The sequence below is a fragment of the Taudactylus pleione genome, unplaced genomic scaffold (genome assembly GCF_031769625.1).
Source record: "Taudactylus pleione unplaced genomic scaffold, aTauple2 ptg000694l, whole genome shotgun sequence".
Taxonomy (NCBI): domain Eukaryota; kingdom Metazoa; phylum Chordata; class Amphibia; order Anura; family Myobatrachidae; genus Taudactylus; species Taudactylus pleione.
The window spans coordinates 240-72,328 of NW_028285096.1; the positions used below are offsets into that span (position 1 = coordinate 240).

Below are 72,089 nucleotides of genomic sequence, written 5' to 3' on the forward strand. Positions count from 1 at the left end.
TCATGTAGCAGTGGTGCTTTTATTCTCTCTCTCTGATTGTCATGTAACAGTGGTGCTTTTATTCTCTCTCTCTGATTGTCATGTAGCAGTGGTGCTTTTATTCTCTCTCTCTGATTGTCATGTAGCAGTGGTGCTTTTATTCTCTCTCTCTCTGATTGTCATGTAGCAGTGGTGCTTTTATTCTCTCTCTCTGATTGTCATGTAGCAGTGGTGCTTTTATTCTCTCTCTCTGATTGTCATGTAGCAGTGGTGCTTTTATTCTCTCTCTCTGATTGTCATGTAGCAGTGGTGCTTTTATTCTCTCTCTCTGATTGTCATGTAGCAGTGGTGCTTTTATTCTCTCTCTCTGATTGTCATGTAGCAGTGGTGCTTTTATTCTCTCTCTCTGATTGTCATGTAGACAGTGGTGCTTTTTATTCTCTCTCTCTGATTGTCATGTAGCAGTGGTGCTTTTATTCTCTCTCTCTGATTGTCATGTAGCAGTGGTGCTTTTATTCTCTCTCTCTGATTGTCATGTAGCAGTGGTGCTTTTATTCTCTCTCTCTGATTGTCATGTAGCAGTGGTGCTTTTATTCTCTCTCTCTGATTGTCATGTAGCAGTGGTGCTTTTATTCTCTCTCTCTCTGATTGTCATGTAGCAGTGGTGCTTTTATTCTCTCTCTCTCTGATTGTCATGTAGCAGTGGTGCTTTTATTCTCTCTCTCTCTGATTGTCATGTAGCAGTGGTGCTTTTATTCTCTCTCTCTGATTGTCATGTAGCAGTGGTGCTTTTATTCTCTCTCTCTGATTGTCATGTAGCAGTGGTGCTTTTATTCTCTCTCTCTGATTGTCATGTAGCAGTGGTGCTTTTATTCTCTCTCTCTCTGATTGTCATGTAGCAGTGGTGCTTTTATTCTCTCTCTCTGATTGTCATGTAGCAGTGGTGCTTTTATTCTCTCTCTCTGATTGTCATGTAGCAGTGGTGCTTTTATTCTCTCTCTCTGATTGTCATGTAGCAGTGGTGCTTTTATTCTCTCTCTCTGATTGTCATGTAGCAGTGGTGCTTTTATTCTCTCTCTCTGATTGTCATGTAGCAGTGGTGCTTTTATTCTCTCTCTCTGATTGTCATGTAGCAGTGGTGCTTTTATTCTCTCTCTCTCTGATTGTCATGTAGCAGTGGTGCTTTTATTCTCTCTCTCTCTGATTGTCATGTAGCAGTGGTGCTTTTATTCTCTCTCTCTCTGATTGTCATGTAGCAGTGGTGCTTTTATTCTCTCTCTCTGATTGTCATGTAGCAGTGGTGCTTTTATTCTCTCTCTCTGATTGTCATGTAGCAGTGGTGCTTTTATTCTCTCTCTCTCTGATTGTCATGTAGCAGTGGTGCTTTTATTCTCTCTCTCTGATTGTCATGTAGCAGTGGTGCTTTTATTCTCTCTCTCTGATTGTCATGTAGCAGTGGTGCTTTTATTCTCTCTCTCTCTGATTGTCATGTAGCAGTGGTGCTTTTATTCTCTCTCTCTCTCTGATTGTCATGTAGCAGTGGTGCTTTTATTCTCTCTCTCTCTCTGATTGTCATGTAGCAGTGGTGCTTTTATTCTCTCTCTCTCTGATTGTCATGTAGCAGTGGTGCTTTTATTCTCTCTCTCTGATTGTCATGTAGCAGTGGTGCTTTTATTCTCTCTCTCTGATTGTCATGTAGCAGTGGTGCTTTTATTCTCTCTCTCTCTGATTGTCATGTAGCAGTGGTGCTTTTATTCTCTCTCTCTGATTGTCATGTAGCAGTGGTGCTTTTATTCTCTCTCTGATTGTCATGTAACAGTGGTGCTTTTATTCTCTCTCTGATTGTCATGTAGCAGTGGTGCTTTTATTCTCTCTCTCTCTGATTGTCATGTAGCAGTGGTGCTTTTATTCTCTCTCTCTCTGATTGTCATGTAGCAGTGGTGCTTTTATTCTCTCTCTCTGATTGTCATGTAGCAGTGGTGCTTTTATTCTCTCTCTCTGATTGTCATGTAGCAGTGGTGCTTTTATTCTCTCTCTCTCTGATTGTCATGTAGCAGTGGTGCTTTTATTCTCTCTCTCTGACTGTCATGTAGCAGTGGTGCTTTTATTCTCTCTCTCTCTGATTGTCATGTAGCAGTGGTGCTTTTATTCTCTCTCTCTCTCTCTGATTGTCATGTAGCAGTGGTGCTTTTATTCTCTCTCTCTCTGATTGTCATGTAGCAGTGGTGCTTTTATTCTCTCTCTGATTGTCATGTAGCAGTGGTGCTTTTATTCTCTCTCTCTCTCTGTCATGTAGCAGTGGTGCTTTTATTCTCTCTCTCTCTGATTGTCATGTAGCAGTGGTGCTTTTATTCTCTCTCTGATTGTCATGTAGCAGTGGTGCTTTTATTCTCTCTCTCTCTGATTGTCATGGAACAGTGGTGCTTTTATTCTCTCTCTCTGATTGTCATGTAGCAGTGGTGCTTTTATTCTCTCTCTCTCTCTGATTGTCATGTAGCAGTGGTGCTTTTATTCTCTCTCTCTGATTGTCATGTAGCAGTGGTGCTTTTATTCTCTCTCTCTCTGATTGTCATGTAGCAGTGGTGCTTTTATTCTCTCTCTGATTGTCATGTAGCAGTGGTGCTTTTATTCTCTCTCTCTCTCTGTCATGTAGCAGTGGTGCTTTTATTCTCTCTCTCTGATTGTCATGTAGCAGTGGTGCTTTTATTCTCTCTCTCTGATTGTCATGTAGCAGTGGTGCTTTTATTCTCTCTCTCTGATTGTCATGTAGCAGTGGTGCTTTTATTCTCTCTCTCTCTGATTGTCATGTAGCAGTGGTGCTTTTATTCTCTCTCTCTCTGATTGTCATGTAACAGTGGTGCTTTTATTCTCTCTCTCTGATTGTCATGTAGCAGTGGTGCTTTTATTCTCTCTCTCTCTGATTGTCATGTAACAGTGGTGCTTTTATTCTCTCTCTGATTGTCATGTAGCAGTGGTGCTTTTATTCTCTCTCTCTGATTGTCATGTAGCAGTGGTGCTTTTATTCTCTCTCTCTCTGATTGTCATGTAGCAGTGGTGCTTTTATTCTCTCTCTCTCTGATTGTCATGTAGCAGTGGTGCTTTTATTCTCTCTCTCTGATTGTCATGTAGCAGTGGTGCTTTTATTCTCTCTCTCTCTGATTGTCATGTAGCAGTGGTGCTTTTATTCTCTCTCTCTCTGATTGTCATGTAACAGTGGTGCTTTTATTCTCTCTCTGATTGTCATGTAGCAGTGGTGCTTTTATTCTCTCTCTCTGATTGTCATGTAGCAGTGGTGCTTTTATTCTCTCTCTCTCTGATTGTCATGTAGCAGTGGTGCTTTTATTCTCTCTCTCTGATTGTCATGTAGCAGTGGTGCTTTTATTCTCTCTCTCTGATTGTCATGTAGCAGTGGTGCTTTTATTCTCTCTCTCTCTGATTGTCATGTAGCAGTGGTGCTTTTATTCTCTCTCTCTCTGATTGTCATGTAGCAGTGGTGCTTTTATTCTCTCTCTCTGATTGTCATGTAGCAGTGGTGCTTTTATTCTCTCTCTCTCTGATTGTCATGTAGCAGTGGTGCTTTTATTCTCTCTCTCTCTGATTGTCATGTAGCAGTGGTGCTTTTATTCTCTCTCTGATTGTCATGTAGCAGTGGTGCTTTTATTCTCTCTCTCTCTGATTGTCATGTAGCAGTGGTGCTTTTATTCTCTCTCTCTCTGATTGTCATGTAGCAGTGGTGCTTTTATTCTCTCTCTCTCTGATTGTCATGTAGCAAGTGGTGCTTTTATTCTCTCTCTCTCTGATTGTCATGTAGCAGTGGTGCTTTTATTCTCTCTCTCTCTGATTGTCATGTAACAGTGGTGCTTTTATTCTCTCTCTCTGATTGTCATGTAGCAGTGGTGCTTTTATTCTCTCTCTCTGATTGTCATGTAGCAGTGGTGCTTTTATTCTCTCTCTCTCTGATTGTCATGTAGCAGTGGTGCTTTTATTCTCTCTCTCTGATTGTCATGTAGCAGTGGTGCTTTTATTCTCTCTCTCTCTGATTGTCATGTAGCAGTGGTGCTTTTATTCTCTCTCTCTCTGATTGTCATGTAACAGTGGTGCTTTTATTCTCTCTCTCTGATTGTCATGTAGCAGTGGTGCTTTTATTCTCTCTCTCTCTGATTGTCATGTAGCAGTGGTGCTTTTATTCTCTCTCTGATTGTCATGTAGCAGTGGTGCTTTTATTCTCTCTCTCTCTGATTGTCATGTAGCAGTGGTGCTTTTATTCTCTCTCTCTCTGATTGTCATGTAGCAGTGGTGCTTTTATTCTCTCTCTCTGATTGTCATGTAACAGTGGTGCTTTTATTCTCTCTCTCTGATTGTCATGTAGCAGTGGTGCTTTTATTCTCTCTCTCTGATTGTCATGTAGCAGTGGTGCTTTTATTCTCTCTCTCTGATTGTCATGTAACAGTGGTGCTTTTATTCTCTCTCTCTCTGATTGTCATGTAGCAGTTGTGCTTTTATTCTCTCTCTCTCTGATTGTCATGTAACAGTGGTGCTTTTATTCTCTCTCTCTCTGATTGTCATGTAGCAGTGGTGCTTTTATTCTCTCTCTCTCTGATTGTCATGTAACAGTGGTGCTTTTATTCTCTCTCTCTGATTGTCATGTAGCAGTGGTGCTTTTATTCTCTCTCTCTCTGATTGTCATGTAACAGTGGTGCTTTTATTCTCTCTCTGATTGTCATGTAGCAGTGGTGCTTTTATTCTCTCTCTCTGATTGTCATGTAGCAGTGGTGCTTTTATTCTCTCTCTCTCTGATTGTCATGTAGCAGTGGTGCTTTTATTCTCTCTCTCTCTGATTGTCATGTAGCAGTGGTGCTTTTATTCTCTCTCTCTGATTGTCATGTAGCAGTGGTGCTTTTATTCTCTCTCTCTCTGATTGTCATGTAGCAGTGGTGCTTTTATTCTCTCTCTCTCTGATTGTCATGTAACAGTGGTGCTTTTATTCTCTCTCTGATTGTCATGTAGCAGTGGTGCTTTTATTCTCTCTCTCTGATTGTCATGTAGCAGTGGTGCTTTTATTCTCTCTCTCTCTGATTGTCATGTAGCAGTGGTGCTTTTATTCTCTCTCTCTGATTGTCATGTAGCAGTGGTGCTTTTATTCTCTCTCTCTGATTGTCATGTAGCAGTGGTGCTTTTATTCTCTCTCTCTCTGATTGTCATGTAGCAGTGGTGCTTTTATTCTCTCTCTCTCTGATTGTCATGTAGCAGTGGTGCTTTTATTCTCTCTCTCTGATTGTCATGTAGCAGTGGTGCTTTTATTCTCTCTCTCTCTGATTGTCATGTAGCAGTGGTGCTTTTATTCTCTCTCTCTCTGATTGTCATGTAGCAGTGGTGCTTTTATTCTCTCTCTGATTGTCATGTAGCAGTGGTGCTTTTATTCTCTCTCTCTCTGATTGTCATGTAGCAGTGGTGCTTTTATTCTCTCTCTCTCTGATTGTCATGTAGCAGTGGTGCTTTTATTCTCTCTCTCTGATTGTCATGTAGCAGTGGTGCTTTTATTCTCTCTCTCTCTGATTGTCATGTAGCAGTGGTGCTTTTATTCTCTCTCTCTCTGATTGTCATGTAACAGTGGTGCTTTTATTCTCTCTCTCTGATTGTCATGTAGCAGTGGTGCTTTTATTCTCTCTCTCTGATTGTCATGTAGCAGTGGTGCTTTTATTCTCTCTCTCTCTGATTGTCATGTAGCAGTGGTGCTTTTATTCTCTCTCTCTGATTGTCATGTAGCAGTGGTGCTTTTATTCTCTCTCTCTCTGATTGTCATGTAGCAGTGGTGCTTTTATTCTCTCTCTCTCTGATTGTCATGTAACAGTGGTGCTTTTATTCTCTCTCTCTGATTGTCATGTAGCAGTGGTGCTTTTATTCTCTCTCTCTCTGATTGTCATGTAGCAGTGGTGCTTTTATTCTCTCTCTGATTGTCATGTAGCAGTGGTGCTTTTATTCTCTCTCTCTCTGATTGTCATGTAGCAGTGGTGCTTTTATTCTCTCTCTCTCTGATTGTCATGTAGCAGTGGTGCTTTTATTCTCTCTCTCTGATTGTCATGTAGCAGTGGTGCTTTTATTCTCTCTCTCTGATTGTCATGTAGCAGTGGTGCTTTTATTCTCTCTCTCTGATTGTCATGTAACAGTGGTGCTTTTATTCTCTCTCTCTCTGATTGTCATGTAGCAGTTGTGCTTTTATTCTCTCTCTCTCTGATTGTCATGTAACAGTGGTGCTTTTATTCTCTCTCTCTCTGATTGTCATGTAGCAGTGGTGCTTTTATTCTCTCTCTCTCTGATTGTCATGTAACAGTGGTGCTTTTATTCTCTCTCTCTGATTGTCATGTAGCAGTGGTGCTTTTATTCTCTCTCTCTCTGATTGTCATGTAGCAGTGGTGCTTTTATTCTCTCTCTCTGATTGTCATGTAGCAGTGGTGCTTTAATTCTCTCTCTCTCTGTCAGATTTACGTTTTGTTTCACATTATTGTCTATAACTTGTTTGTATCACGATCAGTAAAATGTACAGTGCTGCGTAATATGTTGGTGCTTTATAAATGATAACAATAACATTAAATACACAATTAGCTAATTAGTAGTATTAGTTCTGAATCGGATCCTTCATCTCAAAACATCAGACAATCAACAAGCTGTAAGTTCGCTAATTACGTGGCGGTAATTTCCACGCTGCCCTCTGTAACAGTGTCTAACATTGGGGGCCTAAATCAGGGGCGGTGTCACCCCAACTACAGATGTGTCCACATACATCTTACTTTCTGGAGTGTTACGCCGTGGCGTGAGCCGGTAGCGCTGAGCGTGACAATGTAACGTAGCGTCTTACACACAGAACATAGGCATGCCACATATCATTCTAACCAACAGAAGCTGCTTGTGCCTCCTCTTCACATCGCTGTGCTAATAAGACATTTGAAGGTAAAAAGTCGCACAGAAAGACGCTTGGCGTTACAGAGTTGCGCAGTGCTCACGCGTTATATTTAATGCAACTTGTAGCGCATGTAGGGAAGATGTGGACACCTCTGTATTCTGGTAGTGGTGTTTAAATATTTCTAAAAAACTTTTTCAAAGCTTTCCACATCCTAATATGGAATTTCATGGTAACCGAATGGTCTGCAGTAACCGAGGCCATGTCATCTCCTTCCCATCTCTATATAAGGTTTCTCCATAAGGCTACAGGCTGCCATAGTACTCAGTGCTGACAGAAAGTAACACCGCACAACTGTACAGCTCTCCTCTGCTGCACTGGGGAGCAAGTATGAGCGAGTACTCACCCACATGCCAGAGGGGAAGGATGATGGGATTCAGGGTGCACTCCGATATTAAACGTCCAATGCCTGGAGAGAGATGCAGGAATAAGCTTATTGAGTGTGATTATCACACAGCCCCATGTAGTGGACACTCCCAGCACTCACCCCACTTCAGCCTCACAAAGTCTTGTGTCATGTTCACTTTTCCTAGGGAGAAACAAGAGCTTTATAAGATGACCACAAGAGTCATTTATTTACCCTATGTAATAAAACATGTACCATTACACATATGTCAGTGCTGCCCACCCGTAAAACTGTAGACTGGACATGAAGAAGCCACGAGCCGCTTATAGGGTTATGTTACCCTTTTAATTAGAAGAACTAAGAGGAATAATATTTGAGGGTAGTTAGGAAACTCGTCTATGATGATGCAAAACACCCTGGAAAGTGATAATACTATATACTGTAGCATTACCTTCAGGGAACACGTGCACCCATTCTCCATTGTTCAACTTCTCCAAGACAAAGTCCATGCCTTTCTGATGTACACCGTCCCCTGGACAAGGAGGAGAAGTCACAGGAATGTCACACAATTCACATCTTGTTTTTAGGTAACATCTTAAAGTCACCCTACCCCTGGTTATTATTATATATTTCTATAAGGCCACCCTACCCCTGGTTATTATTATATATTTCTATAAAGCCACCCTACCCCTGGTTATTATTATTATTATTATTATATATTTCTATAAAGCCACCCTACCCCTGGTTATTATTATATATTTCTATAAGGCCACCCTACCCCTGGTTATTATTATATATTTCTATAAAGCCACCCTACCCCTGGTTATTATTATTATTATTATTATTATTATTATTATTATATATTTCTATAAAGCCACCCTACCCCTGGTTATTATTATATATTTCCATAAAGCCACCCTACCCCTGGTTATTATTATTATATATTTCTATAAAGCCACCCTACCCCTGGTTATTATTATTATATATTTCTATAAAGCCACCCAACCCCTGGTTATTATTATTATTATTATATATTTCTATAAAGCCACCCTACCCCTGGTTATTATATTATATATTTCTATAAGGCCACCCTACCCCTGGTTGTTATTATTAATATTATTATATATTTCTATAAAGCCACCCTACCCCTGGTTATTATTATTATATATTTCTATAAAGTCACCCTACCCCTGGTTATTATTATTATTATATATTTCTATAAAGCCACCCTACCCCTGGTTAAGATTATTATTATATATTTCTATAAAGCCACCCTACCCCTGGTTATTATTATTATTATATATTTCTATAAAGCCACCCTACCCCGGGTTAATATTATAATATATTTCTATAAAGTCACCCTACCCCTGGTTATTATTATATATTTCTATAAAGCTACCCTACCCCTGGTTATTATTATTATATATTTCTTTAAAGCCAACCTACCCCTAGTTATTATTATTATAATATATTTCTATAAAGCCACCCTACCCTGGTTATTATTATTATTATATATTTCTATAAAACTACCCTACCCCTGGTTATTATTATTCTATATTTCTATAAAGCCACCCTACCCCTGGTTATTATATTTCTATAAGGCCACCCTACCCTGGTTATTATATTATATTTCTATAAGGCCACCCTACCCTGGTTATTATATTATATTTCTATAAGGCCACCCTACCCCTGGTTATTATATTGTATTTCTATAAAGCCAACCTACCCCTGGTTATTATTCTATATTTCTATAAGGCAACCCTACCCCTGGTTGTTATTATTATTATTATTATATATTTCTATAAGGCCGCCCTACCCCTGGTTATTATTATATATTTCTATAAGGCTACCCTACCCCTGGTTATTATTATTATATATTTCTATAAAGCCACCCTACCCCTGGTTATTATTCTTTATAGCCACCCTACCCCTGGTTATTATTCTATAAAGCCACCCTACCCCTGGTTATTATTATTATTATGTATTTTTATAAAGCCAACCTACCCCTGGTTATTATATTCAATTTCTATAAGGCTACCCTACCCCTGGTTATTATATTATATTTCTTTAAAGCCATCCTACCCCTGGTTATTATATTTCTATAAAGCCATCCTACCCCTGGTTATTATATTATATTTCTATAAGGCCACCCTACCCCTGGTTATTATATTATATTTCTATAAGGCCACCCTACCCCTGGTTATTATATTATATTTCTATAAGGCCACCCTACCCCTGGTTATTATATTTCTATAAGGCCACCCTACCCCTGGTTATTATATTATATTTCTATAAGGCCACCCTACCCCTGGTTATTATTATATATTTCTATAAGGCTACCCAACCCCTGGTTATTATATTATATTTCTATAAAGCCACCCTACCCCTGGTTATTATATTATATTTCTATAAGGCCACCCTACCCCTGGTTATTATATTATATATTTCTATAAGGCCACCCTACCCCTGGTTATTATATTATATTTCTATAAGGCCACCAAATTGCGCAGTGCTGTCCAGAGAATATACGTCATTGGAGCATACAGTCTATTCCTAACAAACAAGTGTGTGCACACACAGGCGCGTACACAGGCGCGCACACACACAGGCGCACGCACACACACGCGCACAGGTGCACGCACACACACACACAGGTGCACGCACACACACAGGCGCACACACGCACAGGTGCAGACACACACACACAGGTACACACACACACAGGTACACACACACACAGGCACCCGCACACACACACAGGCGCAAACACACACAGGCGCGCGCACACACACAATCGCGCACACACACACACACACACACACACACACACAGGCACAAACACACAGGTGCAGACACACGCCAGTTCACCTACCAGTATGTTTTTAAGTGTAGGAGAAAACTGGAGTACGCAGAGGAAATACATGCAAACTCCACAAAGACAAGCCATGACTGGGACTCTCATGACATTAGTGCTGTGAGGCAGAAATGCTAGCCACTATGCTACCATGGTGCCGACAATGCTAACTAGAAGCCATCAGGACAGTAGAAAGTAAAAAGCTGATCAGTGTATGGGGGATGTAGTTATAATCCTGGCACCGGCATCCTGACGGTAAGTACTGGGGGGACAGGGAGGATACTGACCGCTGGGATCCCAACCCAAGCTGAGTATGCAACCAAACCAGTCTAATCACAATGTGTAATAGAAGCTGGGCTGCTCTCACTATATATATATATAGTATTATATCTCTCTCTATCTATCCCTACTTTCACATACTGGGGCTGAAGCTGGGCTGCTCTCACTATATATATATATATATATATATATATATAGTATTATATATTATATCTCTCTCTATCTATCCCTACTTTCACATACTGGGGCTAATACAGAGTTAGGCATCAATGACTAAAGAAAAAACAAACCATGGAAAAATTGTGCCTGGTAACCACACGTCATCATCATCAGCACCAATATGCACATATATTACTGAGTGCCCCGCCTCTAAGGATTATTGTGCACTGGCACTCACCTCGGCACACTGGCACTCACCTCGGCACACTGGCACGCACTTCCCCAGACTGAAGAACCAGGAGTAATACTCTTTAGTAAAACAGATGTCAGCAGCTGTGGGGGTCCTAAGAGAGATAACAAGAGATATGGTAAGAACTTACCTTTGTTATCTCTGTTTCTACGAAGTCCATAGGGTCCACAGGATTGACCTTGGGGGTATAGCTGGATCTGGATCCACGGGCACCACGCAGTTAAAGCTTTGCTGCTCCCAGGATGCACTTGGGTCTCCTCCTCTATACCCCGCCCCCAGCCACAGGCACCTCAGTTGGTAAGCAGCCAAGGCCGGAGGAGGAGACGAAACAGAGAGAAGAAGGACTGGAACACACAAGAAACCATACTCACAGAAATGGGAGACGGAAAACCGGTGACCAGCCACAAAGCCCATTTGAAGCCAGGTGCGTCAGGGTGGGTGCCCTGTGGACCCTATGGACTTCGTAGAAACAGAGATAACAAAGGTAAGTTCTTACCATATCTCTTGTTTTCTACTTCAGGGTCCATAGGGGGTCCACAGGGTTGACCTTGGGGATGTCCCAAAGCAGTTCAACTAAGGGCGGGGACGCTCCTGTGCTGAAAGGAGAACCCGGCGCCCAAAGGATGCATCCTGAGAGGCGAAGGTGTCAAACGCATAAAACCTCAAAAACGTCTGAATTGAAGACAAAGTGGCTGCCTTACACAGCTGAACAGCAGAGGCGCCACGTCTAGCAGCCCAAGAGGGACCCACAGAACGAGTGGAATAACAGAGGCTGGCAAAGGTAAACCCTCCTGTGCATAAGCCTCACAAATAACGGAACGAAGCCAACGGGCATAACGTATGTTTGTTGGCAGGCCAACCCCTCTTGTGAAAACCAAAGAGGACAAACAATGAATCAGACTTCCTAACCGAAGCAGTCCGGTCCACATAGATTCTAAGCGCCCGGACTACATCTAAGGAAGCCTCACCAGTTGAAAGATCAGGTGACTAAAACGCTGGCACAACAAGTTCCTGATTGATGTGGAACTTCGAGACCACTTTAGGCAAAAACTCATGACGAGTGCGGAGCACCGCCCTGTCCTGGTGAAAAATCAGAAAAGGAGGGCGACAGGAAAGCGCCCCCAATTCTGACACCCTCCTGGCAGAAGCAATCGCCAGGAGAAAAACGCTTAAACGTCAGCCACTTGAGTTCCACGGACTCAAGAGGCTCAAAAGGAGGACCCTGCAGGACCCGTAGCACCACCGCCAAGTCCCAAGGAGCCACAGGAGGCACGAAGGGAGGCTGGATCCTGAGAACACCTTGGAAAAAAGTGTGAACATCTGGCAGTGTAGCAATCCGACGTTGGAACCACACGGACAAAGCGGACACATGAACCTTCAGAGAGGCAAGGCGTAAGCCGAGGTCCAAACCTGATTGAAGAAATTCCAAGATCCTAGAAACTCGGAACACCTGAGGATCATAGCTTCTGGACTCACACCACTGAAAGTAAGTGTGCCACACCCTGTGGTAAATCCGTGCGGAAGCAGGCTTGCGTGCCCTGAGCATGGTACCAATAACCGAACTGGAAAAACCCCGAAACCTCAAGACGGCTGTCTCAAGAGCCACGCCGTCAAAGACAGCCGACCCAGATCCGGGTAAAGGCAGGGCCCTTGAGACAACAGGTCCCGATGCTGAGGAAGAAGGTACGGAGCGTCGATGGAGAGGCTCCTCAGATCGGAGTACCAAGGACGTCTGGGCCACGCCGGAGCTACCAGCACGAGCGTGCCGCCGTCCTGCTTGAATTTCCGCAGAACCCGAGGAAGTAGGGATATCGGAGAAAACAGATACGCCAGGTGAAACGTCCATCTCACCGACAGCGCGTCCACCAGACATGCGCCTGCGTCTCTTGTCCTTGACCCGTAAACGGGCAACTTGTGATTGTGACGGGAGGCCATCAAGTCCAGCTCCGGCAGCCCCCATCTGTCCACGAGTAGCTGAAACACCTCTGGGTGAAGCGACCATTCCCCGGGATGCACGTCGTGACGGCTGAGGTAGTCCGCCTCCCAATTGAGGACTCCGGGGATGAAGACCGCCGAGATCGCTGGAATGTGGCACTCCGCCCAAGCAAGGATGCGAGACACCTCCGACATCGCTGCCCGACTGCGAGTTCCTCCTTGGTGGTTGATATACGCCACCGTGGTGGCGTTGTCGGACTGCACCTGAACCGCCCTTCCATGAAGAGCGGGGCCGGACGACTGCAGGGCCCTGTATACTGCCCGCAGTTCCAGGATCTTAATGGGGAGAAGTGCTTCTTCTGCAGACCAATGACCCTGAAGTGACAAAGAGCCGGTCACTGCCCCCCAACCCCGGAGACTGGCATCCATCGTGAGCAGGACCCAGTCCGAGATCCAAAAGGGGCACCCCTCGACCAGATGAGCTGTCTGAAGCCACCAAGCCAAAGACTGCCGAACCTCCGGGGACAACACCAGCATCTGAGAGCGGATCCGGTGAGGTAACCTGTTCCATTCCGATAGAATCAGCCCCTGCAGGGGCCGTGAATGGAACTGGGCAAATTCTACCATGTCGAATGTCGACACCATGGACCCCAGAACTCTCATAGCCGAATGGACCGACAGGCGGCAACTGCTCAGGCAACTGTGTATCCGCAGCTGTAGGGAGGAGACCTTCTCCGGAGTCAGGAAGATCCTTTGCTGACGAGAATCCAGCAGGGCTCCCAAATGAACCATCCGCTGTGATGGAATCAGGGAGGACTTTCTCAAATTTATCAACCACCCGTGTGCTTGCAGGCAAGCGATCGTCAGGTAGAGATGTTGAAGCAGTACCTCCGGGGAGCTCGCCAGCAACAGGAGGTCGTCCAGATACGGCAGCAGCCGTACATTCTGGTTCCGAAGATGTGCGGCCATGAAAGCCATAATCGTGAATACCCTCGGCGCCGTGGAGAGGCCAAAGGGTAGCGCCCTGAACTGATAATGCTGCTGAAGGATAGCGAACTTCAGATACCTCTGGTGCGAAGGTGATATCGGAACATGGAGGTAGGCGTCCTGGATATCCAGGGACACCATGTAATCCCCAGGTTCCATCCCCAGAATGATGGAACGTAACGTTTCCATCCTGAATTTGGGAACTCTGAGGAATTTGTTCAGAGACTTCAAATTGAGGTCACCGACTGCCTCGGGAAGGACTGACCTTTGGCCTTGCCCTGAACCCGAAAGGACCGAAAGGCAGAGCTCCGTACCTTGGTAGGTGCAGACGCCGAAGGGAGGAAGGCTGATTTAGACTTAGCCAGAGTATCCACTATCTTGTCCAAGTCTGGACCAAAAAGTAACTCTCCATTAAAAGGTAAGGCCTCCAGGCCCTTTTTGGAGTCCGCGTCAGCTCTTCAAGACTGCAGCCACAAGGACCGACGCGCCGACACAGCCGCAACAGACACCCTAGAGGTCAACAGGCTGGCGTCCAACGACGCTTCCCCAATGTAGGAAGCCGCATCCCTCATTTGGCCTATCAACGCCCTCTGGAGCTCCGGAGCATCATCCGGAAAGGTATCCTCCAAAGTGTTGGCCCAGCTCTCGATGGCCTTAGCCACCCAAGAGATGGCCATGGACGGACGGGCCACAGCCCCAGAGAGAGAGTAGATAGACTTTAAACAAGTCTCCACTTTCCTGTCCGTAGGATCCTTCAGGGAGGAGATAGATGGTAAAGGTAACGTAGCGCTTTTAATTAAGCGGGTGACGTGGGAATCCACCGCAGGCGGAGTTTCCCATTTCCTGCAATGAGCCTCAGGAAAAGGATAGTTGGAAGCCAACCGTTTCTGCGGTTGGAATCTCTTGCTGGGCAACTGCCAGGCCCCCGCCATATGATCCGTCAACTGGTCGGACAGTCGAAGCAACCTTGGCCTTTTTAAAATTAGGGTACTTCGACCTAGGAGATGGCACATCCTCCTCTATATGAAGGATGGCCCGCACCGCCCTAACCAATGCCGGCACATTAATGGAGGACTTAGCCTCCACCTCCTGGGCCCCGGCATCCGAATCAGAGTCCTCGTGGATCTCTCAGTCATCCGAAGACACGTCCGTAAACTGCGCTGCCAGTTAAGCCGGAACGGGTCGCTTGGACGCCTTTGGGGGCAAATCACTTTGCAACAGTGACTGAAAAGCTGATGACGAGGCCGCTAGGCTCTGAACAGAGCTGGAAAGGACATCCACCCAGGGAGGGGGTACCGTCTGAGGATACCCCTGAAAGGGTGCTACTGACTGCTGCGTCACCGTGGGAGATTGCACGTATACAGGCAAACCCGCATAAGGACCCACAGTCTGAGACCCGGGAGGAGACTGCACCAGATGCGTAACCCCCGGGGAACGGGGGATGGTAGGCTGGGGCAACACCCTAGAAGGGACCGCAGTCGGGACCGCAAGCCGGCAGCACTTGTGTAAACATCGCCCAAGGAGGATCCTGCGCCACCGGGGTTTAGAGGGACCAGGTACCAGCTGCACCGCCCGCACAGACCGTCCTGAGACAAATCCACCCCATCAACCCCTGCCGAACAGCGCCGGCAGGAAAATAACACAGGAGCCTCGGAGCGCTCATTCTCCTCATCAGACATGACACAAAAAACTTTTGCAAGAAAAGAGTATCACCGAAACGAGGTAAGGCGTATAACACCCACATATGCAACACAAACAGCCCACAATATGGTACTGAGGAGCACACCGCAGTATGTGACGGACCTCACAAATACGTAGATCTATATAAGTGAGGTACACAGAAAGAACACCCCTCCCCCACGCACCTGCGGGCCGTAGGAGAAGGAAAGGGATAGGTATAAGCTGACAGTAAGTAGAGATTATCACAGACAGGCAGCACTAGCAATAGTCACATACCAGGCAGAGAAGTATACTCACTGCACCTTCAGCTACAATCACCCTCCCAGATTCAGTGTCTGGGAGGGCTATAGCGCTGCGAACACTGTCCTGATCAGGGGAGAGGTACACAGGGGGACTGGTCCACTGGAAGCCTGCCTGGGAGCTCTGCGTTGCTGCCTGAGGAAGATGGCCGCCGGAGAGCTCTGAGGAGGAGTGGCCAGGAGATAACAGCCCAGCGACGCCAGCACGCATGAGAGAAGGCGCGCTGGGCTGAGGGGAGGAGCCGCACAAGCAGGGAAGGCTGCCTCCCCTGCTAGTATGGAACCCCAGGAACGCCGTGTCCCTGCCGGCCTTACACCCTGGTGGTCCAGCGGACATGCGGGGTATTCCTGAAGAGGGGGAGCCCGCCGCCGGTCTGTCCCCAGAGACCGGCGGCTGAAGACTGCATTCTGCTTCCCCCGCGTGAAGCGCTGCACGCGGCTTACCTGGCCCAGTGTGTCCGGCAGCAGTCTGTGGGAGGTCCCGGAGCCACGCTAGTACTGACTCCAGGGTCCCGCTGCGATCCCCAGATCAGTACTGGCGTCGCAGCGCCAGCGGGGCTGTAGGAGCGGCAGCGTGGACGTCCAGATGGACAGTCTGATGCTGCCGCTCTGAAGATAGAAGATTTTATTTATTATTTTACTTTCTGTTTTGAAAAAATAAAAAATAAAGCTTAGGGGCTGCTTATGCAGCCCCACTGCGCCAGAGTGACCTGACTCCGGACGGGCACCAACTAAAACTGAGGTGCTGTGGCTCGGGGGCGGGGTATAGAGCAGGACGGACCCAAGTGCATCCTGGGAGCAGCAAATCTTTAACTGCGTGGTGCCCGTGGATCCAGATCCAGCTATACCCCCAAGGTCAACCCTGTGGACCCCCTATGACCCTGAAGTAGAAATATATATTATATATATATATATATATATATATATATATAGAATAGGGACCAGGAATCACTAGCTCCCCCAACTGGCAGGACTGGAAATGTCATCTAGACCCCACAGTAATATATAACCCTTTCATCACCTGTTAGCGAATACTCACCACCTCATTTTGCCTAAATTCCACAAGTGCCTGAGCTTCAGGATACCTGAAATATAGAAGAGAACCGGGGTAGCAGTACACCCAAATAGGTGAAATCATTCTGTACATACATATGAGGGTTCAAGCTGCATTTTCATATATAAGGGTTCAGCCCCCATTTAGCAGTTGCTCCTCCAGCTGGAGAATAAATACTCTATACTTAGTTACATACAAATAGGTGGAATCATTGATGTCAGAATTGTCACCGCCATACAGGGATTTGTGGTTTCAGCACAGACAGAGGAGGGTTCCTTACCCCACAGGTGAGGGTCATCCATACAGGACTGGTGGTTGGAGATGGTAATCAGTGGAGTATCTGGCTGACGTCGCTCAATCAGGTCATATAAAACCTCTTTGTTGTGCACACGGAGATTATTCATGTACTCTGCAATAACAGGTAGTAATTACTGTAAGCTACTAATCACTCATGTATCATACGTTTCCTGCTGACGCCATCATGCCACTTCGCCAGCCAGTCCTGCATGCATCTATGCTTTGCCCATGTACACGCTGGAGGCCTGGACTCAGGCATCCAACTCCACTTTCAATAAAAAATTAAATATGTCATTTTTTTTTCTTTTAAAACCAAGAATAAGTAAAAATGTAAAAAAACTCTTATTCATGTCATGCCAGGGGAAACCATTGGCAGAGCCCCGGCAAAATAACTTATCCCACAGACAGAAATCCTGAAAACATAACCTGTTGGGAAAACGTGAGGGTTGAGGATGAACGTGAATGAATAAATTGGGCATTGATGGAGAACAGGAAAGAACATGTGAAAGGGCCACGAAACTGAAGCTCGTCAGGTAAAACATTTACAATCGCACTTATTGATGAGCTTTAGGTAAAAGCAGTGGGGGCTCGGAGTACTAATGCAAAGTACTAATGATACACAAAAAATAAGGATTGACGCTATCTGGCGCATATTCACACTGCGCATGCTCCAGAGTCGTGTTTACTCGCTCATCTCCACTTGTGGCTGAAGGGTGGAACGTGGCATTCTCACGTAGGCTACATTCAGAGATTTGGGGGACATGCAGGGCGGTGGCATACAAGGAATTACGCCTCTTTTCAGATGTATATTTTGTACCAGGCATAGTGCCGGTGTTAATGATGACGGCTCTTAAACAAAGAGTACAGACGATGGCGGTCGGGCTGCACAGACGCATACAACGTTTAGTTCCGTGCAGGTAACGCAGAATAATGTACTTCTAACTTCCTGTACAACTCTATACAGGGCCCGTAATGTGCACAGATCCTTATTGTGTAACTGACTGATACATCCCATAAATGACATCCGACAGCTGCTAAACCATGGCTGTAATCAGATATATACTTACTGGTCCACACCCAGCTGTAAGTACCAACAAGTCCTGTAACCACAGTACTGGTAATATGTCTACGTAAGTAAGACTTGGCAGGGAACGGCCAATTTACCACAAGGGGCATCTTCCAACCATAGGTTAGCAGTTAGCTGAAATGATAAATTATATTGATAGGCACTTTTATGATGTTCACATTATCATGACCTGATAAGACTGATAGAAATAACATAATAAGGTAACAGAAGTTGCAGTATAATACCAAATGCCCCGCCCCCTTTTCGGGAGTGCACAAGCCTTCGGCGCACGCAGAATCTCCCTGCCCGCACCCTCAGGGCCCTGTTCTCCCCACGGACTAACGGGAACACTAATTATCTGCACTGTGTGATATATGTATTATCTGCAATATGTGATTATTTTATATATTTATAATCTGCTATATGTGATATATGTATAATATGCAATATGTGGTATTATGTGACATATGTATTATCTGCACTGTGATATTATGTGACATGTGTATTATCTGCACTGTGATTATGTGACATGTATTATCTGCACTGTGATATTATGTGACATGTATTATCTGCACTATGTGATCTATGTATTATCTGCACTATGTGATATTATATGAGATGTATTATCTGCACTATGTGATCTATATATTATCTGCACTATGTGATCTATGTATTATCTGCACTATGTGATATTATATGAGATGTATTATCTGCACTATGTGATATTATATATAAGATGTATTATCTGCACTATGTGATATTATGAGATGTATTATCTGCACTATGTGATATTATATATAAGATGTATTATCTGCACTATGTGATATTATATATAAGATGTATTATCTGCACTATGTGATATTATGAGATGTATTATCTGCACTGTGATATTATATATAAGATGTATTATCTGCACTATGTGATATTATAAGTATAATATGTATTATCTGCACTATGTGATATTATATATAACATGTATTATCTGCACTATGTGATATTATATGTATTAGATGTATTATCTGCACTATGTGATATTATATATAAGATGTATTATCTGCACTATGTGATATTATATGTATAAGATGTATTATCTGCACTATGTGATATTATATAGAAGATGTATTATCTGCACTATGTGATATTATATGTATAAGATGTATTCTCTGCACTATGTGATATTATATATAAGATGTATTATCTGCACTATGTGATATTATATGTATAAGATGTATTCTCTGCACTATGTGATATTATATATAAGATGTATTATCTGCACTATGTGATATTATGAGATGTATTATCTGCACTATGTGATATTATATATAAGATGTATTATCTGCACTATGTGATATTATATGTATAAGATGTATTATCTGCACTATGTGATATTATATATAAGATGTATTATCTGCACTATGTGATATTATATAGAAGATGTATTATCTGCACTATGTGATATTATATAGAAGATGTATTATCTGCACTATGTGATATTATATATAAGATGTATTATCTGCACTATGTGATATTATATGTATAAGATGTATTATCTGCACTATGTGATATTATATATAAGATGTATTATCTGCACTATGTGATATTATATATAAGATGTATTATCTGCACTATGTGATATTATGAGATGTATTATCTGCACTATGTGATATTATATATAAGATGTATTATCTGCACTATGTGATATTATGAGATGTATTATCTGCACTATGTGATTTTATATGTATAAGATGTATTATCTGCACTATGTGATTTTATATGTATAAGATGTATTATCTGCACTATGTGATATTATATGTATAACATGTATTATCTGCACTATGTGATATTATATGTATAACATGTATTATCTGCACTATGTGATATTATATATAAGATGTATTATCTGCACTATGTGATATTATATATAAGATGTATTATCTGCACTATGTGATATTATATATAAGATGTATTATCTGCACTATGTGATATTATGAGATGTATTATCTGCACTATGTGATATTATGAGATGTATTATCTGCACTATGTGATATTATATGTATAAGATGTATTATCTGCACTATGTGATATTATATATAAGATGTATTATCTGCACTATGTGATATTATGAGATGTATTATCTGCACTATGTGATATTATGAGATGTATTATCTGCACTATGTGATATTATATGTATGAGATGTATTATCTGCACTATGTGATATTATATGTATGAGATGTATTATCTGCACTATGTGATATTATATATAAGATGTATTATCTGCACTATGTGATATTATGAGATGTATTATCTGCACTATGTGATATTATGAGATGTATTATCTGCACTATGTGATATTATGAGATGTATTATCTGCACTATGTGATATTATGAGATGTATTATCTGCACTATGTGATATTATATGTATAAGATGTATTATCTGCACTATGTGATATTATATATAAGATGTATTATCTGCACTATGTGATATTATATATAAGATGTATTATCTGCACTATGTGATATTATGAGATGTATTATCTGCACTATGTGATATTATATATAAGATGTATTATCTGCACTATGTGATATTATGAGATGTATTATCTGCACTATGTGATTTTATATGTATAAGATGTATTATCTGCACTATGTGATATTATATGTATAACATGTATTATCTGCACTATGTGATATTATATGTATAACATGTATTATCTGCACTATGTGATATTATATATAAGATGTATTATCTGCACTATGTGATATTATATATAAGATGTATTATCTGCACTATGTGATATTATATATAAGATGTATTATCTGCACTATGTGATATTATGAGATGTATTATCTGCACTATGTGATATTATGAGATGTATTATCTGCACTATGTGATATTATATGTATAAGATGTATTATCTGCACTATGTGATATTATATATAAGATGTATTATCTGCACTATGTGATATTATGAGATGTATTATCTGCACTATGTGATATTATGAGATGTATTATCTGCACTATGTGATATTATGAGATGTATTATCTGCACTATGTGATATTATATGTATGAGATGTATTATCTGCACTATGTGATATTATATATAAGATGTATTATCTGCACTATGTGATATTATATATAAGATGTATTATCTGCACTATGTGATATTATATATAAGATGTATTATCTGCACTATGTGATTTTATATGTATAAGATGTATTATCTGCACTATGTGATTTTATATGTATAAGATGTATTATCTGCACTATGTGATATTATATGTATAACATGTATTATCTGCACTATGTGATATTATATGTATAACATGTATTATCTGCACTATGTGATATTATATATAAGATGTATTATCTGCACTATGTGATATTATATATAAGATGTATTATCTGCACTATGTGATATTATATATAAGATGTATTATCTGCACTATGTGATATTATGAGATGTATTATCTGCACTATGTGATATTATGAGATGTATTATCTGCACTATGTGATATTATATGTATAAGATGTATTATCTGCACTATGTGATATTATATATAAGATGTATTATCTGCACTATGTGATATTATGAGATGTATTATCTGCACTATGTGATATTATGAGATGTATTATCTGCACTATGTGATATTATATGTATGAGATGTATTATCTGCACTATGTGATATTATATGTATGAGATGTATTATCTGCACTATGTGATATTATATATAAGATGTATTATCTGCACTATGTGATATTATGAGATGTATTATCTGCACTATGTGATATTATGAGATGTATTATCTGCACTATGTGATATTATGAGATGTATTATCTGCACTATGTGATATTATATGTATAAGATGTATTATCTGCACTATGTGATATTATATATAAGATGTATTATCTGCACTATGTGATATTATATATAAGATGTATTATCTGCACTATGTGATATTATGAGATGTATTATCTGCACTATGTGATATTATATATAAGATGTATTATCTGCACTATGTGATATTATGAGATGTATTATCTGCACTATGTGATTTTATATGTATAAGATGTATTATCTGCACTATGTGATATTATATGTATAACATGTATTATCTGCACTATGTGATATTATATGTATAACATGTATTATCTGCACTATGTGATATTATATATAAGATGTATTATCTGCACTATGTGATATTATATATAAGATGTATTATCTGCACTATGTGATATTATATATAAGATGTATTATCTGCACTATGTGATATTATGAGATGTATTATCTGCACTATGTGATATTATGAGATGTATTATCTGCACTATGTGATATTATATGTATAAGATGTATTATCTGCACTATGTGATATTATATATAAGATGTATTATCTGCACTATGTGATATTATGAGATGTATTATCTGCACTATGTGATATTATGAGATGTATTATCTGCACTATGTGATATTATGAGATGTATTATCTGCACTATGTGATATTATATGTATGAGATGTATTATCTGCACTATGTGATATTATATATAAGATGTATTATCTGCACTATGTGATATTATATATAAGATGTATTATCTGCACTATGTGATATTATATATAAGATGTATTATCTGCACTATGTGATATTATGAGATGTATTATCTGCACTATGTGATATTATATGTATAAGATGTATTATCTGCACTATGTGATATTATATATAAGATGTATTATCTGCACTATGTGATATTATATATAAGATGTATTATCTGCACTATGTGATATTATATATAAGATGTATTATCTGCACTATGTGATATTATGAGATGTATTATCTGCACTATGTGATATTATATGTATAAGATGTATTCTCTGCACTATGTGATATTATATGTATAAGATGTATTCTCTGCACTATGTGATATTATATATAAGATGTATTATCTGCACTATGTGATATTATGAGATGTATTATCTGCACTATGTGATATTATATGTATAACATGTATTATCTGCACTATGTGATATTATATGTATAAGATGTATTCTCTGCACTATGTGATATTATATATAAGATGTATTATCTGCACTATGTGATATTATATGTATAAGATGTATTATCTGCACTATGTGATATTATATATAAGATGTATTATCTGCACTATGTGATATTATATATAAGATGTATTATCTGCACTATGTGATATTATGAGATGTATTATCTGCACTATGTGATATTATATATAAGATGTATTATCTGCACTATGTGATATTATGAGATGTATTATCTGCACTATGTGATTTTATATGTATAAGATGTATTATCTGCACTATGTGATTTTATATGTATAAGATGTATTATCTGCACTATGTGATATTATATGTATAACATGTATTATCTGCACTATGTGATATTATATGTATAACATGTATTATCTGCACTATGTGATATTATATATAAGATGTATTATCTGCACTATGTGATATTATATATAAGATGTATTATCTGCACTATGTGATATTATATATAAGATGTATTATCTGCACTATGTGATATTATGAGATGTATTATCTGCACTATGTGATATTATGAGATGTATTATCTGCACTATGTGATATTATATGTATAAGATGTATTATCTGCACTATGTGATATTATATATAAGATGTATTATCTGCACTATGTGATATTATGAGATGTATTATCTGCACTATGTGATATTATGAGATGTATTATCTGCACTATGTGATATTATGAGATGTATTATCTGCACTATGTGATATTATATGTATGAGATGTATTATCTGCACTATGTGATATTATATGTATGAGATGTATTATCTGCACTATGTGATATTATATATAAGATGTATTATCTGCACTATGTGATATTATATATAAGATGTATTATCTGCACTATGTGATATTATGAGATGTATTATCTGCACTATGTGATATTATATGTATAAGATGTATTATCTGCACTATGTGATATTATATATAAGATGTATTATCTGCACTATGTGATATTATATATAAGATGTATTATCTGCACTATGTGATATTATGAGATGTATTATCTGCACTATGTGATATTATATATAAGATGTATTATCTGCACTATGTGATATTATGAGATGTATTATCTGCACTATGTGATTTTATATGTATAAGATGTATTATCTGCACTATGTGATATTATATGTATAACATGTATTATCTGCACTATGTGATATTATATGTATAACATGTATTATCTGCACTATGTGATATTATATATAAGATGTATTATCTGCACTATGTGATATTATATATAAGATGTATTATCTGCACTATGTGATATTATATATAAGATGTATTATCTGCACTATGTGATATTATGAGATGTATTATCTGCACTATGTGATATTATGAGATGTATTATCTGCACTATGTGATATTATATGTATAAGATGTATTATCTGCACTATGTGATATTATATATAAGATGTATTATCTGCACTATGTGATATTATATATAAGATGTATTATCTGCACTATGTGATATTATATATAAGATGTATTATCTGCACTATGTGATATTATATATAAGATGTATTATCTGCACTATGTGATATTATGAGATGTATTATCTGCACTATGTGATATTATATATAAGATGTATTATCTGCACTATGTGATATTATATATAAGATGTATTATCTGCACTATGTGATATTATATATAAGATGTATTATCTGCACTATGTGATATTATATGTATAAGATGTATTATCTGCACTATGTGATATTATATGTATGAGATGTATTATCTGCACTATGTGATATTATATATAAGATGTATTATCTGCACTATGTGATATTATATATAAGATGTATTATCTGCACTATGTGATATTATATATAAGATGTATTATCTGCACTATGTGATATTATATATAAGATGTATTATCTGCACTATGTGATATTATATATAAGATGTATTATCTGCACTATGTGATATTATGAGATGTATTGCACCAGTAATACTGACAGATGATAATTACCGCTGTGAATAGAGGATCAGGCCTCATACAGTGCCAGGCTTGGTGCGGGGCCTAGTACCCGGCATCTCCCGGCACTGGTGTACATCTCTCACGGAAGCGTTTTAGGCAAACCCGCGGCTCCGGCCTGGTTGATCCGCACAATGTACCCCTCTCCCCTCTGATAGGGGGCAGGAAGGTCCGGGGCATAGTGTACGCTGGCAGCACCTACCTGTCTCCAGATGGCAGCACCCTCCTCCTCCTCCGGTGTAATATTCTGTCCTCCTCCTCGGTACGGGCCCGGCCGGCCGGGTGCTATTACCGTACTGCCGGTGTATTCTCTGTCCCCGGCGTGTAGCCTCCCCGCTGCCCACTAGATGGAGCCCAGACACACACATGTGCCCATTCCATAGCACGGGATGTATAGGGGCCCATTCCATAGCACTGATGTGTACACGGGATGTATAGGGGCCCATTCCATAGCACTGATGTGTACACGGGATGTATAGGGGCCCATTCCATAGCACTGATGTGTACACGGGATGTATAGGGGCCCATTCCATAGCACTGATGTGTACACGGGATGTATAGGGGCCCATTCCATAGCACTGATGTGTACACGGGATGTATAGGGGCCCATTCCATAGCACTGATGTGTACACGGGATGTGTAGGGGCCCATTCCATAGCACTGATGTGTACACGGGATGTATAGGGGCCCATTCCATAGCACTGATGTGTACACGGGATGTATAGGGGCCCATTCCATAGCACTGATGTGTACACGGGATGTATAGGGGCCCATTCCATAGCACTGATGTGTACACGGGATGTATAGGGGCCCATTCCATAGCACTGATGTGTACACGGGATGTATAGGGGCCCATTCCATAGCACTGATGTGTACACGGGATGTATAGGGGCCCATTCCATAGCACTGATGTGTACACGGGATGTGTAGGGGCCCATTCCATAGCACTGATGTGTACACGGGATGTATAGGGGCCCATTCCATAGCACTGATGTGTACACGGGATGTGTAGGGGCCCATTCCATATGTGCACGGGATGTATAGGGGCCCATTCCATAGCACCGATGTGTACACGGGATGTATAGGGGCCCATTCCATATGTGCACGGGATGTATAGGGGCCCATTCCATAGCACCGAGGTGTGCACGGGATGTATAGGGGCCCATTCCATAGCACTGAGGTGTACACGGGATGTGTAGGGGCCCATTCCATATGTGCACGGGATGTATAGGGGCCCATTCCATAGCACCGATGTGTACACGAGAGGTATAGGGGCCCTTTCCATAGCACCGATGTGTACACGGGATGTATAGGGGCCCATTCCATAGCACTGATGTGTACACGGGATGTATAGGGGCCCATTCCATAGCACCGATGTGTGCACGGGATGTATAGGGGCCCATTCCATAGCACCGATGTGTACACGGGATGTATAGGGGCCCATTCCATAGCACCGATGTATAGGGGCCCATTCCATAGCACTGATGTGTACACGGGATGTATAGGGGCCCATTCCATAGCACTGATGTGTACACGGGATGTATAGGGGCCCATTCCATAGCACTGATGTGTACACGGGATGTGTAGGGGCCCATTCCATATGCGCACGGGATGTATAGGGGCCCATTCCATAGCACTGATGTGTACACGGGATGTATAGGGGCCCATTCCATAGCACTGATGTGTACACGGGATGTATAGGGGCCCATTCCATAGCACTGATGTGTACACGGGATGTATAGGGGCCCATTCCATAGCACTGATGTGTACACGGGATGTGTAGGGGCCCATTCCATAGCACTGATGTGTACACGGGATGTGTAGGGGCCCATTCCATATGTGCACGGGATGTATAGGGGCCCATTCCATAGCACCGATGTGTACACAGGATGTATAGGGGCCCATTCCATATGTGCACGGGATGTATAGGGGCCCATTCCATAGCACCGAGGTGTGCACGGGATGTATAGGGGCCCATTCCATAGCACTGAGGTGTACACGGGATGTGTAGGGGCCCATTCCATATGTGCACGGGATGTATAGGGGCCCATTCCATAGCACCGATGTGTACACGAGAGGTATAGGGGCCCTTTCCATAGCACCGATGTGTACACGGGATGTATAGGGGCCCATTCCATAGCACTGATGTGTACACGGGATGTATAGGGGCCCATTCCATAGCACCGATGTGTGCACGGGATGTATAGGGGCCCATTCCATAGCACCGATGTGTACACGGGATGTATAGGGGCCCATTCCATAGCACCGAGGTGTGCACGGGATGTATAGGGGCCCATTCCATAGCACCGAGGTGTGCACGGGATGTATAGGGGCCCATTCCATAGCACTGATGTGTGCACGGGATGTATAGGGGCCCATTCCATAGCACCGATGTGTGCACGGGATGTATAGGGGCCCATTCCATATGTGCACGGGATGTATAGGGGCCCATTCCATAGCACCGAGGTGTGCACGGGATGTATAGGGGCCCATTCCATATGTGCACGGGATGTATAGGGGCCCATTCCATAGCACAGAGGTGTGCACGGGATGTATAGGGGCCCATTCCATATGTGCACGGGATGTATAGGGGCCCATTCCATAGCACCGAGGTGTGCACGGGATGTATAGGGGCCCATTCCATATGTGCACGGGATGTATAGGGGCCCATTCCATAGCACCGAGGTGTGCACGGGATGTATAGGGGCCCATTCCATAGCACTGAGGTGTACACGGGATGTGTAGGGGCCCATTCCATATGTGCACGGGATGTATAGGGGCCCATTCCATAGCACCGATGTGTACACGGGATGTATAGGGGCCCTTTCCATAGCACCGATGTGTACACGGGATGTATAGGGGCCCATTCCATAGCACCGATGTGTACACGGGATGTATAGGGGCCCATTCCATAGCACCGATGTGTGCACGGGATGTATAGGGGCCCATTCCATAGCACTGATGTGTACACGGGATGTATAGGGGCCCATTCCATAGCACCGATGTGTGCACGGGATGTATAGGGGCCCATTCCATAGCACTGATGTGTACACGGGATGTATAGGGGCTCATTCCATAGCACTGATGTGTACACGGGATGTATAGGGCCCATTCCATATGTGCACGGGATGTATAGGGGCCCATTCCATAGCACCGAGGTGTGCACGGGATGTATAGGGGCCCATTCCATAGCACTGAGGTGTACACGGGATGTGTAGGGGCCCATTCCATATGTGCACGGGATGTATAGGGGCCCATTCCATAGCACCGATGTGTGCACGGGATGTATAGGGGCCCATTCCATAGCAGCGATGTGCGCACGGGATGTATAGGGGCCCATTACATAGCACCGAGGTGCGCACGGGATGTATAGGGGCCCATTCCATAGCACCGAGGTGCGCACGGGATGTATAGGGCCCCATTCCATGGCACCGATGTGCGCACGGGATGTATAGGGCCCCATTCCATGGCACCGATGTGCGCACGGGATGTATAGGGCCCCATTCCATGGCACCGATGTGCGCACGGGATGTATAGGGGCCCATTCCATGGCACCGATGTGCGCACGGGATGTATAGGGCCCCATTCCATGGCACCGATGTGCGCACGGGATGTATAGGGGCCCATTCCATAGCACCGAGGTGCGCACGGGATGTATAGGGGCCCATTCCATAGCACCGAGGTGCACACGGGATGTATAGGGGCCCATTCCATAGCACCGAGGTGCGCACGGGATGTATAGGGGCCCATTCCATAGCACCGAAGTGCGCACGGGATGTATAGGGGCCCATTCCATAGCACCGATGTGCGCACGGGATGTATAGGGCCCCATTCCATAGCACCGATGTGCGCACGGGATGTATAGGGGCCCATTCCATAGCACTGATGTGCGCACGGGATGTATAGGGCCCCATTCCATGGCACCGATGTGCGCACGGTATGTTTAGGGGCCCATTTATCATTGTACATTTGTGGCTTAGGGGCCTTATGGCCTCCGATGATGAAGTATTGATCTCGCTGAGAGGGATAGATTACATCGGAGCAATTCCTGATGGTGCCCGTGAGGGGATAACTGCTCCAAAAAAAGCTGCTGTCCCCTCGGTTAGTATTGCAGCTGCGTTACTTACCTCCTCCCCGTTTACCCGGCTGTGCATGCGTGATGTGAGATCACACAGGCGCAGTGGAGGTAGTGCGGATCCCTCTTTGCATCTGCGGAACTCCTTCCCATAGGAAGGAACGAGGCAACGAGAGCAAGCGCCATCTGAAGATGGCGCTTATTCTCGGCAGCAGACTCCGAAAACTTTACGTTTTAGAAGTTTGCTAAATACCAAGGGGGTCCTATCGGACCCCTGATGATGAATGGCCCGGTAACTTAGATATGTGGAAACTAGCGTCTCTGCATGGTTACCGGGCCATTTATCGTTTGAATAGGCCCCTTTATCCCTGAAAACACCCATTTTCCATCAGATGTATGACAGAAGGAATGTAGTAGATATCTCCGCTACCCCCATTGCCACCGGCAGCCTCATCTCCCCTATGGGGGATCTCATGCTGCCAGATTTACCAACTTTGGGCTGAAGATGGCGTTAGCCCATTGTAACCAATGGGCTACACAATGCAAAACCTACCAGGAGAGGGTCAGTTAGCGGCAGCAGCACTGTAGGCACATCGCAGGTATGGGCTCTATAAGGAGCCTGCGTCCATGCGTGTGCTGGATGATACATTACAGCGATATGGCCACATCTTGCAATGCGATCATTAATAAATGACCCCCATAGTCCTAATGCTGACATGTGAAATGCTCTCATTCTGCAGACAGCTTAGGGTGGGTACACACTACAACGACGGGCAAGGGTTCCAATCGTGGGGAAGAATTCCCTTCGTCCTGGACCATCCGTGATTGCCTGAACACACTGTGCAATATATCTCATTCCGTCCTTCATTAAACTGCACCACCTGGTACATGATATCTTCTGATTGGCCAACCAAAAGATATTGCGTTCAACCTGCAGGAGTGCGCAATTGTCCATACACGCTGTATGAACTGCACGATTTGTGGTTCCAATTTGCCTGGAAACGTAACCTTGCGCACATATTTTTGTAGTGTGGCGTCCCTCCCCGCAATGTCACCCGGTGCGGGGAGGGATGTTTTGAGCGACATTGTGAGGAAGCCAGCACTGCAACACAAGGCAGTCAGCAACCCCCTTCCCCCGTAATATTAAGAACAGGACCATCTAAAGATTACCTGTCCAACTAGTTGATTGGTTGGAATGAAAATCTGGTAACGTATGATAGTAAATGACAATCAGCAATTTGCTCCCAAACGCTGGAAAATGGACAAAAACTGTTGTTTGAACAAATAGTTTAGATCAAACATTTAACAAACTTGTCTGACGCCATTTTCATCTGTTTTCTGGCATTTAGGAGCAAATTGCTGATCATCAGTTACTCCCATACGTTACCAGATTTTCATTCCAACCAATCAGCTAGTTGGCTGGTTGGACAGATAATCTTTAGATGTGTGGCCAGCTTAAATGTATTAGAGGCACCTGTGTACCTGCTCGTTACTGAAAATATCTAATCAGCCAATCATGTGGCAGCAACTCCATGTATAAAAGCACACAGCCAATCACGTGGCAGCACCTCCATGTATATAAGCACACAGCCAATCACGTGGCAGCACCTCCATGTATAAAAGCACACAGCCAATCACGTGGCAGCACCTCCATGTATAAAAGCACACAGCCAATCACGTGGCAGCACCTCCATGTATAAAAGCACACAGCCAATCACGTGGCAGCACCTCCATGTATATAAGCACACAGCCAATCACGTGGCAGCACCTCCATGTATATAAGCACACAGCCAATCACGTGGCAGCACCTCCATGTATATAAGCACACAGCCAATCACGTGGCAGCACCTCCATGTATATAAGCACACAGCCAATCACGTGGCAGCACCTCCATGTATAAAAGTACACAGCCAATCACGTGGCAGCACCTCCATGTATATAAGCACACAGCCAATGCTGGTGCTGAGACCATGGGAATGGGGTAGATGTGTTGGAAGTAACGTTGTCTGTGGAATAATTGTTGGCAGCAGATGGGGTGGTTGTGTATATCAGACACAGCTGATCTCCTGGCATTATAATCCACAGCAGTCCCTAGACATTCCAGCTAATGCTGCACATGATACAAAGCTTCCAGCGAGCGGCAGTTCTGTGGGTGAGAGCGGCAGTTCTGTGGGTGAGAGCGGCAGTTCTGTGGGTGAGAGCGGCCTGTTAATGAGAGAGGATGGCCAGCCTGGTTCTAGGTGACAGTGACTCAGATATCTGTGTGTTACATCACTGGTGACCGCACAGCCCGTCATTCCATATAATGGATGGATCTTGTCAGCTGAGAGCAGGAAGAGGCTGCAGTGGGCACAGACTCACCAAAGCTGGCCAGGTAACATCCAAACCAAGCATCTATGACACGTGTATGTAGTGATCCATCTGTCACACCTCCCTTACATCAGGTATAGCGCTGGTACATATGTGCACCCATAGTGACAATGGATAGTGATAACTGTATAGTGTCAGCCAATCCTGTATGTAGTGATCCATCTGTCACACCTCCCTTACATCAGGTATAGCGCTGGTACATATGTGCACCCATAGTGACAATGTATAGTGATAACTGTATAGTGTCAGCCAATCCTGTATGTAGTGATCCATCTGTCAGACCTCCCTTACATCAGGTATAGCGCTGGTACATATGTGCACCCATAGTGACAATGGATAGTGATAACTGTATAGTGTCAGCCAATCCTGTATGTAGTGATCCATCTGTCACACCTCCCTTACATCAAGTATAGCGCTGGTACATATGTGCACCCATAGTGACAATGGATAGTGATAACTGTATAGTGTCAGCCAATCCTGTATGTAGTGATCCATCTGTCACACCTCCCTTACATCAAGTATAGCGCTGGTACATATGTGCACCCATAGTGACAATGGATAGTGATAACTGAATAGTGTCAGCCAATCCTGTATGTAGTGATCCATCTGTCACACCTCCCTTACATCAAGTATAGCGCTGGTACATATGTGCACCCATAGTGACAATGGATAGTGATAACTGTATAGTGTCAGCCAATCCTGTATGTAGTGATCCATCTGTCACACCTCCCTTACATCAGGTATAGCGCTGGTACATATGTGCACCCATAGTGACAATGGATAGTGATAACTGTATAGCGTCAGCCAATCCTGTATGTAGTGATCCATCTGTCACACCTCCCTTACATCAGGTATAGCGCTGGTACATATGTGCACTCATAGTGACAATGGATAGTGATAACTGTATAGCGTCAGCCAATCCTGTATGTAGTGATCCATCTGTCACACCTCCCTTACATCAGGTATAGCGCTGGTACATATGTGCACCCATAGTGACAATGGATAGTGATAACTGTATAGCGTCAGCCAATCCTGTATGTAGTGATCCATCTGTCACACCTCCCTTACATCAGGTATAGCGCTGGTACATATGTGCACTCATAGTGACAATGGATAGTGATAACTGTATAGTGTCAGCCAATCCTGTATGTAGTGATCCATCTGTTACACCTCCCTTACATCAGGTATAGCGCTGGTACATATGTGCACCCATAGTGACAATGGATAGTGATAACTGTATAGTGTCAGCCAATCCTGTATGTAGTGATCCATCTGTCACACCTCCCTTACATCAAGTATAGCGCTGGTACATATGTGCACCCATAGTGACAATGTATAGTGATAACTGTATAGCGTCAGCCAATCCTGTATGTAGTGATCCATCTGTCAGACCTCCCTTACATCAGGTATAGCGCTGGTACATATGTGCACCCATAGTGACAATGTATAGTGATAACTGTATAGCGTCAGCCAATCCTGTATGTAGTGATCCATCTGTCACACCTCCCTTACATCAGGTATAGCGCTGGTACATATGTGCACTCATAGTGACAATGGATAGTGATAACTGTATAGTGTCAGCCAATCCTGTATGTAGTGATCCATCTGTCAGACCTCCCTTACATCAGGTATAGCGCTGGTACATATGTGCACCCATAGTGACAATGTATAGTGATAACTGTATAGCGTCAGCCAATCCTGTATGTAGTGATCCATCTGTCACACCTCCCTTACATCAGGTATAGCGCTGGTACATATGTGCACCCATAGTGACAATGTATAGTGATAACTGTATAGCGTCAGCCAATCCTGTATGTAGTGATCCATCTGTCAGACCTCCCTTACATCAGGTATAGCGCTGGTACATATGTGCACCCATAGTGACAATGTATAGTGATAACTGTATAGCGTCAGCCAATCCTGTATGTAGTGATCCATCTGTCAGACCTCCCTTACATCAGGTATAGCGCTGGTACATATGTGCACCCATAGTGACAATGGATAGTGATAACTGTATAGTGTCAGCCAATCCTGTATGTAGTGATCCATCTGTCAGACCTCCCTTACATCAGGTATAGCGCTGGTACATATGTGCACCCATAGTGACAATGTATAGTGATAACTGTATAGCGTCAGCCAATCCTGTATGTAGTGATCCATCTGTCAGACCTCCCTTACATCAGGTATAGCGCTGGTACATATGTGCACTCATAGTGACAATGTATAGTGATAACTGTATAGCGTCAGCCAATCCTGTATGTAGTGATCCATCTGTCAGACCTCCCTTACATCAGGTATAGCGCTGGTACATATGTGCACCCATAGTGACAATGTATAGTGATAACTGTATAGCGTCAGCCAATCCTGTATGTAGTGATCCATCTGTCAGACCTCCCTTACATCAGGTATAGCGCTGGTACATATGTGCACCCATAGTGACAATGTATAGTGATAACTGTATAGCGTCAGCCAATCCTGTATGTAGTGATCCATCTGTCAGACCTCCCTTACATCAGGTATAGCGCTGGTACATATGTGCACCCATAGTGACAATGTATAGTGATAACTGTATAGCGTCAGCCAATCCTGTATGTAGTGATCCATCTGTCAGACCTCCCTTACATCAGGTATAGCGCTGGTACATATGTGCACCCATAGTGACAATGGATAGTGATAACTGTATAGTGTCAGCCAATCCTGTATGTAGTGATCCATCTGTCAGACCTCCCTTACATCAGGTATAGCGCTGGTACATATGTGCACCCATAGTGACAATGTATAGTGATAACTGTATAGCGTCAGCCAATCCTGTATGTAGTGATCCATCTGTCAGACCTCCCTTACATCAGGTATAGCGCTGGTACATATGTGCACCCATAGTGACAATGGATAGTGATAACTGTATAGCGTCAGCCAATCCTGTATGTAGTGATCCATCTGTCAGACCTCCCTTACATCAGGTATAGCGCTGGTACATATGTGCACCCATAGTGACAATGGATAGTGATAACTGTATAGCGTCAGCCAATCCTGTATGTAGTGATCCATCTGTCAGACCTCCCTTACATCAGGTATAGCGCTGGTACATATGTGCACCCATAGTGACAATGTATAGTGATAACTGTATAGCGTCAGCCAATCCTGTATGTAGTGATCCATCTGTCAGACCTCCCTTACATCAGGTATAGCGCTGGTACATATGTGCACCCATAGTGACAATGTATAGTGATAACTGTATAGCGTCAGCCAATCCTGTATGTAGTGATCCATCTGTCAGACCTCCCTTACATCAGGTATAGCGCTGGTACATATGTGCACCCATAGTGACAATGGATAGTGATAACTGTATAGCGTCAGCCAATCCTGTATGTAGTGATCCATCTGTCAGACCTCCCTTACATCAGGTATAGCGCTGGTACATATGTGCACCCATAGTGACAATGGATAGTGATAACTGTATAGCGTCAGCCAATCCTGTATGTAGTGATCCATCTGTCACACCTCCCTTACATCAGGTATAGCGCTGGTACATATGTGCACCCATAGTGACAATGGATAGTGATAACTGTATAGCGTCAGCCAATCCTGTATGTAGTGATCCATCTGTCACACCTCCCTTACATCAGGTATAGCGCTGGTACATATGTGCACCCATAGTGACAATGGATAGTGATAACTGTATAGCGTCAGCCAATCCTGTATGTAGTGATCCATCTGTCAGACCTCCCTTACATCAGGTATAGCGCTGGTACATATGTGCACCCATAGTGACAATGTATAGTGATAACTGTATAGCGTCAGCCAATCCTGTATGTAGTGATCCATCTGTCACACCTCCCTTACATCAGGTATAGCGCTGGTACATATGTGCACTCATAGTGACAATGTATAGTGATAACTGTATAGCGTCAGCCAATCCTGTATGTAGTGATCCATCTGTCAGACCTCCCTTACATCAGGTATAGCGCTGGTACATATGTGCACCCATAGTGACAATGGATAGTGATAACTGTATAGCGTCAGCCAATCCTGTATGTAGTGATCCATCTGTCAGACCTCCCTTACATCAGGTATAGCGCTGGTACATATGTGCACCCATAGTGACAATGTATAGTGATAACTGTATAGCGTCAGCCAATCCTGTATGTAGTGATCCATCTGTCACACCTCCCTTACATCAGGTATAGCGCTGGTACATATGTGCACTCATAGTGACAATGTATAGTGATAACTGTATAGCGTCAGCCAATCCTGTATGTAGTGATCCATCTGTCAGACCTCCCTTACATCAGGTATAGCGCTGGTACATATGTGCACCCATAGTGACAATGGATAGTGATAACTGTATAGTGTCAGCCAATCCTGTATGTAGTGATCCATCTGTCACACCTCCCTTACATCAGGTATAGCGCTGGTACATATGTGCACCCATAGTGACAATGGATAGTGATAACTGTATAGTGTCAGCCAATCCTGTATGTAGTGATCCATCTGTCACACCTCCCTTACATCAGGTATAGCGCTGGTACATATGTGCACCCATAGTGACAATGGATAGTGATAACTGTATAGCGTCAGCCAATCCTGTATGTAGTGATCCATCTGTCACACCTCCCTTACATCAGGTATAGCGCTGGTACATATGTGCACCCATAGTGACAATGGATAGTGATAACTGTATAGCGTCAGCCAATCCTGTATGTAGTGATCCATCTGTCAGACCTCCCTTACATCAGGTATAGCGCTGGTACATATGTGCACCCATAGTGACAATGTATAGTGATAACTGTATAGCGTCAGCCAATCCTGTATGTAGTGATCCATCTGTCACACCTCCCTTACATCAGGTATAGCGCTGGTACATATGTGCACTCATAGTGACAATGTATAGTGATAACTGTATAGCGTCAGCCAATCCTGTATGTAGTGATCCATCTGTCAGACCTCCCTTACATCAGGTATAGCGCTGGTACATATGTGCACCCATAGTGACAATGGATAGTGATAACTGTATAGCGTCAGCCAATCCTGTATGTAGTGATCCATCTGTCAGACCTCCCTTACATCAGGTATAGCGCTGGTACATATGTGCACCCATAGTGACAATGTATAGTGATAACTGTATAGCGTCAGCCAATCCTGTATGTAGTGATCCATCTGTCACACCTCCCTTACATCAGGTATAGCGCTGGTACATATGTGCACTCATAGTGACAATGTATAGTGATAACTGTATAGCGTCAGCCAATCCTGTATGTAGTGATCCATCTGTCAGACCTCCCTTACATCAGGTATAGCGCTGGTACATATGTGCACCCATAGTGACAATGTATAGTGATAACTGTATAGTGTCAGCCAATCCTGTATGTAGTGATCCATCTGTCACACCTCCCTTACATCAGGTATAGCGCTGGTACATATGTGCACTCATAGTGACAATGGATAGTGATAACTGTATAGTGTCAGCCAATCCTGTATGTAGTGATCCATCTGTCAGACCTCCCTTACATCAGGTATAGCGCTGGTACATATGTGCACCCATAGTGACAATGGATAGTGATAACTGTATAGCGTCAGCCAATCCTGTATGTAGTGATCCATCTGTCACACCTCCCTTACATCAGGTATAGCGCTGGTACATATGTGCACCCATAGTGACAATGGATAGTGATAACTGTATAGCGTCAGCCAATCCTGTATGTAGTGATCCATCTGTCACACCTCCCTTACATCAGGTATAGCGCTGGTACATATGTGCACTCATAGTGACAATGTATAGTGATAACTGTATAGCGTCAGCCAATCCTGTATGTAGTGATCCATCTGTCACACCTCCCTTACATCAGGTATAGCGCTGGTACATATGTGCACCCATAGTGACAATGGATAGTGATAACTGTATAGCGTCAGCCAATCCTGTATGTAGTGATCCATCTGTCACACCTCCCTTACATCAGGTATAGCGCTGGTACATATGTGCACCCATAGTGACAATGTATAGTGATAACTGTATAGCGTCAGCCAATCCTGTATGTAGTGATCCATCTGTCACACCTCCCTTACATCAGGTATAGCGCTGGTACATATGTGCACTCATAGTGACAATGTATAGTGATAACTGTATAGCGTCAGCCAATCCTGTATGTAGTGATCCATCTGTCAGACCTCCCTTACATCAGGTATAGCGCTGGTACATATGTGCACCCATAGTGACAATGTATAGTGATAACTGTATAGTGTCAGCCAATCCTGTATGTAGTGATCCATCTGTCACACCTCCCTTACATCAGGTATAGCGCTGGTACATATGTGCACTCATAGTGACAATGGATAGTGATAACTGTATAGTGTCAGCCAATCCTGTATGTAGTGATCCATCTGTCACACCTCCCTTACATCAGGTATAGCGCTGGTACATATGTGCACCCATAGTGACAATGGATAGTGATAACTGTATAGCGTCAGCCAATCCTGTATGTAGTGATCCATCTGTCACACCTCCCTTACATCAGGTATAGCGCTGGTACATATGTGCACCCATAGTGACAATGTATAGTGATAACTGTATAGCGTCAGCCAATCCTGTATGTAGTGATCCATCTGTCACACCTCCCTTACATCAGGTATAGCGCTGGTACATATGTGCACTCATAGTGACAATGGATAGTGATAACTGTATAGTGTCAGCCAATCCTGTATGTAGTGATCCATCTGTCAGACCTCCCTTACATCAGGTATAGCGCTGGTACATATGTGCACCCATAGTGACAATGGATAGTGATAACTGTATAGTGTCAGCCAATCCTGTATGTAGTGATCCATCTGTCAGACCTCCCTTACATCAGGTATAGCGCTGGTACATATGTGCACTCATAGTGACAATGGATAGTGATAACTGTATAGTGTCAGCCAATCCTGTATGTAGTGATCCATCTGTCACACCTCCCTTACATCAGGTATAGCGCTGGTACATATGTGCACCCATAGTGACAATGTATAGTGATAACTGTATAGTGTCAGCCAATCCTGTATGTAGTGATCCATCTGTCACACCTCCCTTACATCAGGTATAGCGCTGGTACATATGTGCACCCATAGTGACAATGGATAGTGATAACTGTATAGTGTCAGCCAATCCTGTATGTAGTGATCCATCTGTCAGACCTCCCTTACATCAGGTATAGCGCTGGTACATATGTGCACCCATAGTGACAATGGATAGTGATAACTGTATAGTGTCAGCCAATCCTGTATGTAGTGATCCATCTGTCAGACCTCCCTTACATCAGGTATAGCGCTGGTACATATGTGCACCCATAGTGACAATGGATAGTGATAACTGTATAGTGTCAGCCAATCCTGTATGTAGTGATCCATCTGTCAGACCTCCCTTACATCAGGTATAGCGCTGGTACATATGTGCACCCATAGTGACAATGTATAGTGATAACTGTATAGTGTCAGCCAATCCTGTATGTAGTGATCCATCTGTCACACCTCCCTTACATCAGGTATAGCGCTGGTACATATGTGCACCCATAGTGACAATGTATAGTGATAACTGTATAGTGTCAGCCAATCCTGTATGTAGTGATCCATCTGTCAGACCTCCCTTACATCAGGTATAGCGCTGGTACATATGTGCACCCATAGTGACAATGGATAGTGATAACTGTATAGTGTCAGCCAATCCTGTATGTAGTGATCCATCTGTCACACCTCCCTTACATCAGGTATAGCGCTGGTACATATGTGCACTCATAGTGACAATGGATAGTGATAACTGTATAGTGTCAGCCAATCCTGTATGTAGTGATCCATCTGTCACACCTCCCTTACATCAGGTATAGCGCTGGTACATATGTGCACCCATAGTGACAATGTATAGTGATAACTGTATAGTGTCAGCCAATCCTGTATGTAGTGATCCATCTGTCAGACCTCCCTTACATCAGGTATAGCGCTGGTACATATGTGCACTCATAGTGACAATGGATAGTGATAACTGTATAGTGTCAGCCAATCCTGTATGTAGTGATCCATCTGTCACACCTCCCTTACATCAGGTATAGCGCTGGTACATATGTGCACCCATAGTGACAATGGATAGTGATAACTGTATAGCGTCAGCCAATCCTGTATGTAGTGATCCATCTGTCACACCTCCCTTAGATCAGGTATAGCGCTGGTACATATGTGCACTCATAGTGACAATGGATAGTGATAACTGTATAGTGTCAGCCAATCCTGTATGTAGTGATCCATCTGTCAGACCTCCCTTACATCAGGTATAGCGCTGGTACATATGTGCACCCATAGTGACAATGGATAGTGATAACTGTATAGTGTCAGCCAATCCTGTATGTAGTGATCCATCTGTCAGACCTCCCTTACATCAAGTATAGCGCTGGTACATATGTGCACCCATAGTGACAATGGATAGTGATAACTGTATAGCGTCAGCCAATCCTGTATGTAGTGATCCATCTGTCAGACCTCCCTTACATCAAGTATAGCGCTGGTACATATGTGCACCCATAGTGACAATGGATAGTGATAACTGTATAGTGTCAGCCAATCCTGTATGTAGTGATCCATCTGTCACACCTCCCTTACATCAGGTATAGCGCTGGTACATATGTGCACCCATAGTGACAATGTATAGTGATAACTGTATAGTGTCAGCCAATCCTGTATGTAGTGATCCATCTGTCACACCTCCCTTACATCAGGTATAGCGCTGGTACATATGTGCACCCATAGTGACAATGGATAGTGATAACTGTATAGTGTCAGCCAATCCTGTATGTAGTGATCCATCTGTCACACCTCCCTTACATCAGGTATAGCGCTGGTACATATGTGCACCCATAGTGACAATGGATAGTGATAACAGTATAGTGTCAGCCAATCCTGTATGTAGTGATCCATCTGTCAGACCTCCCTTACATCAAGTATAGCGCTGGTACATATGTGCACTCATAGTGACAATGGATAGTGATAACTGTATAGTGTCAGCCAATCCTGTATGTAGTGATCCATCTGTTACACCTCCCTTACATCAGGTATAGCGCTGGTACATATGTGCACCCATAGTGACAATGGATAGTGATAACTGTATAGTGTCAGCCAATCCTGTATGTAGTGATCCATCTGTCAGACCTCCCTTACATCAAGTATAGCGCTGGTACATATGTGCACTCATAGTGACAATGTATAGTGATAACTGTATAGTGTCAGCCAATCCTGTATGTAGTGATCCATCTGTCACACCTCCCTTACATCAAGTATAGCGCTGGTACATATATGCACCCATAGTGACAATGGATAGTGATAACTGTATAGTGTCAGCCAATCCTGTATGTAGTGATCCATCTGTCACACCTCCCTTACATCAGGTATAGCGCTGGTACATATGTGCACCCATAGTGACAATGTATAGTGATAACTGTATAGTGTCAGCCAATCCTGTATGTAGTGATCCATCTGTCAGACCTCCCTTACATCAAGTATAGCGCTGGTACATATGTGCACTCATAGTGACAATGGATAGTGATAACTGTATAGCGTCAGCCAATCCTGTATGTAGTGATCCATCTGTCACACGTCCCTTACATCAAGTATAGCGCTGGTACATATGTGCACTCATAGTGACAATGGATAGTGATAACTGTATAGCGTCAGCCAATCCTGTATGTAGTGATCCATCTGTCACACCTCCCTTACATCAAGTATAGCGCTGGTACATATGTGCACTCATAGTGACAATGGATAGTGATAACTGTATAGCGTCAGCCAATCCTGTATGTAGTGATCCATCTGTCACACCTCCCTTACATCAGGTATAGCGCTGGTACATATGTGCACCCATAGTGACAATGGATAGTGATAACTGTATAGTGTCAGCCAATCCTGTATGTAGTGATCCATCTGTCACACCTCCCTTACATCAGGTATAGCGCTGGTACATATGTGCACCCATAGTGACAATGTATAGTGATAACTGTATAGTGTCAGCCAATCCTGTATGTAGTGATCCATCTGTCACACCTCCCTTACATCAAGTATAGCGCTGGTACATATGTGCACCCATAGTGACAATGGATAGTGATAACTGTATAGCGTCAGCCAATCCTGTATGTAGTGATCCATCTGTCACACCTCCCTTACATCAGGTATAGCGCTGGTACATATGTGCACTCATAGTGACAATGGATAGTGATAACTGTATAGTGTCAGCCAATCCTGTATGTAGTGATCCATCTGTCACACCTCCCTTACATCAGGTATAGCGCTGGTACATATGTGCACCCATAGTGACAATGTATAGTGATAACTGTATAGCGTCAGCCAATCCTGTATGTAGTGATCCATCTGTCAGACCTCCCTTACATCAGGTATAGCGCTGGTACATATGTGCACCCATAGTGACAATGGATAGTGATAACTGTATAGTGTCAGCCAATCCTGTATGTAGTGATCAATCTGTCAGACCTCCCTTACATCAAGTATAGCGCTGGTACATATGTGCACTCATAGTGACAATGGATAGTGATAACTGTATAGCGTCAGCCAATCCTGTATGTAGTGATCCATCTGTCACACCTCCCTTACATCAAGTATAGCGCTGGTACATATGTGCACCCATAGTGACAATGGATAGTGATAACTGTATAGCGTCAGCCAATCCTGTATGTAGTGATCCATCTGTCACACCTCCCTTACATCAGGTATAGCGCTGGTACATATGTGCACCCATAGTGACAATGGATAGTGATAACTGTATAGCGTCAGCCAATCCTGTATGTAGTGATCCATCTGTCACACCTCCCTTACATCAGGTATAGCGCTGGTACATATGTGCACCCATAGTGACAATGGATAGTGATAACTGTATAGCGTCAGCCAATCCTGTATGTAGTGATCCATCTGTCAGACCTCCCTTACATCAAGTATAGCGCTGGTACATATGTGCACCCATAGTGACAATGGATAGTGATAACTGTATAGTGTCAGCCAATCCTGTATGTAGTGATCCATCTGTCACACCTCCCTTACATCAGGTATAGCGCTGGTACATATGTGCACCCATAGTGACAATGTATAGTGATAACTGTATAGTGTCAGCCAATCCTGTATGTAGTGATCCATCTGTCACACCTCCCTTACATCAGGTATAGCGCTGGTACATATGTGCACCCATAGTGACAATGGATAGTGATAACTGTATAGTGTCAGCCAATCCTGTATGTAGTGATCCATCTGTCACACCTCCCTTACATCAGGTATAGCGCTGGTACATATGTGCACCCATAGTGACAATGGATAGTGATAACTGTATAGTGTCAGCCAATCCTGTATGTAGTGATCCATCTGTCAGACCTCCCTTACATCAAGTATAGCGCTGGTACATATGTGCACTCATAGTGACAATGGATAGTGATAACTGTATAGTGTCAGCCAATCCTGTATGTAGTGATCCATCTGTTACACCTCCCTTACATCAGGTATAGCGCTGGTACATATGTGCACCCATAGTGACAATGGATAGTGATAACTGTATAGTGTCAGCCAATCCTGTATGTAGTGATCCATCTGTCAGACCTCCCTTACATCAAGTATAGCGCTGGTACATATGTGCACTCATAGTGACAATGTATAGTGATAACTGTATAGTGTCAGCCAATCCTGTATGTAGTGATCCATCTGTCACACCTCCCTTACATCAAGTATAGCGCTGGTACATATATGCACCCATAGTGACAATGGATAGTGATAACTGTATAGTGTCAGCCAATCCTGTATGTAGTGATCCATCTGTCACACCTCCCTTACATCAGGTATAGCGCTGGTACATATGTGCACCCATAGTGACAATGTATAGTGATAACTGTATAGTGTCAGCCAATCCTGTATGTAGTGATCCATCTGTCAGACCTCCCTTACATCAAGTATAGCGCTGGTACATATGTGCACTCATAGTGACAATGGATAGTGATAACTGTATAGCGTCAGCCAATCCTGTATGTAGTGATCCATCTGTCACACGTCCCTTACATCAAGTATAGCGCTGGTACATATGTGCACTCATAGTGACAATGGATAGTGATAACTGTATAGCGTCAGCCAATCCTGTATGTAGTGATCCATCTGTCACACCTCCCTTACATCAAGTATAGCGCTGGTACATATGTGCACTCATAGTGACAATGGATAGTGATAACTGTATAGCGTCAGCCAATCCTGTATGTAGTGATCCATCTGTCACACCTCCCTTACATCAGGTATAGCGCTGGTACATATGTGCACCCATAGTGACAATGGATAGTGATAACTGTATAGTGTCAGCCAATCCTGTATGTAGTGATCCATCTGTCACACCTCCCTTACATCAGGTATAGCGCTGGTACATATGTGCACCCATAGTGACAATGTATAGTGATAACTGTATAGTGTCAGCCAATCCTGTATGTAGTGATCCATCTGTCACACCTCCCTTACATCAAGTATAGCGCTGGTACATATGTGCACCCATAGTGACAATGGATAGTGATAACTGTATAGCGTCAGCCAATCCTGTATGTAGTGATCCATCTGTCACACCTCCCTTACATCAGGTATAGCGCTGGTACATATGTGCACTCATAGTGACAATGGATAGTGATAACTGTATAGTGTCAGCCAATCCTGTATGTAGTGATCCATCTGTCACACCTCCCTTACATCAGGTATAGCGCTGGTACATATGTGCACCCATAGTGACAATGTATAGTGATAACTGTATAGCGTCAGCCAATCCTGTATGTAGTGATCCATCTGTCAGACCTCCCTTACATCAGGTATAGCGCTGGTACATATGTGCACCCATAGTGACAATGGATAGTGATAACTGTATAGCGTCAGCCAATCCTGTATGTAGTGATCAATCTGTCAGACCTCCCTTACATCAAGTATAGCGCTGGTACATATGTGCACTCATAGTGACAATGGATAGTGATAACTGTATAGCGTCAGCCAATCCTGTATGTAGTGATCCATCTGTCACACCTCCCTTACATCAAGTATAGCGCTGGTACATATGTGCACCCATAGTGACAATGGATAGTGATAACTGTATAGCGTCAGCCAATCCTGTATGTAGTGATCCATCTGTCACACCTCCCTTACATCAGGTATAGCGCTGGTACATATGTGCACCCATAGTGACAATGGATAGTGATAACTGTATAGTGTCAGCCAATCCTGTATGTAGTGATCCATCTGTCACACCTCCCTTACATCAGGTATAGCGCTGGTACATATGTGCACCCATAGTGACAATGGATAGTGATAACTGTATAGCGTCAGCCAATCCTGTATGTAGTGATCCATCTGTCACACCTCCCTTACATCAGGTATAGCGCTGGTACATATGTGCACCCATAGTGACAATGGATAGTGATAACTGTATAGTGTCAGCCAATCCTGTATGTAGTGATCCATCTGTCACACCTCCCTTACATCAGGTATAGCGCTGGTACATATGTGCACCCATAGTGACAATGTATAGTGATAACTGTATAGTGTCAGCCAATCCTGTATGTAGTGATCCATCTGTCAGACCTCCCTTACATCAAGTATAGCGCTGGTACATATGTGCACTCATAGTGACAATGGATAGTGATAACTGTATAGTGTCAGCCAATCCTGTATGTAGTGATCCATCTGTAACACCTCCCTTACATCAGGTATAGCGCTGGTACATATGTGCACCCATAGTGACAATGGATAGTGATAACTGTATAGTGTCAGCCAATCCTGTATGTAGTGATCCATCTGTCAGACCTCCCTTACATCAAGTATAGCGCTGGTACATATGTGCACTCATAGTGACAATGGATAGTGATAACTGTATAGCGTCAGCCAATCCTGTATGTAGTGATCCATCTGTCACACCTCCCTTACATCAGGTATAGCGCTGGTACATATGTGCACCCATAGTGACAATGGATAGTGATAACTGTATAGTGTCAGCCAATCCTGTATGTAGTGATCCATCTGTCACACCTCCCTTACATCAGGTATAGCGCTGGTACATATGTGCACCCATAGTGACAATGTATAGTGATAACTGTATAGTGTCAGCCAATCCTGTATGTAGTGATCCATCTGTCACACCTCCCTTACATCAGGTATAGCGCTGGTACATATGTGCACCCATAGTGACAATGGATAGTGATAACTGTATAGTGTCAGCCAATCCTGTATGTAGTGATCCATCTGTCAGACCTCCCTTACATCAGGTATAGCGCTGGTACATATGTGCACCCATAGTGACAATGTATAGTGATAACTGTATAGTGTCAGCCAATCCTGTATGTAGTGATCCATCTGTCAGACCTCCCTTACATCAGGTATAGCGCTGGTACATATGTGCACCCATAGTGACAATGGATAGTGATAACTGTATAGTGTCAGCCAATCCTGTATGTAGTGATCCATCTGTCAGACCTCCCTTACATCAGGTATAGCGCTGGTACATATGTGCACCCATAGTGACAATGTATAGTGATAACTGTATAGTGTCAGCCAATCCTGTATGTAGTGATCCATCTGTCACACCTCCCTTACATCAGGTATAGCGCTGGTACATATGTGCACCCATAGTGACAATGTATAGTGATAACTGTATAGTGTCAGCCAATCCTGTATGTAGTGATCCATCTGTCAGACCTCCCTTACATCAGGTATAGCGCTGGTACATATGTGCACCCATAGTGACAATGGATAGTGATAACTGTATAGTGTCAGCCAATCCTGTATGTAGTGATCCATCTGTCAGACCTCCCTTACATCAGGTATAGCGCTGGTACATATGTGCACTCATAGTGACAATGGATAGTGATAACTGTATAGTGTCAGCCAATCCTGTATGTAGTGATCCATCTGTCACACCTCCCTTACATCAGGTATAGCGCTGGTACATATGTGCACCCATAGTGACAATGTATAGTGATAACTGTATAGCGTCAGCCAATCCTGTATGTAGTGATCCATCTGTCACACCTCCCTTACATCAGGTATAGCGCTGGTACATATGTGCACCCATAGTGACAATGTATAGTGATAACTGTATAGTGTCAGCCAATCCTGTATGTAGTGATCCATCTGTCAGACCTCCCTTACATCAGGTATAGCGCTGGTACATATGTGCACTCATAGTGACAATGGATAGTGATAACTGTATAGTGTCAGCCAATCCTGTATGTAGTGATCCATCTGTCACACCTCCCTTACATCAGGTATAGCGCTGGTACATATGTGCACCCATAGTGACAATGGATAGTGATAACTGTATAGCGTCAGCCAATCCTGTATGTAGTGATCCATCTGTCACACCTCCCTTACATCAGGTATAGCGCTGGTACATATGTGCACTCATAGTGACAATGGATAGTGATAACTGTATAGTGTCAGCCAATCCTGTATGTAGTGATCCATCTGTCACACCTCCCTTACATCAGGTATAGCGCTGGTACATATGTGCACCCATAGTGACAATGGATAGTGATAACTGTATAGTGTCAGCCAATCCTGTATGTAGTGATCCATCTGTCAGACCTCCCTTACATCAAGTATAGCGCTGGTACATATGTGCACTCATAGTGACAATGTATAGTGATAACTGTATAGTGTCAGCCAATCCTGTATGTAGTGATCCATCTGTCAGACCTCCCTTACATCAAGTATAGCGCTGGTACATATGTGCACCCATAGTGACAATGGATAGTGATAACTGTATAGTGTCAGCCAATCCTGTATGTAGTGATCCATCTGTCACACCTCCCTTACATCAGGTATAGCGCTGGTACATATGTGCACCCATAGTGACAATGGATAGTGATAACTGTATAGTGTCAGCCAATCCTGTATGTAGTGATCCATCTGTCACACCTCCCTTACATCAGGTATAGCGCTGGTACATATGTGCACCCATAGTGACAATGGATAGTGATAACTGTATAGTGTCAGCCAATCCTGTATGTAGTGATCCATCTGTCACACCTCCCTTACATCAGGTATAGCGCTGGTACATATGTGCACCCATAGTGACAATGGATAGTGATAACTGTATAGTGTCAGCCAATCCTGTATGTAGTGATCCATCTGTCACACCTCCCTTACATCAGGTATAGCGCTGGTACATATGTGCACCCATAGTGACAATGGATAGTGATAACTGTATAGCGTCAGCCAATCTTGTATGTAGTGATCCATCTGTCAGACCTCCCTTACATCAAGTATAGCGCTGGTACATATGTGCACCCATAGTGACAATGTATAGTGATAACTGTATAGCGTCAGCCAATCCTGTATGTAGTGATCCATCTGTCACACCTCCCTTACATCAGGTATAGCGCTGGTACATATGTGCACCCATAGTGACAATGTATAGTGATAACTGTATAGTGTCAGCCAATCCTGTATGTAGTGATCCATCTGTCACACCTCCCTTACATCAGGTATAGCGCTGGTACATATGTGCACCCATAGTGACAATGGATAGTGATAACTGTATAGTGTCAGCCAATCCTGTATGTAGTGATCCATCTGTCACACCTCCCTTACATCAGGTATAGCGCTGGTACATATGTGCACCCATAGTGACAATGGATAGTGATAACTGTATAGTGTCAGCCAATCCTGTATGTAGTGATCCATCTGTTACACCTCCCTTACATCAGGTATAGCGCTGGTACATATGTGCACCCATAGTGACAATGGATAGTGATAACTGTATAGTGTCAGCCAATCCTGTATGTAGTGATCCATCTGTCAGACCTCCCTTACATCAAGTATAGCGCTGGTACATATGTGCACTCATAGTGACAATGTATAGTGATAACTGTATAGTGTCAGCCAATCCTGTATGTAGTGATCCATCTGTCACACCTCCCTTACATCAAGTATAGCGCTGGTACATATATGCACCCATAGTGACAATGGATAGTGATAACTGTATAGTGTCAGCCAATCCTGTATGTAGTGATCCATCTGTCACACCTCCCTTACATCAGGTATAGCGCTGGTACATATGTGCACCCATAGTGACAATGTATAGTGATAACTGTATAGTGTCAGCCAATCCTGTATGTAGTGATCCATCTGTCAGACCTCCCTTACATCAAGTATAGCGCTGGTACATATGTGCACTCATAGTGACAATGGATAGTGATAACTGTATAGCGTCAGCCAATCCTGTATGTAGTGATCCATCTGTCACACCTCCCTTACATCAAGTATAGCGCTGGTACATATGTGCACTCATAGTGACAATGGATAGTGATAACTGTATAGCGTCAGCCAATCCTGTATGTAGTGATCCATCTGTCACACCTCCCTTACATCAAGTATAGCGCTGGTACATATGTGCACTCATAGTGACAATGGATAGTGATAACTGTATAGCGTCAGCCAATCCTGTATGTAGTGATCCATCTGTCACACCTCCCTTACATCAGGTATAGCGCTGGTACATATGTGCACCCATAGTGACAATGGATAGTGATAACTGTATAGTGTCAGCCAATCCTGTATGTAGTGATCCATCTGTCACACCTCCCTTACATCAGGTATAGCGCTGGTACATATGTGCACCCATAGTGACAATGTATAGTGATAACTGTATAGTGTCAGCCAATCCTGTATGTAGTGATCCATCTGTCACACCTCCCTTACATCAAGTATAGCGCTGGTACATATGTGCACCCATAGTGACAATGGATAGTGATAACTGTATAGCGTCAGCCAATCCTGTATGTAGTGATCCATCTGTCACACCTCCCTTACATCAGGTATAGCGCTGGTACATATGTGCACTCATAGTGACAATGGATAGTGATAACTGTATAGTGTCAGCCAATCCTGTATGTAGTGATCCATCTGTCACACCTCCCTTACATCAGGTATAGCGCTGGTACATATGTGCACCCATAGTGACAATGTATAGTGATAACTGTATAGCGTCAGCCAATCCTGTATGTAGTGATCCATCTGTCAGACCTCCCTTACATCAGGTATAGCGCTGGTACATATGTGCACCCATAGTGACAATGGATAGTGATAACTGTATAGTGTCAGCCAATCCTGTATGTAGTGATCAATCTGTCAGACCTCCCTTACATCAAGTATAGCGCTGGTACATATGTGCACTCATAGTGACAATGGATAGTGATAACTGTATAGCGTCAGCCAATCCTGTATGTAGTGATCCATCTGTCACACCTCCCTTACATCAAGTATAGCGCTGGTACATATGTGCACCCATAGTGACAATGGATAGTGATAACTGTATAGCGTCAGCCAATCCTGTATGTAGTGATCCATCTGTCACACCTCCCTTACATCAGGTATAGCGCTGGTACATATGTGCACCCATAGTGACAATGGATAGTGATAACTGTATAGTGTCAGCCAATCCTGTATGTAGTGATCCATCTGTCACACCTCCCTTACATCAGGTATAGCGCTGGTACATATGTGCACCCATAGTGACAATGGATAGTGATAACTGTATAGCGTCAGCCAATCCTGTATGTAGTGATCCATCTGTCACACCTCCCTTACATCAGGTATAGCGCTGGTACATATGTGCACCCATAGTGACAATGGATAGTGATAACTGTATAGTGTCAGCCAATCCTGTATGTAGTGATCCATCTGTCACACCTCCCTTACATCAGGTATAGCGCTGGTACATATGTGCACCCATAGTGACAATGTATAGTGATAACTGTATAGTGTCAGCCAATCCTGTATGTAGTGATCCATCTGTCAGACCTCCCTTACATCAAGTATAGCGCTGGTACATATGTGCACCCATAGTGACAATGGATAGTGATAACTGTATAGCGTCAGCCAATCCTGTATGTAGTGATCCATCTGTCACACCTCCCTTACATCAGGTATAGCGCTGGTACATATGTGCACCCATAGTGACAATGGATAGTGATAACTGTATAGTGTCAGCCAATCCTGTATGTAGTGATCCATCTGTCACACCTCCCTTACATCAGGTATAGCGCTGGTACATATGTGCACTCATAGTGACAATGGATAGTGATAACTGTATAGTGTCAGCCAATCCTGTATGTAGTGATCCATCTGTTACACCTCCCTTACATCAGGTATAGCGCTGGTACATATGTGCACCCATAGTGACAATGGATAGTGATAACTGTATAGTGTCAGCCAATCCTGTATGTAGTGATCCATCTGTCAGACCTCCCTTACATCAAGTATAGCGCTGGTACATATGTGCACTCATAGTGACAATGGATAGTGATAACTGTATAGCGTCAGCCAATCCTGTATGTAGTGATCCATCTGTCACACCTCCCTTACATCAGGTATAGCGCTGGTACATATGTGCACCCATAGTGACAATGGATAGTGATAACTGTATAGTGTCAGCCAATCCTGTATGTAGTGATCCATCTGTCACACCTCCCTTACATCAGGTATAGCGCTGGTACATATGTGCACCCATAGTGACAATGTATAGTGATAACTGTATAGCGTCAGCCAATCCTGTATGTAGTGATCCATCTGTCACACCTCCCTTACATCAAGTATAGCGCTGGTACATATGTGCACCCATAGTGACAATGGATAGTGATAACTGTATAGCGTCAGCCAATCCTGTATGTAGTGATCCATCTGTCACACCTCCCTTACATCAGGTATAGCGCTGGTACATATGTGCACTCATAGTGACAATGGATAGTGATAACTGTATAGTGTCAGCCAATCCTGTATGTAGTGATCCATCTGTCACACCTCCCTTACATCAGGTATAGCGCTGGTACATATGTGCACCCATAGTGACAATGTATAGTGATAACTGTATAGCGTCAGCCAATCCTGTATGTAGTGATCCATCTGTCAGACCTCCCTTACATCAGGTATAGCGCTGGTACATATGTGCACCCATAGTGACAATGGATAGTGATAACTGTATAGTGTCAGCCAATCCTGTATGTAGTGATCCATCTGTCAGACCTCCCTTACATCAAGTATAGCGCTGGTACATATGTGCACTCATAGTGACAATGGATAGTGATAACTGTATAGCGTCAGCCAATCCTGTATGTAGTGATCCATCTGTCACACCTCCCTTACATCAAGTATAGCGCTGGTACATATGTGCACCCATAGTGACAATGGATAGTGATAACTGTATAGCGTCAGCCAATCCTGTATGTAGTGATCCATCTGTCACACCTCCCTTACATCAGGTATAGCGCTGGTACATATGTGCACCCATAGTGACAATGGATAGTGATAACTGTATAGTGTCAGCCAATCCTGTATGTAGTGATCCATCTGTCACACCTCCCTTACATCAGGTATAGCGCTGGTACATATGTGCACCCATAGTGACAATGTATAGTGATAACTGTATAGCGTCAGCCAATCCTGTATGTAGTGATCCATCTGTCACACCTCCCTTACATCAAGTATAGCGCTGGTACATATGTGCACTCATAGTGACAATGGATAGTGATAACTGTATAGCGTCAGCCAATCCTGTATGTAGTGATCCATCTGTCAGACCTCCCTTACATCAGGTATAGCGCTGGTACATATGTGCACCCATAGTGACAATGGATAGTGATAACTGTATAGTGTCAGCCAATCCTGTATGTAGTGATCCATCTGTCACACCTCCCTTACATCAGGTATAGCGCTGGTACATATGTGCACCCATAGTGACAATGTATAGTGATAACTGTATAGCGTCAGCCAATCCTGTATGTAGTGATCCATCTGTCACACCTCCCTTACATCAGGTATAGCGCTGGTACATATGTGCACCCATAGTGACAATGGATAGTGATAACTGTATAGTGTCAGCCAATCCTGTATGTAGTGATCCATCTGTCACACCTCCCTTACATCAGGTATAGCGCTGGTACATATGTGCACCCATAGTGACAATGGATAGTGATAACTGTATAGTGTCAGCCAATCCTGTATGTAGTGATCCATCTGTCAGACCTCCCTTACATCAGGTATAGCGCTGGTACATATGTGCACCCATAGTGACAATGGATAGTGATAACTGTATAGTGTCAGCCAATCCTGTATGTAGTGATCCATCTGTCAGACCTCCCTTACATCAGGTATAGCGCTGGTACATATGTGCACCCATAGTGACAATGGATAGTGATAACTGTATAGTGTCAGCCAATCCTGTATGTAGTGATCCATCTGTCACACCTCCCTTACATCAGGTATAGCGCTGGTACATATGTGCACCCATAGTGACAATGGATAGTGATAACTGTATAGTGTCAGCCAATCCTGTATGTAGTGATCCATCTGTCACACCTCCCTTACATCAGGTATAGCGCTGGTACATATGTGCACCCATAGTGACAATGGATAGTGATAACTGTATAGTGTCAGCCAATCCTGTATGTAGTGATCCATCTGTCACACCTCCCTTACATCAGGTATAGCGCTGGTACATATGTGCACCCATAGTGACAATGTATAGTGATAACTGTATAGTGTCAGCCAATCCTGTATGTAGTGATCCATCTGTCACACCTCCCTTACATCAGGTATAGCGCTGGTACATATGTGCACCCATAGTGACAATGGATAGTGATAACTGTATAGTGTCAGCCAATCCTGTATGTAGTGATCCATCTGTCAGACCTCCCTTACATCAGGTATAGCGCTGGTACATATGTGCACCCATAGTGACAATGTATAGTGATAACTGTATAGCGTCAGCCAATCCTGTATGTAGTGATCCATCTGTTACACCTCCCTTACATCAGGTATAGCGCTGGTACATATGTGCACCCATAGTGACAATGGATAGTGATAACTGTATAGCATCAGCCAATCCTGTATGTAGTGATCCATCTGTCACACCTCCCTTACATCAGGTATAGCGCTGGTACATATGTGCACCCATAGTGACAATGGATAGTGATAACTGTATAGTGTCAGCCAATCCTGTATGTAGTGATCCATCTGTCAGACCTCCCTTACATCAGGTTTAGCGCTGGTACATATGTGCACCCATAGTGACAATGGATAGTGATAACTGTATAGCGTCAGCCAATCCTGTATGTAGTGATCCATCTGTCACACCTCCCTTACATCAGGTTTAGCGCTGGTACATATGTGCACCCATAGTGACAATGTATAGTGATAACTGTATAGTGTCAGCCAATCCTGTATGTAGTGATCCATCTGTCAGACCTCCCTTACATCAGGTTTAGCGCTGGTACATATGTGCACTCATAGTGATAACTGTATAGCTTCAGCCAATTCTCAATACAGTTGAAGCTACGCATTTATTTCCGAGCACGCAATGCCGCAAATTGCGCGTAGCTCTGAATCTAAAGATGGCCACTGTAGCTTTGGTGGGAAAAGGGAAACATTAATTATAACATTTCCCTATTATAGTCATTTAGGCCAGTAGTTGATATTTTTGGTGTATACCTGTGTACCTTTACTGAGCTTTTATTATCTACAAGATAAATAAAAAGATGCTGAGACGAGTGTAATGTAAATGTGACTGTAACAGATCCACTTTACATATATAAAAATAAAATAAAAGTGGTTTACATCATGTCCGGTAATATAAATGTATACGTACAATGAATGTAGGGCTTAGTAAATTGTTCTGTGTACACATACGTAACCTATAGCAATCAGACATTTGCACTAGAGAAATTAGACTGTGACTGGTTGCTGTACACAACTTAGTACAAATATATAATAAGGGGAATATCAACTCCATAAAACATAAGTACAAAAATATAACATTATGAACCGGAGCAGTGGAAATCCTCATTTGATAGATGCAGATGTGGTGTTTAATTAGTCGCCAATATGGAGGCAGTATACCTAGGTCCTTCCTTGTTTATGTACCACTTTCCCAGACGCCATTTTCCTCATAGAAGAATCCTGTAACTCTTTTACAAAGAGGCCCAGAACAGACTGTGATTGGCTGAGAAGCTCTGTCACATTGGTGGTTACCAGTCTGGGCATCCAACACCTCCTGGGTTCAGGGCATCACACTTTGTCCGGGATCAGCCAGTCATGGACACCTCGAAACCCAGGAAACAGGCCTACAACTAGAGGACGATTGTGTGAGACTCCTTTAGTGAATGACTTAGAAGGAGATCAGTGGAACGCACGCAGTCGTCCATGTCGGTTTGGTATGGGACTTAAGGTGCCTACACACTTGGCGATATTTTACACGATTTGCCCGATTCCGACGCATCGTGACTAGAAATCATGTAAAATATGCCCAAATCATGAGTACCGATGCGATGTACGACCTGCGGGGATGCACATCTTCAGATCTGCCGTGTTGCAGGGCAGATTTGTCAATCTGGGACACGATGCACTGGAAAAAGTTAAGGAGGCACGATAGATCGTTTGTCACATTGGACGCTTTTTACACCAAATTGTGTGCAGGGCTGCCAGGGGAGAGTTCAAAGGAAATCGTACATTATGTCTGATCGTGAGCATATTGCCAAGTGTGGAGGTGAGTAGTGTGCTGAATATTCTCCCCAGGGACCGCTAGGGCTTTCATGTGTACGTCCTGGTTCCCGCGGTGGCGGACATGGGCGCAGCCATGTTAGTCTGTCATCTGATTAGTGTCTCCCAATGGCAGTTCTGTGGTCTGTCAGCTGAGCTCACGCTCCAATGACCAACTGCCTAGGGGTATTTAAGTCTGTCTCCTGCAGCTGGTAGTTGCCTGTACAACATCTATTCTCCAGTGATTACTACTGTGTCAGATTCCTGGCTTCACCATTGTACTCTGCGTTTCCCAGGTGTTTATAGTGAGCTATTCAGTTCCCTGACTTTTCCCCTGTCTGCTGTGGTGTCAGCTTTCTTGCTAATTACTAATTAACTCTCAGCTGGACCTCTAGCATTCCTAGTACATGTCTGCATTCGGCTCTCTGCTTCTCTATACAAGTGAGTGTATCTTACTCTGTAACCTACTGTGTTTAGCTCCAGGCTCCAGACTATTATCTCCATAAGCATCTAGTTACTAGTAGTATTCTTTCCATATACGATTGGTCCTCAGTATTTATTACCATCTCCTACGTTTGGATACTAGAGCCAGTGAAATCCTATCATCATCTCATGTGTCTGGATTCCAGCTTTTATTAGCATTCCATGTTCCCAGGACTCCGGTATTTATTTCGGTCTACTGCATCTGATGCTAGTACTAGTGAATTCTTTTATTTATTCCCATAGTGTTTTTCTGCTATCTTGACGGATCACGTTACAATTATTTGCACGTCCACCTGTGTCCTTTAACTTGTATATACGTTCTTCCATTTGACCCCATTAGCATCAGACACCTGACCAAAGGACCACAACCTGCCTACCTGGTGCAGCTAAAACCCTTATCCCGATTGGAAGGGTCACTGGTGAACACCTCCTGATAGGTTAGACTCTGCACCTTTGACCAGGTCTTGTCAACGTCTGGTGCTAGTGGATGAAGAAGACGTGTATATACAGGTTCTTTGCCTCAGATACTTTCCTCATTCTAAACCCTCACCTTCTAACTCCATGGCTACGATTATCACTCCTACCTAGTCTCGTGACAGGTTAGGCTGCAGGAGGGGAGGGTTGGGATTAGGTTGTGGGAGGATTATTGTTAGACTGCGGGAGGGGAGGGGTTAGACTGTGGGAGGGTTATGGTTAGGCTGTGGGAGGGGAGGGTTGGGGTTAGGCTGCAGGGGGGAGGGTTGGGGTTAGGCTGTAGGAATGGAGGGTTGGGGTTAGGTTGTGGGAGGATTATTGTTAGGCTGCAGGAGGGGAGGGTTGGGGTTAGGCTGTAGGAATGGAGGGTTGGGGTTAGGTTGTGGGAGGGTTATTGTTAAGCTGCAGGAGGGGAGGGTTATGGTTAGGCTGTAGGAATGGAGGGTTGGGGTTAGGCTGTAGGAATGGAGGGTTGGGGTTAGGTTGTGGGAGGGTTATTGTTAGGTTGCAGGAGGGGAGGGTTGGGGTTAGGTTGCAGGAGGGGAGGGTTGGGGTTAGGCTGCGGGAGGGTTGGGTTGGGGTTAGGCTGCGGGAGGGGAGGGTTGGGGTTAGGCTGCGGGAATGGTGACTTGGGGTAAGGGATAAGGTTTGGGTTAGAATAATTACAAATATCTGTTGGGATTTTGGCTGTCAGCATGCCACTGTCGGTATTCTGACCATCGGAGTCCAATACCCAACCCGATGAAAGATTAGGTCACAAAATAATTAGGTTGCTAAAAAATAAAAAAACTCATTTATTGTGTGGGTTAAATGTTAATTGATGTCACTATTAAAATAGTTGGTGAATTTGGCCTGTTACACTGTATCTATAAAACCATTGTCTCTTCCTCAGATCCTGCACTCTCCGTGTTAGCTGGGAAGGCGCGTAACATGGCTGCTGTAAACCCCTTATACAAACCGCAGGGCCCTTCTTCTTTCCAGACTTCCATCAGAACGTCCAGCGCTCTCCTGTACCGGTCAGAAGGAGCTGGAATAAGGCAGCAGGCAACGGTCAGTATATGGAGCAAGGAAACAGGTTTGGGGTGTTATTATAAAGGGGTGTTTTTTGGCTGAGTACTAAAGTAGGATAACTGCAGTCAGCACAAAGATAACAAACTGAGGCTTATTCTATAAAATGGGAGAATTGCAGAAAAGTGCATTATCTCACCACAGCCAATTGGATTCTATCTTTTTTTTTGTAATGTAGTGTAGAAAATGAAAGCAAACGTCTGATAGGTACACACAGGGCTATGTTATGTGCTGGGTGTTAGTGACCTGTGCATGAATGGTGGGTGAGTAGTGATATAATGTATGAGCATTAGAGCAGAGGGAGTTTATATACCTGTCTGGAAACGGGACTTCAGCACATCCATGGGAATTGCTACCAACCAATTACACATGCCGGCCACGCCGCCAGCAAGCAGAATCCGTGCAGCACTAAGATCACTGAGTGATAGAAGAGAGTGAGAAGCAGGCTCGTGCCTAATCACTACCACAGTGAGGCTTATTTACATGCTAAGGATGACCACATGGGCACCTGCCCCGATGACCACATGGGCGTTATATGGGCCAAGATCATAGGCAAATGCAGGGGGGGGGGGGGGGGGGGTTTTCGGGTTGCATGAAAACCCCCCTCCACAGCCAACACCATGACCACAATAGAAATAGTAATATAATAGAATTTCTCCTTCATCCACTAGGGGACACTGGAGTTCAAGACAGTGGGGTATAGACGGTGGTAGAGCAGAGCCTGGCACTTTAAATAATTCTGAAGTGTGACTGGCTCCTCCCCCTCTATGCCCCATCAGCCCCAGTTTTTAGAATGTGCCCGAGAGAGCCGGTCACATAGGGCTGAGCTCCAGCCCACTCTTAGTAATTTTTTCTTTTATTTTCCTTTATTTTAATTTCTAGCTTTCACAAAGCATTGAGGACAGGCTGACAGAAAACTGCGTCTGTCAGCCTGCTACATGGAGGCATCAGGTGACCCGCCACCACTAAAAAAGAGTGTGTGTCGGAGTCCCAGGCACCCTGGCAGTAGCTCAGGGAGGACACGCCACAGCTTAATATAGAGGCTGTGTCTGTGCTTCCGAATGCCTAGCCACAGCCCTGATGCCAGCAGTGCTAAGTATAGCTCTGTTCCCCTTATGGGAAACGGAGTTTAATCTGCGGCCCCTCCGCCCCCTCCCAGGCTCATGTGGTATATACTGTAGTATATCCCCTCCTGGAATCCTGTAACGCCGTTAGCGTTATTACAAGGGGCGGAGCTACCGCGCATAGAGCGCGGATACCAGGACAGGGAGACTGTTCAGACAGTCTGTAATGTTGCTGCCTAGCAGCATGCCTGATCCCTGCACGACTGAGCGCTGTCTTACTTTATAGAGCCTGACGGCGCTCTGTTTGCTGCTCTCACGAGAGCCGAATCCTCCCTCTGCTCTATCCCCACGAGGAGGGAGCCTGCCGTGCCCCGCTACTCCCATAAGGGAGTCTACATTGCGCACCAATTGGCGGGGCTTAGGGAGCTACTCAGCGCGGCTGTTCCCTGCCGCGCTAGTGCTTGTAGAAGCGCTGGCTTCTGCACACAGCCGCCGGGGAGCGAGGCTGTTATTACAGCGCTCTCGGCTGCGGGTTGCGGCGCCGGTGCTTGTATGAAGATTGCACCGGCGCTGTCTATTTCATTCCCGCTCCCCCACTCGCATTATGCCTACAATACATTGTTTGCGCCCCGCCCGCTTATTATAGTAGGGGCAGAGTCTACTCCATGCTGGCGTGCACAGATGCCGCCATACTCCAGGAGTATTATTAGCATATACACCTGCCTTAAAAGGAGCCGGGGCTTATTGCCAGCATCTCCTGCATCCTCACTCTGGAGTTGTGTGGGGGGTGCAACCCTTAACAGGGTTGTGGGTTTTATTCCCAGTACGGCCCTAGCTGTTTGGAGTTTGTATGTTCTCCCTGTGCTTGGATATGGCCTCTACCGTTTTTTTCTTTACTTAAACCTACAGCACCTGGTCTTATTAGGTTTAACGGCACAACTGTGGAGTTTGTACTTTAACCTGCAGTCCTTATAGAGATCTGGCTCTGCCTCATCTCGGTTATATTGCAAGTAGTTCCCCTACGGAACTGGGCAGTGTACTGGTTTAATATTGTATAATAAAAAAAAAAAAAAAAAAAGGACCCGCCGCCACTATTATAGAGTGAGTGTCCGGGTCCCAGGCACCCTGAAGCACGGGGAGGAACATGCCACAGCCTAATATAGAGGTTGTGTCTATGCCACTTTGCCCACCACATATCTATCAGCGCCTACGGCCACACGCCCGATCTCGTCTTATCTTGGACGCTAAGCAGCGCCAGGCCTGGTTAGTACTTGGATGGGAGACCGCCTGGGTATACCAGGTGCGACAGGCTTATTAAATTGAACATCTGGGGCAAATATGCTTGATGTGTAACAGAATAATGCAGTGTGTTTCTTGCATCTATAGCTGCCAGAGATCACTCTGCCTAAATAGTCGGGGCCACTGTTCTGGCTGCTGCCAGAAATTACGGTTATTGCATATCTTTAACCCAAGGTTAGCACAAGGGTGCGTCCCATCCCCAGGCTTAGGCCTCACATTGGCTCGCCTTAAGAATGAGCCGTACTCTTCTCATACACATATGTGTTAAATCTCAACAGCCTTCGGTGCTTACCTTAGAAGGTATACATCTGTGCATCTATAGGGATTTATATCTTATTTATTCCCTTATACTGTGGTTTCTCTTCAGATCGAATAAATCTTTCGCCTTTTACTAAAGATTTCCGTGGAGAGGAACAATCATGAGTTTCATGTAATTTTTTGATGCCCGGCAGCTGCTGGGCTGCACACACAAGAAGTAACGTATGGCCGTTGTAGTGGTTGGCATTGCTGTCTCACATCACTGAGGTCATCTTTTGATTTCCATCATCTGGAGCCAGAAGGGCACATCTGATAGGGCGAGTACATCGGTAACGGAAGAGTCCCAGGATCGCAATCAGTCTGGGATAGTACGTTGCTAACATTTCCTGCCCCAGCACCGTAGCAGAATGACGGCCACGCGCGGCACATGAGTAGTCTCCCTGTGTGGAGGTAAGCCACATAAGCCACATGTATGTATATACTTGTATTTTGTACTAAACCCTGCGTTTAGACCTGGGGCTCAGTTCCTTCTAACTATTGCCCATGTTATATTTTTCAAATTATATCGCCACCTACTAATCTTGTATGTAGGTACGCGTAGGCATGTAGGGATTTATGTATGTGTTATGTATATATATATATATATATATATATATATATATATTAGGGATGTGCAGGCTCGGTTCTACTCTGTTCCGTTCGGTTCTTTTTACCGAATCTTATTGGCTATCCAAAACTCGTGACAGCTGAAACCCAATAAGATCCGGTAAAAAGAACCGAACGGAACCGAGTAGAACCGAGCCTGCACATCCCTAATATATACATACAGATGTATGTGTGTGTGTGTATGTATAATATATATATATATATATATATATATTGCTTCTTATCCTTACCATTAAAGCAGGGGTAGGATATGTTCTTATCAGTTTTATGTCTGATACCTAGCATATTTAATGAGGATGCTGCGATGAGAGACTGGACTCTCCTGATCTGGTAGTTTGTTCTATAACTCCGCTTTACACCATCTCTCCCTAGGGATTGGGTGGTGTGTGTATATTATGTATATAATTATGGATATGTGTAGGTATGCATATACTTCCACAATCATTAAGGTACATATTATTCCACGTCTGGAAAGCTGCCAGGGTTTACCAGAAGCTGTCGCTTATATCCATACATATTATATGGTGGCTCTATAGATTAGAGACATGTTCTGCAGCTTACATAGGATAGTCACAGGCTCCTACGGCATTGCTTCTAGTATGGACTCTATACATGTCCTGGGGCCTTCCTGTATGTCCACACATGTATATAAGGATATGTACTTACACCCGCCTCGGGTTATAGTCCTGTTTCCGTTAGTCTATATCTACAGTGTCCACTTCAGGGGACCTATTAATTACAACTACACTCTAGGGCGCACTTAGTAACAAACTTGTAAGACACTAGGAATGCAGTGTGTGTATATATAGATATAGCAGGCTGATCTCCTATTGCGGGATATATGTGTGTGTGTGTGTGTGTGTGTATATATGTATATGTATGTAGCGTGCGGATCTCCTGGTGCAGGAGTTTGACAAGTGACTTACTATGTCGGTACTAACTCTTCCTTTCAGAGTTTGCCTTTTCATGCAGCTATGTTTATATGTGTGAATGTGTATATATACTGATATATTCCCGTTCCTTGTATGAATTTTCCTAATAATTGGAGAAATCTGTTTTTGCCCCTGACTGGCGTTATCACTACGGATATATCTCTTCTTTACTTGGGATAATTAACGCATTCTATGTCTATGTACAGGTACCTTTCTCGGTATCGATTCTGGTACCTTATATTGTCTTGTCGCATATCTCACTACAATAGGTATCTGTAGGTCCCTTGGGTACATTTCCTATCAGTACATAGAGAATCCAGGATCTATTCCATCCTCATGGCTTATTTAGTTAATTTACATGAGGCCTAGGGCCACCCGCCGATATAGGCAGGGTCTGGCCTGGGTTGTATCAGATTGTGGGCGTAATACACAATTCACCATTATAAGTGTTAATGTAAGGATACACTAGCAGACCGTTTTTGGGGTATGTGTAATCTCTATATGGATACATATCCCTAATGGAACAGGCTCAGGTATAGCATCCTGTTGTACGGCCTTCTTGTCTCCACTAACAATTTGCTAGTTTCTACAGTATTTTCTTCTGCAGCATCTCCAGACTGAAGTCCGTGCTGTAGAGCATTGATCTTTGCCCACTGAGGCTACTCTCTGTACCTGTCATGGTGGGTTGCTGTGAGATGAATAAGGTCAGTGACATCCTACATAGCGTCCAGAGGGCTTCTGGTCGCTCACAGGTAAGCGGGCTTACCCCACTAATGCCTCGGCAGATGTTTTTCTTTTTCATGCATCCTGACATAGCTGTTGTTCTCTCTTACGCACCCTAGTTGCTGTCCTCGCAGCCTTCCGCTCTTTTCAATCAGTTGGCTGTACACTTTAGAGCTTTCCTGGTGTGTGGGTGCATAATTGCAACATTGAGATTTGTGACCCTATTCTACTGGAATCTGTTGGGTTTATGGACTGAAGCGCATCTATGGGCTAATGCACATCTTTACTATAAAGTGTGACAGTCTCTATGTTCCATACAGGGGGCCTGGTTTGTTTCCTGTTCAGTATCTGTTGATAAATTCAGCACACTGACAGGTACCTCAATGGTAACTTCATAGTTGTCCTAGTGCTTTAGCCTTGCGGATGGGATACTTCCCTATATTGGTAGCTCTCCCTGGGTGGAGGTGGCATCCGTGCTTTTTCTGCTAAGGGTATCCTGGGTGTTTTCATACTATGTTCAGGCCAGTAGTTGGTACTGATTACACTCTACCATCATGTAGGAAGTTGTCTGCTGTTTGACAGGATGGGTGGTACTGCCGTCTGACCCACTGGAAGGAATTGTAGTCTCAATCCTCTCGTATCCGCCTCTGCCTCATGCCCAGTGGGATCTCCACTCGTTGACAACTTCTATGGTCTAAACCTTCCACTGGTTACCAACCCTTTAGTTGTTGGACCTCGAGAATGGTTCAGGGCGACTGTTAGGTCCTCCTTGTTTGCTTTGTTAGGAGTCTGTGGACAGGTCCAGCTCTGTCTCTGTATATTGGTCTCATTATACTTTTATCTATATGATGTCCCGCAGTGCTGGGATTCTGCTGTCTGAGACTGTTGCAGCTTCCTGTAGTTGTCGCTAATACGGTTTTCTCGAGTTTTGTTCTCATGTTACTGCCATTCTATGGATTCTAGTTGGGGTTTTCTGCTCCCAACGGTCTTGCTTGGTCTGTTTTTGGCTGAGCTTACGGTGTTCTGATGCTTCTCATCTGCGGGTACTCTCTCTAGCCGTATTCCATTGAATTTACGCTGTAAGTTGTGGAATGTCTGTGACTGTTCAGCAAGGAGCTCTGATTGTCTCCTGGCTCTACGACATGCCTCCAGTCTTGGGCTGTCCCTGTTTCGGTTGGCCGGAAGGTCGACAAGTACTCCGCGCTTCCCACCCGGGAGGTTGGCTTTGGGACGTCCCCACTGTCTTGAACTCCAGTGTCCCCTAGTGGATGAAGAAGAAAACAGGATTTTGGTACTTACCGATAAATCCCTTTCTCAGATTCCACAGGGGACACTGGACGCCCGCCCAGCGCTGCGTTCCTGCCGTTTTGTTGGGTCCTTATCTAGTTGTGTGACTGCATGTGTTCCCTGCAGAGGGTTCCTCTGTTCTTCTTCAGTCGGTATTGTTCCGTTCTGTGGTCTTCTCCTTCTCCTCATTTTCCTATTGTCTACCGTCTCCTCTCGGGCTCAGTTCTTAAACTGGGGCTGATGGGGCATAGAGGGGGGAGGAGCCAGTCACACTTCAGAATTATTTAAAGTGCCAGGCTCTACTCTACCACCGTCTATACCCCACTGTCTTGAACTCCAGTGTCCCCTGTGGAATCGGAGAAAGGGATTTATCGGTAAGTACCAAAATCCTGTTTTTACAACTGCATGTTCTCAGTATCACAAACTAAATAATTAGCACAACCTGTGGATCTTTTAACATGTCGGCAAGTAATAAATACACCTGTGCACCAACTAGGAGATCTGGAAAACATGCACTGTTAGGAGTGCACTGCTATAGACCATCTATAGGACTAATTATTAATACTGTATAATACACTATCCAGTGCATAAGGAGACCAATATGTACATATATACCCAGGGCAGTGCCAGGTTCTTCTGCTGCTCCCCCAGACTCGCTCTAATGCTCTGGAAGGTGCCCACATCTAAAATAAAACCATTCAGCTCAGACAGGATGACCCTACTGCCACATATAATGGTTACTGTGATCACTGGTCCTGTATATGCTGGGATTATGACACACAATACACTATGTATGACACATATAATGGTTACTGTGATCACTGGTCCTGTATATGCTGGAATTATGACACACAATACACTATGTATGACACATATAATGGGTTACTGTGATCACTGGTCCTGTATATGCTGGAATTATGACACACAATACACTATGTATGACACATATAATGGGTTACTATGATCACTGGTCCTGTATATTCTGGAATTATGACACACAATACACTATGTATGACACATATAATGGTTACTGTGATCACTGGTCCTGTATATGCTGGAATTATGACACAATACACTATGTATGACACATATAATGGTTACTGTGATCACTGGTCCTGTATATGCTGGAATTATGACACACAATACACTATGTATGACACATATAATGGGTTACTGTGATCGCTGGTCCTGTATATGCTGGAATTATGACACACAATACACTATGTATGACACATATAATGGGTTACTGTGATCGCTGGTCCTGTATATGCTGGAATTATGACACACAATACACTATGTATGACACATATAATGGTTACTGTGATCACTGGTCCTGTATATACTGGAATTATGACACACAATACACTATGTATGACACATATAATGGTTACTGTGATCACTGGTCCTGTATATGCTGGAATTATGACACACAATACACTATGTATGACACATATAATGGGTTACTATGATCACTGGTCCTGTATATGCTAGAATTATGACACACAATACACTATGTATGACACATATAATGGGTTACTGTGATCACTGGTCCTGTATATTCTGGATATATGACACACAATACACTGTGTATGACACATATAATGGGTTACTATGATCACTGGTCCTGTATATGCTGGAATTATGACACACAATACACTATGTATGACACATATAATGGGTTACTGTGATCACTGGTCCTGTATATTCTGGATATATGACACACAATACACTATGTATGATACATATAATGGTTACTGTGATCACTGGTCTTGTATATGCTGGAATTATGACACACAATACACTATGTATGACACATATAATGGGTTACTGTGATCGCTGGTCCTGTATATGCTGGAATTATGACACACAATACACTATGTATGACACATATAATGGGTTACTGTGATCGCTGGTCCTGTATATGCTGGAATTATGACACACAATACACTATGTATGACACATATAATGGTTACTGTGATCACTGGTCCTGTATATGCTGGAATTATGACATATAATACACTATGTATGACACATATAATGGTTACTGTGATCACTGGTCCTGTATATGCTGGAATTATGACATATAATACACTATGTATGACACATATAATGGTTACTGTGATCACTGGTCCTGTATATGCTGGAATTATGACACACAATACACTATGTATGACACATATAATGGGTTACTATGATCACTGGTCCTGTATATGCTGGAATTATGACACACAATACACTATGTATGACACATATAATGGGTTACTGTGATCACTGGTCCTGTATATGCTGGAATTATGACACACAATACACTATGTATGATACATATAATGGTTACTGTGATCACTGGTCCTGTATATGCTGGAATTATGACACACAATACACTATGTATGACACATATAATGGGTTACTGTGATCGCTGGTCCTGTATATGCTGGAATTATGACACACAATACACTATGTATGACACATATAATGGGTTACTGTGATCGCTGGTCCTGTATATGCTGGAATTATGACACACAATACACTATGTATGACACATATAATGGTTACTGTGATCACTGGTCCTGTATATGCTGGATATATGACACAATACACTATGTATGACACATATAATGGGTTACTGTGATCGCTGGTCCTGTATATGCTGGAATTATGATACACAATACACTATGTATGACACATATAATGGTTACTGTGATCACTGGTCCTGTATATGCTGGAATTATGACACACAATACACTATGTATGACACATATAATGGGTTACTGTGATCACTGGTCCTGTATATTCTGGATATATGACACAATACACTATGTATGACACATATAATGGTTACTGTGATCACTGGTCCTGTATATGCTGGAATTATGACACACATGACACTATGTATGACACATATAATGGGTTACTGTGATCACTGGTCCTGTATATGCTGGAATTATGACACACATGACACTATGTATGATGCATATTAAAGCTAGATAAGTACTAATTATGCCCTCTTCATGGACTGACCACACTACCTCTAAAATCAAACATTTGGAACCCCCGCCCCCCCCTCTAGAAATCCTGTGTTTGCCAATGAAGATGGTGGCATCTATGGGGTGGATTGAAGGAGTTCCTTGATTAATTTTTTTTGTATGTGTGAACAAAACATTTTTATTCATCAAGTAGGTAAAGCAGGAGATATCACAGATACGGAATGGCCCGCTGTCCCCATACCCTAATATCACAGATATCTCCTGCTTACCTTTCTCTCCTGGAATGTCCTGCTGTCCTCATACACTAGTATCACAGATATCTCCTGCTTACCTTTCTCTCCCGGAATGTCCTGCTGTCCCCATACACTAGTATCACAGATATCTCCTGCTTACCTTCCTCTCCCGGAATGGCCCGCTGTCCCCATACACTAGTATCACAGATATCTCCTACTTACCTTCCTCTCCCGGAATGGCCCGCTGTCCCCATACACTAGTATCACACATCTCCTGCTTACCTTCCTCACCCGGAATGGCCTGCTGTCCCCATACACTAGTATCACAGATATCTCCTACTTACCTTTCTCTCCCGGAATGACCCGCTGTCACTATACACTAGTATCACAGATATCTCCTGCTTACCTTCCTCTCCCGGAATGGCCTGCTGTCCCCATACACTAGTATCACAGATATATACCCCATACACTAGTATCACAGATATATCCTGCTTACCTTTCTCTCCCGGAATGGCCGCTGTCCCCATACACTAGTATCACAGATATCTCCTACTTACATATGGGAAGGAGTCCTGGGTTGTGAAGAGGGATTATTTTGGATCCCTCCGCCCCTGTCCTGCTCTATCCAGTGGACCCAGGGGCTCTTGGGCGCATGCAAAACTGTAGGTCCGAAAGGAGCAGTGAACAGATTCTGGGAGATAGCTGATCTTCGCATCAAGTTGGAATGTTCGTTAATGGGGACCATTCGAACCCCAATAACTAACATAAGAATAATGAACATAATGAATAGAGCCCTTAAGGATAAGTCTGGAGAGTTTGGGGGGGGGTTGTATGATGTTTTCCCCACCTCTGAGGTCTTTAGATCAGGGTATAGATTTACTAAGCCGCGCTTTATCAAAGCCACCACTGATCAGCAACTCTGACCGATGGATTTAGTGGTCTATTTACTAAGCCTTGGATAGAGATAGTGAGTGGAGAGAAATTCCCAACCATTCAGCTCCTAACTGCCATGTCACAGGCTGTGTTTGAAAAATGACATGAGCTGGTTGGTTGGGACTTTATCTCCATACAAGGCTTAGTACATAGACCCCTTATAATGGTAACAATGATAAATGAGGTTACTGGTAGCTTGTATTTCCAGTTGCACGTTTGCAGAAGAGAACATTTCTAGGTGCATATCCACCAGTGTAATAAAGTGAGGGGGGGTCCTATGTGCCTGGAGTCTGTCCCCATGTATATCATAGGGCCCATTTATTACAGATATAAATGGATTTCCGCAATGCTGGCATGTAACAAATGCAGAAGCAGCCTCCATAGCTGTCTGTGGGGCTCTATAAAGCCGTTATTAAGTACTTTATTTGCATTTTATGATGTCACTGTTCCCTAATACAAATTCATGAATATTAGTTCATTCCATATGGTGCCTCCACCCCAGTCCGTGCAGGTGACATGTGACCTGTACGTGTCCCCATACAGTATAATGACATCACTAATACATAGTGCAGGTGACAGGCGACCTGTACGTGTCCCCATACAGTATAATGACATCACTAATACATAGAGAGTGCTGGTGACAGGCGACCTGTACGTGTCCCCATACAGTATAATGACATCACTAATATATAGTGCTGGTGACAGGTGACCTGTACGTGTCCCCATACAGTATAATGACATCACTAATACATAGAGAGTGCTGGTGACAGGCGACCTGTACGTGTCCCCATACAGTATAATGACATCACTAATATATAGTGCTGGTGACAGGTGACCTGTACGTGTCCCCATACAGTATAATGACATCACTAATACATAGAGTGCTGGTGACAGGCGACCTGTACATGTCCCCATACAGTATGATGACATCACTAATACATAGAGAGTGCTGGTGACAGGCGACCTGTACGTGTCCCCATACAGTATAATGACATCACTAATACATAGAGAGTGCTGGTGACAGGCGACCTGTACGTGTCCCCATACAGTATAATGACATCACTAATACATAGTGTTGGCTGATTGCAGTCCCAGCCAGAGCCACAGCACAGTATGTAGAGGAACGCCCTGCGGAAGACTGAATTAGCCACAAGCTCCTGGGCATTATGGAAGTAGGGATGGCCATCTCTATTGGTGGGTAAACCAGTCCCTACTTCTGTGCCTGTTCAGAGATGGCCGCATGCGGCAAGTTCCATTAACGTTGTCGCTCCCTGTGAGGATTTATTCACAAAGTGATTGATAGGGACCGTTTCTGGGTGGCAACTATCGCTGGCTTGTCACTACCATTTTCGGGGCGTGTATAAGCCTGCGACTGCGATCCCGTGCACCGTAAAATTAGCTCCGATGTCTCCGTTCTGGCGCCCATTCTGAAAGACCATAGAGTTCCTCCGAAGTTCGATGATCGACAGATCTTCGACCGATGCTGCACGCATTTGCCTGGATTTCCGAAGCCGCCTGTGGGCGTCTCAATACAAATCCCAATGGCTGGTGCGCATTAGCGCCATCTCTGAATCCGGTCCTCTGCCTGCATGTCTATGGCCCCTGAGCAACAATAAGCCTTACTACCCTAGCACCCCCCGGAGCAGCTCATTAACTCTGCGCTATTGTGTGATTACCATTGTTACACCTCTTCCCTGTGATGTCATCTCCTTCATCCACTCATAGCTCATAAAATACATGCCAGTGGCTGGGATATCTAGTGCAGAGAGTGAAAGGTTATGTGATAAGGGGGGTACAGTAATGACAATATTATATGCTGATAGGTCATAGGACGAGGCAATTACCTCTTAGTAGAGTAAGCATTGTGCCCCGGTACAAGCTCCGGGTGCCCTGTACCCTGTACAGCTGCTGGACACAATCTACCGGCCCTGAGAAAGTTTTGGATGAGCCGTTACCCTCAGCCTGAATCACAGACAGAGAGAGGTGATATTAGGGTGTGAGGATTCCGAATTATGAGGACTTCCCAGTGGGAGCTCTGTGGATTAGTATCCTCCTGGAAGTCGCGGAAGGCTCCCGATTTTTCGGGTTACCCCCAGAAGGGTAGGCACGTCTCCCGCATTCTGCCCACTTCCTAGTTAAGTGAGCAGAACAAGGAGAAATTTCTAAAAATCGTGGCATTTGACCCCGTCCCTTATTTAAATATGTGCCGTTCGCTGTAAATTGCCGTGATGGAGCAGGGCTTACTGACACAACCCGTCCTACCCCACCCCCAACACCTCCCACCTGCTTCTCCTCCCCAAATGTGGGCAAGTATGAGATATACTGTACATGGTGCTTAGTGTGGCACTGCGCCTATTTATTTATATAGCGCGCACATATTCCGCAGCACTTTACAGAGAATATCATTCACATCAGTCCCTGCCCCAGTGCTTACGCTCTATTCCCCATCACATGGTCACACACATACACACTAGGGGTCACATCAGTCCCTGCCCCAGTGCAGCTTACACTCTATATTCCCCATCACATGGTCACACACATACACACTAGGGGTCACATCACTCCCTGCCCCAGTGCTTACACTCTATATTCCCCATCACATGGTCACACACATACACACTAGGGGTCACATCACTCCCTGCCCCAGTACTTACACTCTATATTCCCCATCACATGGTCACACACATACACACTAGGGGTCACATCACTTCCTGCCCCAGTGCTTACACTCTATATTCCCCATCACATGATCACACACACACACACACACACTAGGGGTCACATCACTCCCTGCCCCAGTGCTTACTCTCTATATTCCCCATCACATGGTCACACATATACACACTAGGGGTCACATCACTCCCTGCCCCAGTGCTTACACTCTATATTCCCCATCACATGGTCACACACATACACACTAGGGGTCACATCACTCCCTGCCCCAGTGCTTACTCTCTATATTCCCCATCACATGGTCACACACATACACACTAAGGGTCACATCACTCCCTGCCCCAGTGCTTACACTCTATATTCCCCATCACATGGTCACACACATACACACTAGGGGTCACATCACTCCCTGCCCCAGTGCTTACACTCTATATTCCCCATCGCATGGTCCCACACATACACACTAGGGGTCACATCAGTCCCTGCCCCAGTGCAGCTTACACTCTATATTCCCCATCACATGTTCACACACATACACACTAGGGATCACATCACTCCCTGCCCCAGTGCTTACACTCTATATTCCCCATCACACATATACACACTAGGAGTCACATCACTCCCTGCCCCAGTGCTTACACTCTATATTCCCCATCACATGGTCACACACATACACACTAGGGGTCACATCAGTCCCTGCCCCAGTGCTTACACTCTATATTCCCTATCACATGGTCACACACACACACACTAGGGGTCACATCACTCCCTGCCCCAGTGCTTACACTCTATATTCCCCATCACATGGTCACACACATATACACACTGGGGTCACATCAGTCCCTGCCCCAGTGCTTACACTCTATATTCCCTATCACATGGTCACACACACACACACTGGGGGTCACATCACTCCCTGCCCCAGTGCTTACACTCTATATTCCCCATCACATGGTCACACACATATACACACTGGGGTCACATCACTCCCTGCCCCAGTGCTTACACTCTATATTCCCCATCACATGGTCACACACATACACACTAGGAGTCACATCACTCCCTGCCCCAGTGCTTACACTCTATATTCCCCATCACATGGTCACACACATACACACTAGGGATCACATCACTCCCTGCCCCAGTGCTTACACTCTATATTCCCCATCACACACATACACACTAGGAGTCACATCACTCCCTGCCCCAGTGCTTACACTCTATATTCCCCATCACATGGTCACACACATACACGCTAGGGATCACATCACTCCCTGCCCCAGTGCAGCTTACACTCTATATTCCCCATCACATGGTCACACACATACACACTAGGGATCACATCACTCCCTGCCCCAGTGCTTACACTCTATATTCCCCATCACATGGTCACCCACATACACACTAGGGGTCACATCACTCCCTGCCCCAGTGCTTACACTCTATATTCCCCATCACATGGTCACACACATACACACTAGGGATCACATCACTCCCTGCCCCAGTGCTTACACTCTATATTCCCCATCACATGGTCTCACACACATACACACTAGGGGTCACATCACTCCCTGCCCCAGTGCTTACACTCTATATTCCCCATCACATGGTCACACACATAAACACTAGGGGTCACATCACTCCCTGCCCAGTGCTTACACTCTATATTCCCCATCACATGGTCACACACATACACACTAGGGATCACATCACTCCCTGCCCCAGTGCTTACACTCTATATTCCCCATCACATGGTCACACACACACACACTAGGGATCACATCACTCCCTGCCCCAGTGCTTACACTCTATATTCCCCATCACA

General features: G+C 43.7%; 1 protein-coding gene, 1 non-coding gene and 1 pseudogene across 2 annotated transcripts; 1 reads left to right on the top strand and 2 right to left on the bottom strand.

Annotated features, from left to right (window-relative positions):
* Nucleotides 1-7,283: 7,283 nt before the first annotated feature.
* Nucleotides 7,284-25,596, bottom strand: LOC148477737 (tafazzin-like; the record flags this gene model as incomplete). The annotated part of the gene is made up of 8 exons (XM_088456259.1): nucleotides 25,395-25,596; nucleotides 18,145-18,278; nucleotides 17,061-17,189; nucleotides 16,766-16,811; nucleotides 10,834-10,919; nucleotides 7,735-7,815; nucleotides 7,425-7,466; nucleotides 7,284-7,346 (listed from the first exon to the last, which is right to left on the bottom strand). Coding segments are annotated over exons 2-8 (556 nt in total), but the record flags the coding sequence as incomplete, so codon positions are not given.
* A 29,120-nt stretch (nucleotides 25,597-54,716) lies between these two features.
* LOC148477738 (mitochondrial carnitine/acylcarnitine carrier protein-like) overlaps nucleotides 54,717-72,089 on the bottom strand; it is a 26,748-nt pseudogene continuing 9,375 nt past the window's right edge.
* LOC148477739 (U5 spliceosomal RNA) lies at nucleotides 59,923-60,037 on the top strand. The gene has a single exon (XR_015872477.1). It is a non-coding gene; the product is annotated as a U5 spliceosomal RNA (small nuclear RNA).